The sequence below is a fragment of the Colias eurytheme genome, chromosome 14 (genome assembly GCF_061535395.1).
Source record: "Colias eurytheme isolate Ceu_HAF_F1 chromosome 14, ilColEury1 Martin Lab GWU primary, whole genome shotgun sequence".
In the NCBI taxonomy this organism is placed as follows: Eukaryota; Metazoa; Arthropoda; class Insecta; order Lepidoptera; family Pieridae; genus Colias; species Colias eurytheme.
In genome coordinates, this window is record NC_142993.1 from 6,419,009 (window position 1) to 6,491,097 (window position 72,089).

At 31.8% G+C, this 72,089-nt stretch overlaps 6 protein-coding genes across 6 annotated transcripts; 2 read left to right on the plus strand and 4 right to left on the minus strand.

Moving 5' to 3' along the window:
- Nucleotides 1-19,850: 19,850 nt before the first annotated feature.
- Nucleotides 19,851-25,138, minus strand: LOC149902937 (circadian clock-controlled protein daywake-like). Its single transcript, XM_090109251.1, has 5 exons — nucleotides 25,022-25,138; nucleotides 24,058-24,295; nucleotides 21,436-21,566; nucleotides 20,420-20,569; nucleotides 19,851-20,002 (listed from the first exon to the last, which is right to left on the minus strand). Exons 1-5 carry the CDS (start codon nucleotides 25,080-25,082, stop codon nucleotides 19,851-19,853), a joined length of 732 nt encoding a protein of 243 aa, XP_089965377.1. The 5' UTR covers nucleotides 25,083-25,138.
- Nucleotides 25,139-27,511: 2,373 nt separating this feature from the next.
- LOC149902938 (uncharacterized) lies at nucleotides 27,512-29,926 on the minus strand (the record flags this gene model as incomplete). Its single annotated transcript, XM_090109740.1, has 4 exons — nucleotides 27,512-27,738; nucleotides 28,429-28,590; nucleotides 29,235-29,386; nucleotides 29,700-29,926. Coding segments are annotated over 4 exons (717 nt in total), but the record flags the coding sequence as incomplete, so codon positions are not given.
- Nucleotides 29,927-36,110: 6,184 nt separating this feature from the next.
- Nucleotides 36,111-41,596, minus strand: LOC149902939 (uncharacterized). Its single transcript, XM_090109739.1, has 5 exons — nucleotides 41,547-41,596; nucleotides 37,365-37,581; nucleotides 37,092-37,246; nucleotides 36,718-36,876; nucleotides 36,111-36,542 (listed from the first exon to the last, which is right to left on the minus strand). The coding sequence occupies exons 2-5, from the start codon at nucleotides 37,526-37,528 to the stop codon at nucleotides 36,373-36,375; spliced, it is 648 nt and encodes a 215-aa protein (XP_089965865.1). The 5' UTR covers nucleotides 37,529-37,581; nucleotides 41,547-41,596; the 3' UTR covers nucleotides 36,111-36,372.
- Nucleotides 41,325-43,306, plus strand: LOC149902940 (uncharacterized). Its single transcript, XM_090109737.1, has 5 exons — nucleotides 41,325-41,406; nucleotides 42,055-42,271; nucleotides 42,390-42,544; nucleotides 42,759-42,917; nucleotides 43,093-43,306. Exons 1-5 carry the CDS (start codon nucleotides 41,337-41,339, stop codon nucleotides 43,260-43,262), a joined length of 771 nt encoding a protein of 256 aa, XP_089965863.1. The 5' UTR covers nucleotides 41,325-41,336; the 3' UTR covers nucleotides 43,263-43,306.
- A 4,158-nt stretch (nucleotides 43,307-47,464) lies between these two features.
- On the minus strand, nucleotides 47,465-48,854 carry LOC149902941 (uncharacterized). Its single transcript, XM_090109741.1, has 4 exons — nucleotides 48,644-48,854; nucleotides 48,372-48,523; nucleotides 47,892-48,050; nucleotides 47,465-47,634 (listed from the first exon to the last, which is right to left on the minus strand). The coding sequence occupies exons 1-4, from the start codon at nucleotides 48,805-48,807 to the stop codon at nucleotides 47,465-47,467; spliced, it is 645 nt and encodes a 214-aa protein (XP_089965867.1). The 5' UTR covers nucleotides 48,808-48,854.
- A 12,822-nt stretch (nucleotides 48,855-61,676) lies between these two features.
- Nucleotides 61,677-71,102, plus strand: LOC149902942 (circadian clock-controlled protein daywake-like). Its single transcript, XM_090109738.1, has 5 exons — nucleotides 61,677-62,008; nucleotides 67,435-67,654; nucleotides 69,607-69,737; nucleotides 70,066-70,221; nucleotides 70,776-71,102. Exons 1-5 carry the CDS (start codon nucleotides 61,933-61,935, stop codon nucleotides 70,940-70,942), a joined length of 750 nt encoding a protein of 249 aa, XP_089965864.1. The 5' UTR covers nucleotides 61,677-61,932; the 3' UTR covers nucleotides 70,943-71,102.
- Nucleotides 71,103-72,089: the final 987 nt, after the last annotated feature.

Consider the following 72,089-nt stretch of genomic DNA (forward strand, 5'->3'; position numbering starts at 1 on the left):
CTTTGCTAGCATTTAATCCAATTTGTTCAATGGATGAGATACCAATAAATCTTTTATATTTCATTTGAATCTTACGGATCCTATCTTATCCACGGTTCAATGAATATCGGAGCTGGTGGCTGACTGCAGTAATGATATTGCGATTTGCGACTGAAAAATATAATTTATATTCCCATTCAACTTAAAGGCACTCTATCGGATTTTATTATCCCTATGATTACACTTTATCCTTGCCACAATATTGTATTGGTTATTGAGATTGTTTTTAACGAAATAGATACATATGATTGAAAGTGAAACGTATTACATGATAACTAATATATATTATGTATGTAGTATAGATGGTAGCTTCGAAAAGTTGTTGAAACTTGGGGGATAGAATAGAGTCGAAATTGGGTATTTGTTTAATTTTATATGAGATGCTTTAGATGCATCATCTCTTATTTTGGTGCCTACACTAAGTGCTTGTAAATTATTACTATATTTAACTTTTTTGGCAGGTATATGAATTGTCTAATCATTGAAATTACCAATTTACTTAATTATATACAGAACTAGCTTTCCGCCCGCGGCTTCGCCCGCCTTTTAAAAACCCGTTCCCGTAGGATTTCCGGGATAAAACCTATCCTATGTCCTTTCTCGGGTATCAAAATATATCAATACCAAATTTCATGCAAATTGGTTCAGTAGTTCAGGCGTGATTGAGTAACAGACAGACAGAGTTACTTTCGCATTTATAATATTAAGTATGGATAAATCAGAATATTGTCAAACGTATTATTTAGTCTTATACAACTTTGAATTTAATGAATTATATTATACCAACAATATAAAATGGAAGCAATAAAAAAAAATGTTTTAAAAAAAATTCTGCTGTGCTATTATTATCCAATTAAACACAAACGCAATATTAAATACAAAGTAAGAACCACAACGCTCTCGAAAATTCGGCGCTTGAAATAACAGAAAAATTACGTCGAGATAAACAGAGGGTCGTTTAAAAAGACATTTAAATGCAGTGCACTTCGTATCTCGAATGTGGCGAGCTGCTAGTAAAAATTCTGTAGAATTTTTTCCACTATCAGCGTTCGTTGAGGCAATTCTTCGCAATTACCATTTCTCTATTGAACTGTCGACGACTTCTTTCATTATTAGCAAGAGTTCATTATAAAATCGGTGCATGTGCCAAAAATTTAAAATGAATCGCTTATTGTTCAGAGTAACTGAAAGACAATGAAGATGAAATTAAATGACTGGGAAAATACACAGTTTCGTTTGTAAATATGACTTAATTAGGACGGTCACGATTAATTGTTGTAGGTTGTACTAATTGAAATACATTTTTCAATACTTGAGACTAGGGTTGTTGAGGATTCCTCTTCCGCTTCCTCATAATGCGGAAGTTCCGCAATATTTTGGGTTCCTCTACCGCTACCGCATCCTCAAAAATGAAAATAAAAAAATCCTCTTCCGCTATCGCTTCCTCAAAATTTAGAGGAAATTTATGAGGATGCTGATCCGATCGGGCGGCGAATTTACAAAGCCTATTTAAACTATGTATTTGAGTTACGAGTCGGACTCTACTAACGAACAAGAGTAGAGTCTTACCGCCATATTTATATCTGCGCCTAACACTTATCTCTAAACATAATAATATAACATTTTCTCTCATACTCAGAAGAAACATATTTTACCAAATAATGTTTGTCAAAAGTCATTTTAAATAAAATAGTCCATTGAAATTTTACAGAAAAAATATTAACATCTCTAATTTCTGAACATTTTCGCTTATAACTTTTTTGTTTATAGTTCTACGACAAAAAGTTACTGAACCTAAGTTGTAGAGAATTTAATTTGCAACAAATAATGTTAACATTGTTTTCAGATAAATAGTTTAAGAGCTAGCGCGCACGAGCAACTTTGTCTCCGCAACTATTTTGTCTCTTCACCCATGGGCTAGTATGAAAGTGCGCGCACGTAGCGACGCAACTCCCCATACAAATTGATGGGAGAGACAAAATAGTTGCGGAGACAAAGTTGCTCGTGCGCGCTCGCTCTAAGATATATAGGTATCGTAAAAACCATTTCAACCGCTATTTTCAAGATGGTGGCCATGGGACAAGGGTGGCGACCCCACAAACTTGGTGATAGCTTCACACTGAACCCCCCTACACATCAAAAAAATAAAATTGCGTCCTCTAAAAAACGCAACCCCAAATGTAACTTTTCAATGGACTAAAAAAACAAACAAGTTGTTTAAGCTTACATACCTAATAATATCTACCAGTTAGTTTTTTTTTTGTCGAAATCGCCTAATGTCGCTTCTGGCACTGATATAGATTAGGTTTTTTCGAGTAATATGCATAAACAAAAGCTCATATAAGTCCGGCTCGTGACTCAAATAGTATAGTACTTACAGGCTTTGTAAATTCGCGATCGGGCGAGCTAACCATCTAAACATCAATATGTAGAGAGTAGAGACAGAATAATGGCTTTTGTTTTAATTTTAAAAGTTTTTGTTTTTTAATTTTGATTATAATTTCCTATCATCCTCATCCTCATCCGCTTCCTCTTCCGCTTCCTCATCCGCATCCTCTTCCTCAAAAAATATCCTCATCCTCATCCGCATCCTCTAAATTTGTGTGTGAAAATTCCTCTTCCTCCTCCTCTTCCTCATAATCACTTCCTCAACAACCCAACTTGAGACTCAAATGAATGTATCTTTTAACTTATACCAAAAAAAATTGTCCAGCTAGATATGTATTACTTGAAAAATTTGAATTATTAATTCACCTTCTGGTTTTATCTGTCATCTTCTGTAAAATTTAAATTTCTCGCCTGACGAAAATAAAACTATTGAAAATGGAAATTCAACCAAGACATCTATAAATTATTCCAAGATCCGCTCACTAAGAAAGGTTCAGCAAAAAGTTGAGTAAAGCAAATGTTTGCAAACGTTCGGGTTACTGAAGGGTGCTTTGTGTACGATTTAATATTCTTATTCCATAAATCTATCGGATTTGTGTAATAATAACTCATTTCTTTAAAGACTTCGCCTTTTTCATGTGAAGAAGGCAAATAGGCGAAGGATGATGGAAAGGTACTTATTAGACCTTATGTTTACCGCAAATTCTTGTTTCCGTTAGTTTTTCACTAACTTCTAAGGCTCATTTATTAATTTGGGCTTACATTGGACGTAATGACATTATTCATACACTTATTTGACATAAATATCTTGTTCACAAAATACTTTCCAGTCATCGTTCGTCAAGGCTTCTTGTTCGTCAAATACAACAAAGAGACGAGTTTAACCGTATTAAAAGTTGTCAATAGAACATTCCATTCCATCGAAGCTTCGTACTTGATGTTGATTTTCTCATAGCTCTTCGTTCGTTTAAAGCGGTCTGAAAATCCAAAACGTATTTTTACTACTGTTACAAAAATAATGATTTATACCATGATCCGAAACAAAGGACAATAGCAACGGTAGACAAACAATGCGACGAGTAAATGATGGTCGAGAACAAAACGGAACAATTTGCGGAGAGCTGTCAATTCATTGCCACCTTCGTGGCGTCAATACTTTCCGAACGAATACGAATCAATCAATACATTGCTGGATACAATTATTTAGTACGAATTATATAAATAAATGTTTGGGTTTGAGTTTTATGATCTCTGCTGTCGGAAAAACTTTTATTCGACACACGCAAATAGTTTTTACTTTAAAATACGTATACGTACTTTAAAATATATACGTAGTAATACGATAATTAGTTAATCTTTAATTTTAGGAGTGATTATTAAGTGTTACGTGGGCAAATTTTTGTGGTTCACAATGCTTTCGCTATAGAAAATATTTTCTGAAATGTTCTTCTGGTTATAAAATTTGAAAATGCAGAATGAAGAGGTAAATATTAAAATATTGAATCAAAATTATAAGCAATAATAAGTTTTATTTCACAACTAATACGAAGTATGCAACCACTGTTTAATATTCAACTATAATAGCTTTTAGATAACGTTTTTCAAACTTGTGAACATTAATATTGGGTTAAGTACTAGCGGCGATTAAGAAGCGCAAAGATGGCAAGCGCTATTGCATTTTTCATTTTAAAACTTAGCTTTCATGCTTTGCATAACATTAAAAGTTATTGTTTAAGTTTTGCATTATTACAGTTCTTAAAAATAAAGTGATGAGACTTAAATGTTTGTTCGTACACAACTCGTTTTATGGACTTTTAATATTGAATAATTATGAAACATTTAAATAAGAAATTAAACATTTTAACGGATTTTAAACGTGATTTATTCATTATACTATTATCCCGACGTTTTGCACACTTTTCAGGGAGCGTGGACCACGCAATCTTTAATTTCTAATAATGTTGAATACTCGCGGATAATCAAACACAAGGAAACACAATTTTTTAATGTTTCTCAAGAGATCGTCGCTGTAGGCGGTGCCTTGTATATTTTGATATTGACGGTTGACCGCTTTTTGTTATCTCGTTGCAAACAGAACTCATATTCGCTATTGAAACGGGCGATTCGAACAATTTATTGCCGCTAAGATAGCTTAAACATTTAATGCGACTGGTTTAGCATTGCACTTGGATTTCCGGAGACCATTATTCTGCACGATAAATGACTCGATGCCACATTCTGCTAATGGCCTCTATGAAATGGGGGCCATCTTACACTGGAATCGGGGAATTACGTTTTTATTGTTAGTATCGTGGCCTTTTCACGCAGATTACTCGTTGGGGACATGATACTCTTTTGTACTCGAATGTTCGAATGTGACTGTTCACTTTGTCGTAAAACTTACGCTTGAAATATTATGGTGCTCGTAGTTTATGATGTAGCGTGAATGAAAGTTACAGATTTTCTGTTTGGATTCATCTTTACTTACTGTTCGATCTTTTAGAGCACTAATCAGTTATTATGTTATGTTTATAAATATTATTCTTATAAATTGACGTATTTTATTTAAGTAACTTATTCAAACGAAACAGTGTCGGCTTTTACAAATAAAAAGTAAGTGATTATGGTGATCTCTTAGAATTTGAAGCGTTTTATGTTTGATTTAAACCATTCAAATGATATCTTTATTTTCTAAATTTACTACATTTTTGATTTTTTTGAATAGGATTCTTACCCAATTACGTATAAGTGTTCATTGAAACTACCAAATTTCATCGATAAATTGCTCTTACATTTGTTGGTTTCAAAGAAACACTGTTTGCATTCTATACTAAGAAATAACAGTATGAGAAGGCAATTGACTATCGAAAATAACTTCAACGCAAGAACTTGTGACGGTTATTGTACAGCCAAGACTCAGGGAACAATAAAACACAGCACGACTTATAGCACCTGACATTTATTCCCTTTGGGCGATCGCGAAAGATTCTTGTAGTTTATTTTAAAGTGGAGTACTAACTCGAACGAACAATTTTAAACGGCTCAGAACTGATCTTCAACGAAGCGTTATTCACAGCTCATTTCCAATCTTCTGTAGCGATGATTCTGGAACCTAGTAGAAATTAATAAGCCTAGGCTTGGAAACTGAACCTAATGGGAGATGTGATTAATGTTTTTGTTGTTGTAATCGTTATGATTTGCCATAATGATAAATTTATTCATACAAATTATTATTGAATTTATCTTGTAAATGAGCATTAGAAACTCGGCACTAAAATACTAACAGAAAATCGTATTAGATTAAAATCTAAAATTATTATCCAACAGAGCATACCTATGAAATTAATTATTCGCTCAATTGTAAATATCATAAAATTATTTTTTTATATTTATATTTTCATTCGTTAAAGCAGTACACTGTATTTTAAAATTGTATACTTGTTGCTTTCTTTTCATATAATCAACAAATATTACACTAAAAGTAAAAATATTAATATAGCTTATTATATAAATCTAGTATCATTTAAGTTATAACCACAGAATACATAATAGTAGCTAAACGCTCCCGCACTCTCCGCCTCCCGCCAAAATTAAACACTTACCTCCCCCGCACGATCAGTCTAAAAATGCTCCATATTTTTCTACAGGGACGATACGCAACGAAGATTGACAACATTAATCAAATTGACTTAAAGTAATTTTATTATTTTGGATTTGTGATTATCGTTTTTCGTAGAAAATGGTTAGATATTGTGCTGTTAACGGATGTATTTCATCAGAAAAACGCGAATTTTTTTTACGCTAGTCACAAATGTGCCAACCATAAAGTGTTAACACACACATTTGCAGTCTCTACAGTGTGACTGTCAAAACGATGATTTTGTATGGAGTGTCCGGGGTGTGTTATAACAGCCCATTAGTTATCAAGAACTAACAACCTTGTAATCACTGAAGGGAGAACTTTTCGAATTCATGATAATGATCATAGTTTAATGAAGAAGTTAGTTTCTATAAAGATTAGATTATAATACATTTATTTTGATTGACTGCTTCTGATATTGATTAAATGGTAACAGAAATTAGTTTTAAACCGTTAAATTAATTGAAATGTACACCAAAACATTTATATAAAAATGAAAGTGACTTTCGTCTCACTATGTTTGTTATGGTAAGTAGTAGACAATTTTTGTTAATTTTAACGAAATCAATTTATCTATTGTTTTTCAGATATTTTAAATATAATTTTATGATACTAATGGTTAGAAGCTAAACTTATATCATATCAAATCGATCTTTGTGAAGAAAATTAGAAAACTTATTATGTCGTACGAATGTCGTATGGAATTCTTTGGCGCTATAAATTATAATAATTATCAGCATGACGTATTACGTTTTAGTTTAAGGTGACAGGAAAGCCAGTGATATCTTCAAGCGTAGAGTGAACAGGTACCTTCCAGGGAAGCGCGTACCATCTTAGACCACATCTCAGCCACAGAATACTTAATAGTAGCTAATGCTATCTCAACTTAACATCAGGCGAGATTGTGGTCAAGCGCTTCCCTATTCTCAATAAAAAATATATATTTTAAAAGAAAATGATTACCATAGAGATAATCTTAACAAGCATAGAGGTCGCAGCGTCCTTAATATAAAGGTACCGCGTGTAAATAGGGGCACTTAGCTACCGTATTGGCAATTAGCTTCGAGCGACTTAGCTAATGAAGATCGAACACTCTTGAGTCCTGTTCTTGCTAAATACATAATAAGATGTTCTCTAAATTCCATTACATCTATGGTTTCGTTTTTATGTATAGCGAAAAGATACACTACAGGAAAGCTGCGAAAAAAATTAATAATATTACTTTTAGAGGTGAACACATTTTTATAAGTTCCAAATATACGTATTTTTCTACTTAAGTACATACCTAAATTAAAACGTCTAGGCGAAGAGAAGCTTTTTAACAACTTTTTGCCGATTGCCGATTGCAACGATTGCCTTAAAAATTAATTACTATTAAAACGATTTAGCTATAGGATATTTGCTTTTCTGTATTGATATTAAAAAAGTTCTACATTTAAAAAATATGTTTAATTATTCCTTTTATTTTTAATGTTTAAATTAATATATGAATTGGTATTTATAATTTAATGAATTGAAAACAACCATCACAACACTGCTTCTAATTATTTATTATATAAACATGGATGTCAGTAATGTACGTTACATTTGAATCCAATATAAACCCTCTTCATTTAAACTTTAATGAATTAATGAGCATTTTACGATCACACTTATAAAATACTAGCTTTCCGCCCGCGACTCCGTCCGCGTTTTCAAAGAAAAACCCGGATTGTTCCCGTTCCCGTGGGATGTCCGGGATAAAACCTATCCAATGTGTTAATCCAAGTTACCTTCTGGGTATTCATATTATTCATTTATTATGACGTGCGCTAAATGTCATTGTAATCAGTTCAGCAGTATTTGCGTGTGTAACAAATAGGTATACATACACATACATCCATCCTCACAAACTTTCGCTTATATACAGGGTGTACCAAAAAGTAGTGATGAACGGAAGCTGAGAGGTAGAGGACCTAGAGGGCTATCCGAATCACCCCCATGTATGTTATGCGATTTTTCGTATTTTCGGAGTTATGACGTTTTTTTCAATTTTTCACCTATCGCCGAGTACGATGATATTTTTACTCATGCTGACGTCAATGATTACGGAAGATGCTTGATTTTTTTTGTGTGCTAAGCTGAAAGATAGGCCAATTCAGTATAGTAACATTTACTATCGTTAGACCTTTGAATGGAATAAAAAAAAGAATTAAATGGCAAGAAAGATAAAATTACCCAGTATGTTCACCACTTCAAAGGCCCGTAAATAAATAAAATCGCATAAGAAAAGTTTTCCATTTGACTTTTAAAAACTTGTTCTATCTATCAGATAGCTACCCTAAAAATTTCATTTAATTATTCAGAAGGCTTCAATCGAAAAATTTAAATCTAAATGTGGTAAGTGCAAAAATTGAATTAACATGATGATCATTAAAACCAATAAATAGGTGTTTAATTACCAGAAATTTTTAAAATAACCCCGCTGTTGCTCAATGCAAGTGCGACATCACCATAAAAAGTTGTCTTTTAAATGTCTGAATGCCCTTTTATCATTTTTAATGGTTTCTTCTGCTACTAAGAATTTCCGGGTTATTTCGTCCAAATTGTGGCAGTCTCTCGTCTTTGTAGTATCCCCACGGAAAAAAATCAATAGGGTTTATGTCCGGGGACCGTGCAGGCCAGGCTAAAGGGCAAAGATACCCTGAAAGATGGATTGGTCGTTGCAGCCTGCGCATGCGCCGGTGACGCCTGCCTTAAAGCCTGGCTTCCACGGTCCCTCGACCTAAACCCCATTGATTTGTTTCAATGGGAATACTAAAAAGACCTCGGCTACTTGAGAGAATGCCAAAACCCATTAAAACCATTAAAAATGATAAAAGGGCATTCAGACATTTGAAAGACAACTTTTTACGGTGATGTCGCACTTGCATTGAGCAACAGCGGGGTTATTTTAAAAATTTCTGGTAATTAAACACCTATTTATTGGTTTTAATGATCATTATGTTAATTCAATTTTTGCACTTACCACATTTAGATTTAAATTTTTCGATTGAATCCTTCTGAATAATTAAATGAAATTTTCAGGGTAGCTATCTGATAGATAGAGCAAGTTTTTAAAAGTCAAACGGAAAACTTTTTTTATGTGATTTTATTTTTTTACGGGCCCTTGAAGTGGTGAACATACTGGGTAATTTTATCTTTCTTGCCATTTAATTCTTTTTTTTATTCCATTCAAAGATCTAACGATAGTAAATGTTGCTATACTGAATTGGCCTATCTTTCAGCTTAGCACACAAAAAAAATCAAGCATCTTCCGCAATCATTGACGTCAGCATGAGTAAAAATATCATCGTACTCGGCGATAGGTGAAAAATTGAAAAAAACGTCATAACTCCGAAAATACGAAAAATCGCATAACATACATGGGGGTGATTCGGATAGCCCTCTAGGTCCTCTACCTCTCAGCTTCCGTTCATCACTACTTTTTGGTACACCCTGTATATTTCGATAGAATATATTCTTATCTGTAAGTTTAAAATTCAAAGCGCAGCCTTTCCAAATCTTATTAACAAAAAGATCTAAAAAGGAGAAAGTAATAAAGGAAAGATAAAAGTTAGTAATTAATTAAAGAAAGCAGATGTTACAAAGATAGTCGCAATTAGACAAGAAATGTCAGACGGCAGTTAACAAACGATTATTTCTTAGAAATAACGTTTAACGAAATTACGACTGACTTTAATAATAGAACCCTTTGTAAATTGACCGCCTCCTTGGAACAGTGGTTGACGCGTGAGAACCAAGGGGTCCTAGGTTCAATTCCCAGTGGAGACGAAGAAAAAATAATGTATCGGTCTGGCAGGACACAGAAGGCTGACCAGGTGATCACCTAAATGTCCCCAAAGAAAATCTATCAGTGAAACAGATGTATGGACTTCACTTTTGTAATAACATAACTTTTTTAAATTCAACCATTACTAATATTTTGTACTGTTACGTTGACAGGAGCGACATTATTCTTTCCAATTTTATCTTTACGAATTTTATAAACTTTTCTATAGTAAATTAATCAAGAAATATAATATATTCGGGATGGAGACGAATCGATCAATTAAAGGCCGAAATATAAATGAGTTCGCTCCTGTTATAAATGGTATTATTAACCGGAGATTGCTTTGTAAACATTCGCATTTTTTAGAGATATCTTTATACCTACTATATTAGGTTCATTGTATTTTTGACCTACATTTAGACGTTCCCGCTAACCAACGAAATTAAGATGTCTGTGATATCAAAACTACCAAACACTATGTATAAATCATCTCAATATAACCATTAAATTTATTGATTTTTATGAGGACCTTAGAAATAAATAATATTATGTACTTCTGCATTACCTGCAATCTATTCAAATCAATTGATTTTTAAATGACTTATTAAAATTGCTTTTGTTAAAACGACCCTGTTTCTATAAACAATATCAGTTTATTTCCAATCAGTTATAGAATCAATAAAAATAAAAAAAGCAAGAACAGTTAAACAATAAACAATAAATCAAACATGTTACATTTTTCCTTTCATGCAAAAATATTTGAACTGCATTTATTGGTACTCAAATATATTTTAATTTTTTTTTAAATTTCGAGTGTTCAAACTAAAGATTACTTTTATATCAGAGAATCGAAGAATATCTCAAATTATAGGGATGAGTATTTGTATTGCTTCTCGCTAAGCGTTTGTTTTATTCGAAAATCTTAAAACCTTCGTGGTACCTACCTATATTGAAGTACCTTCTCAAGGAAGGTATTAATTGCCACTTAATATAGGTACAGAAGGTATTAGATAGATTCGATTGTAAGATAAATAAACGATTTTTAAACTTTTTATTTTTATTTGATAAAAGTATAGAAAAGAGAAATGTAATTTTGCTTCCGTTGTTGGTAATTTTTCTTCCGAATGGCATGGTAATGTTGAAGACTAATTTCTTAGAATTCAATCTAAAATTATGATTCTTCGTATTTTGAACTTAGCCCGCCATACGATCAAAAGGCATTCTACGTAATTTACGCTAGACTGAATCTTCGTGAGATATCATTCGAAAAATGTTATCCATACTACCGTTTTTGTTATCGATTGCCTTTTTCTAAGCCCTCTGAATGATTCAAGAATCGTTTCTTCTTTTATTGAATACATTAAAATTAATTTGTAGACACAATAAGCTTTCTGGTTTTCAATACCTCTTCAATCGTATGCACATCTATACGTTAAAATTGACACACTATTTCAGCTCGCGCTGAAGATTCGCAAAATGCATGTAGCTTCTAAATCCCAATGCGCTCAGATTTACATTTCCATTCTCAGCTTGGCAGTGGCTAGTAAAACTCTATATAGAATCCCGTCTTGGGGCGTTAGGTGCTATCACACCGGGATTTAGTGCACATAACGTTTTTATCGCTACGAATAAGATACGTATCTCGAAATATGTTTACATTTTATTGTGGATTCGATGATGGTTTGTAGAGCTTTGTTTTATACAGGAAGTTAATTAGATTGTTGCTACTTATCCTTATTTTATTCTGATGGACAATACCCATAATCTCTGTTATGGTCGTCTATGGGCGACGCAATTTGCTTACCAGGCAGTGCGTCTACTCGTTTGCACCCCAATAACATTTTCTTTTTTTAATTATACAGAGGTAAGTCAAATTAATAAAGATATGTCTTTATTAACAGCATGGTTTTGACTGTTTATGTTTAAAAAGTTTTAGGTAATGCGAAAAACAGAAAACAAAAATGGACCCAATTGAAAAGTGTTGTTTTAAAGTTAAGTGAAAATGTAACCGCTTGCTTGTTCCTAGTTTACATTTACTATTTACGTCTCTGCAGTGAATTTTTAACGAATCGATGGTAGATAAAATCTTAAATTTTAACGGGTCTTTTCTTGTAAAAACGAAACAAAATTGTGAAATTGTTAACTATTTTCTTAGAAGTAACTATACCACGAATCTCTCGTTTCGGTTAGAAATAAAATTGTTATAATTATTTTATTTCAATCATTCTTGTTTTGACATCACAAAGAGCCATTTGTGTTTTACGCCTTTCATTTCCTTGATAATGAAGTTGCTCCGGGAAAAGCAACTAACAAAAAATTGTAACAAAATAAATTGACTTAAAAACCAATTAAAAAAAAGTAGCCTTGAACCTTAAATTTCGTAGAAAGCGGCGTAATAGCTGACATTTAACTTTGAGGCAATTTTATCAATTATTTAATTACTTACGCTAGTCGTACAACCTTATATGTATTAAAATAAAACTGATATTACAGCGCGGCACCTGTCGGAAACTTATAATCTCATTTAATATAAAAAGTTTAGCGATAGTGCCGTGAAGCCTGGAATTGGTTTAAAACTTGTTCTGGTTTTAGTAAAACTGCAATCAGTTCGCTATTAATTCATAATTAGTTTTCTTTAATACATGATGAGATAAGGGATTAACTTTAATTTTAATGTAGATTTAATGGGGATTAACTTTAACGATAATTATTATTTATTATTATTCTGAGCCAAGACTTATATTTGACTCAGGTCGCACGAGCAACAATAAAAACAAATAGGTAATTGATTGAATTATATTATACAACTAGATTTCCGCCCGCGGCTTCGCCCGCGTTTCAAAGGAAAACCCGCATAGTTCCCATTCCCGTGGGATTTCCGGGATATGTGTTAATCCAAGTTACCCTCTATATGTGTGCTAAATTTCATTGTAATCGGTTCAGTAGTTTTTACGTGAAAGAGTAACAAACATCCATACATCCATACATCCTTACAAACTTTCGCCTTTATAATATATATATTAGAATAAATATTAGATATTAGATTAAAACAAAATCCTACAACACATATCCCTAAATATAAATCTAAAACAGGTCTAAACTTCTTCAAGAAGCATTCCCAATAAAACGTTCTTAGATATCTTCAAGATCTGAAGCCTTACAATCACTAGAAATGCCTCAGGTGCAGCTTTTGTAAGGGAAAAAGGAGTCTAAAATACAGAAGCAGGATGGTTTGTAGAAGCCTGTCGTGTTTGGAAGAAGCTAAATTGTTTTTATGCCTTGCGGCTGGTGGCTTAGTGCTTACGAAATATTAAACAGTGTTCCTAGAGTGTGAGGCTTGAAACGTGTATAACAAAGTGTGTGTAATATGTGTATAAGTAGCAGGTACTACAGTTATATACGTAGAAGGTAAGTTTGTCTATAAATGATATGATATTCTCATTGTTAGGTCATGAATTGAGGAACGATCTTGCCCACGAAATTTAAAATAAATACTATGAATGTTGTTGTACATCATAGCATTCTATCTGCAATACACGCTGGTGCAGCTAGAATGCTATTAACTTTAAATTTTAAAATTTATTATAGATTGTTAAGTGTAACATCTTTGGGATGGAATTTACATCGTCCGTTTGGACAAAAATCCATAAATAAATCAATAAAAAAAGAACGACAATAATGCTTTACTTTTAAATTGCAATAAACTTTGAAATAGGCTCTACGAAAAAAAGATACAGTCGTCATCTTCCTTGTTTAATATTCCTAAAGGCCTTGTAATACCAAAATTTTTATTATCTATAATTGTTATTAATTATAGTTGAGCCAATTTAATAGGCAACATTTGACGTCTATCAATTTTATCTTCATAGGGTGGTAACCTGCTTAAAAACATCGATTAAAGCGAATTAATCGATACGGACTTGAAACATTTGTCAATCGAACTTGAAACACATGTCAATAATTTATGATGATTTTTATTCCCAAGTAATCAATGCATTCGATTCTAGATGTCAGATTTCGATTTTTAGAGTAACGTCTCTGGTATTTAAAAAGAAAAAAGGTTTATTGACACAAAATTGTAGCAACGTCAGTTCTTTCAATAAGAAAATGTTTATTATGTTTAGAATGGTTTATCAGTAAAATCAAATCTTAAAATTAGTTGCATCGGTCATTATTATTATAAATATGTAATCGTAATTGAAAAAAGTTAAGCAAATGTGCAGTTCTAACAAAACGAAATATCATGTTATTCTATGTCGTCGTTACTAGGTTACGTTGTTGAATTTTGTTGAACTGTCAAATGTTGCCTATTAAAATGGCTGTACTATAAAAGTGTAACTTATAAGAGTATTGCATTCAATGTACTTTAATATCATAATTTTTTATTATATTTAAATTCCAGGGCTCTAAAAATGTCCCAATCTAAATTCAGGGTCTTCGTCGACAAAGAACGGTAGGAATAATTCAATTACTTACCGGCTGCTAATTTGATGTAAAAATTATACAGAAAGCAATTGTGTCATTTATTGTGACAAATTTTATTAAAATGATTTTAGGGTTCAGGAAAAAATCTTTTTTTTTTCATGAATATTCTATGATGTGCAAAAAATTTAGGTACTTATAAAAAAATCATATAACGTTGAAGTTTTTTAGGCTTCCAAACCTAAAAAAGAAAAAACGGAACCATTATTGATCACTTTGTTGTCTCTCTGTCCGTCTGTATGTCTGCCAATATTCAGATGTGACGACTTTGTATGTGAAAAAAAAAACTGAAATAAAAAAACGGAATCTATACAGGGTGTCCCACTATTGGTATACTAAGCGCGAAGGAACTTGTAGTTTTGCATACACTGATCACGTAAAAAATAGTTTAAAAAAAAATTACGTCCAAAATTTTTTGCTAAATTTTTCCTGAAAATCCATGTTTTCTTCTCTAGCTTCGCGTAGCCGGCATATACCGCTTCTCTAATATGAGCATTTTGTCTATGAAAACATAATCTTAAACGATAGCTCACGTGCTAGTGGCAAAGTTGGGCGGCTCGCTTGTTATGGGTGTACACATAGAGTTTTAAGAATTCATCTATTTGAAAAAAAAATGCGTCTGGAATTTTTTAATTATTTTTTACGTACTCAGCGTATGCAAAACTATAACCTCCTTTGAGCTTAGTATACCAACAGTGGGACACCCTGTATAATATTACGTTGTACCTGCAATCACATTTACATAAGTTTGATCTTTTGGCTTTGACGGTAGACTGTACGGTACTTATCATGATAATTTAGGGCATGTGATGCCTCCATTGTCCGGTGGGATGAGGCGGCGTGAGACGTGTTCCGCTCACGCCGCTCCATGAGGGTAGAGCTGGCAGGCTCTTAGCTTGTTTGGGCCCGGCGACGGGCTGCCGCTGATGGGGTCACGGATGAATTCTAAACATACCCGTGGCCCCGTCGTTGATGCGGCTTGACGGAACACAGTGGGGTTTTGGTCGGTAGGAATCCGACATAACCCACGGCCTCTTCCCCGGAGGCCGTGGGTATCTATGCAAGATTTCCCCACTAAAAAAAAAAAAAAAACAGGGCATGTGATGCCAATTTCTAATATCATATTCAAGATTCCTTCTTAAGTCGAACGCAAAATTTCTCGGCTTTGCTCTTTATTCCCAAATGCCCAAATTTAAAGATATTCAGTGAAAGGATGACGGCCGTCTCAATGGTCCTTCAGTAACCGGCTTTTTAGATAAGAACAGATTCTCTCCAAATATCTTGTCGACAAACTCCATATTATCAGCTAAAATTATTTGATAAGAGAAATATCATTTCATATTTATTTATTAAAATTAAATACACACAACAGATCACGATCTTCTTAGGCCAATAAGCGTAACATTATTTTTGGGAGCAGATCGCAACCCAACAATAAAAAATATGTGCAATTATTATAACATGACGATAAAGTTAAACAATTTAATTACAATTTATGTTTTACTAGCGGTCCGCCCCGGCTTCGCCCGCGTTTTCAAAGAAAAACCCGTTCCCGTAGGATTTCCGGGATAAAACCTATCCTATGTCCTTTCTCGGGTATCAAAATATCTCTATACCAAATTTCATGCAAATTGGTTCAGTAGTTAAGGCGTGATTGAGTAACAGACAGACAGACAGAGTTACTTTCGCATTTATAATATTAGTATAGTATGGATTAAAATAAATTGTAATTTGACTTAACTAATTGTTTCACAATATTTATTAATAATTATAATTCAATATTTTACATTATACATATCTGCCTAATAAAGGAAATATTACTTATTCATAAAATTTTTACTACTTAGGGCCGATTTTTCAATGCTTGGGTAAAAATTATCCGTCCAATAAAGTTAGGTATTTAATTTTAAATTACACGATAATATTAAGATGTCACGTAAACTGTCAAATACGGGCAATTAGAATACGTTTTTAAAATGGTAGTTTTATATATATTATTCGACGAATAAGTTTTATCCAAGCATTGAAAAATCGGCCCTTATGTACTTATTTGTTAACAAAGTAAAACCAATCTGGCGGTTATTTATTCTTAAAAAGGATGTTGAGGTTGAATTCAATAAGTATTTAAATATAATACAACCATTTTAACAAACATCAAAGTAAGCATAAATTCTCAATTCGTCAGAGCCTTTTTGTTAAAAAGTTGTTACGTGCTCAACAGCGATACATTTCAGTTTCCCAAGAACAGCGATTTCGCTAAAATTAGAAATTTCTTGAAACTATTGAAGTTGGCAAAGCCTGTAATAAAAACATTCTTCCCTTACCTCACGATCAGGCAACAATTTCTCTCTTTCTGTCCCTAGCAATCATTAAACATTCTTTGTAAAGTTGTTACTACAAAGTATTAACGTTAAGCAATCAGTTTTTTTCTTCTTTTCCTGAAATTCGGTTTGATAAATGCTGTTGTTCATGCTTTACTATTTATATAAGACTTATTACAACAACTTTGAATGTTTTGTCAGTAAATATTCAGTCTCTACCTGTTTACTGTAGGAATAGAGACTTAAAAGTTCATGTCTTTGTTATTGTTTCTAGAACTTTTCTTCAAAGGCTTAAGTAATTGTGTAAATAATTGAGGTATAGTGCTTAAATTTTTTAAGTTCTCTCAGATGAGCAAATGCTCATTTAATGTAAATGCACCGTTTGCACTATGCACCCCACTATGTCAAATTCTTTTTTTTGTAAACCGGCATAGAGCATTTTTTCATTGTTCTTAGTGCGTTCGAAAAGATTCTATGCAATGTGTAAAAGATTCTTCGTTTACACTAAAAGATCACGAAAGAATGCTCTTGCTCTAGATCTAGCTCTATGTTCGTTTGATGTAAATGCACCTTAATGCATATAAACAATTCAACAGGTAAATCAGGAGCTATTCAAAATTGACTTGTCCACAAACAATACAACTACAATAATAACAATATCATAAGATGTTATCGTGACCGTGTCTTACGCAATTTCCATGCTAAGATCTGCTTGTAATCTTACCTTTTCAGCCCATTGTATACAGTGACGGTTCAATTCATACTGGCTTTTAACAAACTCAAGGAACAAGAAGCTTTTACCCGCGTAGGAAGTACGATAAAATCGTTGTTACGTTAAGTAAAATTGAAATGAACTTTGTTCTTTTTAAAATTGCTTGTTATGTTTTAAATATTAATTCATTTTTTCAATTAAACAATTTATTTGGAGGTTTACTAGACCTTCAATCTCCTTGAATATATACCTATTTTATAAATAAATAAATAAATAAAATAAAAAGCCCGTTTATTTCCAATCCACAATTAAAGAAGTTTAACACAGGTAGTTTACATTCTTAAAGCTATTTTACATAATATTTAAAAAGTACACTATTTTTTTATCTTAAATTTTAGTTTCTAATACTTAGTTAATTCTTTTTTTTTTTTCTATTTTTTTCATGTTTGATGTTACATTCTATCATAGCTTGCTTATCTTTCACTATCATTGATACCTATTTTATAGGTAGATAAAATTAATATATTTTACTTCCATAATATGTTTTTATTATCTAGAATTACTTTGTAAGAAGAGCTACAATATTGCTAAAGAAAATTTACATACATCTGTGTCCTAAACTTGTTAGTGATGATCAAGAGTTTAAAGGTTAACTACTAATAAAATTGTGTGCAGTTACTTAGAACGTAAACTGATCGCAAATGGAGATTGTGTTCTAGGAAAAGGATAAAGGATTTGACTGCGTGTGAAACTGATAACAAATTCCAATTTCTACGATTGTCCTTTCACTAGTAGCACAGTATTACCATATTTCCTAAATAATATTGTAATACTGTGCTAGTAGATTATGTTTTTAAATCTTTATTAGAATTTTTTTGTCTATTAAATCTAAATTCCGCTAATCCACTCTTAAACTCAAATGTAATAAGCTTCAATTAATATTCATGACCTTAGTTTATAAGTCATATACATAGACGTAATATAATTTACATAATAAATAATAAATATTATGTTTTATTATCTAATAACCGTTAACATAGACCTCAGGTGAATTCTTAGTTATTTACACAATCGTATTTAGTATTCCAAGAGTTTGTAAAAGGGTCAGAACTAGATTAACGAAAACAAACATAAACTTGTTGATTGGTTTTGTCGTTATTTCTTTCTGTTTTCTCCTAGTTCACTATTGAATCACTAAATAATTCTCTCTAAGATAAAACTCAAGATAAACTCTGTACCTACAGTACGATAGGTTAAATATTTTTGCGCTGGCTTGTATTGGAGTGAAATTTTGAGAAATTAAATTGGGATGGAAGAAAAAGCGGTTTTTGAAAAGGAAACATAGTGATCTATAAAATTAATAAAGTTTACAAAAAAAAATTGTTTAAATTACATAATATGTTTAACAGTACCAATGAATTTCAAATTTCTAGTTAACATTCTACTGGGAAATTTATTTTTATACAAATTTTGTACACACATATTAAGGCGCTGACTCCACGAGCGAGAGAATCGCGGCGATATTATCGTCGTGCCACGCATTTCTATACACTCTCTATGGAACCGTCTCCACACGGCGATATTATCGCCGCGATGCGACGAGTGGCAATGAGCGTGCGAAACGTCATTACATCGTCGCTAGCCCGCCGCGACTAGCAACGGGCCCGCCGCGCGCTCGCGACGATCGCGCAGCGGGCGCGCTGTCAAACGCAGCGGCATTTCAGCGTTGCCTCTGGTCTTCTCGTAGTTCTCTTCAAGCAAACGTGGCGATACCGTTACGAGTCGCCGCGGAAACGCTGCGATTCCGTTACGACTCGCGACGATACGCGGCGGAATTATCGCTCGTTCGTGGAGATTGTCCGACGATATAAGGGCGGACTCGTCGCGATTCTCTCGCTCGTGGAGTCAGCGCCTTAAGGTAGACTACCTAGCCTACAGCCTTCCACCCCAACGTATTTAAAATTTTATTTGACAAATTACAACTCTTTTATAAAATTGCACTAGCGTAATAATAATAAATTATTAATAGGTGTCAAGTGTTAAAGCAAGCAGATCAACGATATTAAAATACGAGGAAAACCAGTAAATAAAATAAGAAACCAAACAAGCATTTATTCATACAACTTCAGTCATTTTAAATTATTGTACTGTTTTGCAATGAATATTGAAATACAAAAATGGTACCAAAATCGCACCTTATATTAAGACAGCTAACCTTTCGCATGAACTAAATACATAACGGTGCATTTGCATCAAACGAACATAGAGCTAGAAAAAAAGCATTCTTTCTTGATGTTTTAGTGTAAACGATTAGTCGTATTCAGTGTTTTTCAGTATTAGAAGATTCACTAAGAACAAAAGAATGCTCTACTCCTGTTTAAACTAAAATAATTTGACATAGTGGGCATTCGCTCGTTTGATGTAAATGCACCATAAGAGGTACGTTTTGTGTCGCATTCACTCAGGCATAAGTTCGTCATAGGGAACCTGGTTAAGTAGAACAGCCAAGTTGTTCACTACAGATGCGCTGAGGCTCTCGCATATCGACGGCCCGACATCTGCCACTATCTCACGCCACATTTCATTAAGCAGTTTGTTTATTTGGTCCCCTGTAAACGGAAAAATCGTGAAAGGAACAGTTTAATGGGTTATTTGAAGTGTTTTGGGATGCATTTGATTGTCTGTCAGTTATTGTGGTCTCCTTAGGAATCATTATATTATCTAGTAGTTTTAGATACAGGTGCCCGGTATTCCACAACGTTGTACTGATTTCAATATTATTATGAGCAAATTACCTTGATGGGCTATATTATAATATTCAGTATATAATTTTTCTTAAATTACCTACGTCAAAGATTAAGTCCTGTGATTAACGTCTATACGTTGCATAAAAAACCTAACGTGTTTATTACAATGTAAACGATCAAACAATTATTGATATGTATATCTTAGAGATCTTATGGCAGCTACACATTTCGGAAATAAACTGTAGAATAAAGTAGAATACAACTTAAAACATACTATACCTACGTTTTTATCGTTCAATAAATTTTCTAATCGAAATGTTGCTTTTTCTACTTCATACTTGGTATCATGTTTTGTAATATTCCAGTATACTTTATTGTCATCTGCTTTGATGTGTTTGTACCATATGCGTATATGCAATAGTGTGTTTTCTGTAAAATAATTACAACATATATATTTGCTGGAAATATACAAGAAATTGGAAAAAACCGGCCAAGTGCGAGTCGGATTCGTGCACGAAGAGTTCCGTACTATGGGGAATCCCTTAATATTTATTAATATTTTTATTTTTTATTTTTTGTATTTTTTGTTACAGCGGCATCGGAAATACATCATATTTTGTGAAAATTTCAGCTTTCTAGCTATCACGGTTTATGTGATACAGCCTGGAGCCAGACAGACAGACAACGAAGTCAGTAATAGGGTCCCGTTTTACCCTTTCGGTACGGAACCCTAAAAAATATCTCTAAACACACATACTTATATTTTAAATGCCTCGATGCAAAGGACCTTATTTCGTCTATACTTTACTACCTTAATTACTTACTTTGATGAAAGGGATGCCCTGATTTAAGATAGAAATGGTACCTAATGTCCTAGGCAGGTTAAGGCTTTAATTGTCCTTCAGTACATCAAAGGAGACCTAAGGATTATGTACGTCCTATAGCACATATTATAGTTAATAATATATGTGAGTCTTGTCTTGTCTTGTTAACATAGATATTTTAATTAAACGTCACTATGCATAACATTTATATCTAATAGTAGTATTATACAGATTTAAACTTAAATTGTAAAGATTAAAGTTTATTTAGTATTATATCTTAAAAGGACTAAAAAATATTAATTACTATTATTAGGATTTTTAGTATTACATAATTGTTGTTTTGTTATCATTTACTATGAGATTATTCAGTTGTTTTTGCTCAAAGTTTTATAGCCGTACTAAATCATAATATTATTCACATTTGTAGCTTTTTGGTGGTTATGTAACAAAGTCTATTAATGTTTTTCATACTTAGCTTTATAGATGCATCGCCACTGGATCGAATCGGCAAAACAAGGATTTTTCCACTGACCTCATATTCATTTTTTACATCAAGAGTCACTAAGGCATCAGCAGTGATTAATTTTTTATCCAAGTCGAATCTAAAATCATCAAATGTATCTAATGTTGTTTCTTGTAGGTAATAATATTTAGGCGATGAAAAAATAATAAAAAACGTGTAATGATTATCGTTATATTAAATTTAAATTCTGTGTTCCAGAAATAAAAACAAAAACTCTATTTGGGCTTTTTGTTTGTGGTTAAATCTTAGTCATGTGGTAGGCACGTTACACGATGTTGTTATAGTAATATAGGTGTTAGAGTTGAGTTCTAACACACGAACGACAAGTTGTGAACGGCAGAGGCTCCTTCAGCCGTCGCCACATGTCGACGGCAGTCAACGAAGCGTCGGCGGCAGTAGTCAATACGTCGACGGATGCCGTCGACATGTGGCGACGGCGGAAGTAGCCTCTGCCGTTCGCAACTTGTTCTGAATTTGACCAACTATTAAACATCGTAATAGTTGGTCAACACAAAATATAATATAATATCTCTTTTGCCGTAAAGATCAGATATTATACGAAACAGAATTAGTAAAATGCATCTGCTCTAATCTTCACTACATAGTGTAAAATTAAGCCGCTTTCTATGTCCCTACGTCCCTGTGTGAGCTTTGATCTTTAAAACTACGCAACGGATTTTGATGCGGTTTTTTTTAATAGATAGAATGATTCTCCAGGAAGGTTTTAGAATATTAAATACTAGGTTTTAGACAAAGCGGGCGAACTCACTGAAGTTATAAGTACACGATGTTATAAGTATTTTATACATTTAACAAGATTATTATTAAAAAAACAAAATACCCGACTGCACACTAAATAAAGGGAAATTTAGAAAAAATATTATTATGTCTTTATCCCGTGGGACTTTTAGGATAAAATGTATCCTATGACACTCCCGTAATCAAGACAAATCTAACGATACCTCATACATCAAAACCCATCAAGCCGTTTAGGCTACAGGTGGTCACAAAGGAAAAGACATACATACATACTTACATACACTCGAAAAACATTACCCTCCTTCTTTGGCAGTCGGGTAAAAATAGATAAACATGGTAAATAATGTAACGTTAAAAAGAGACCAAGATGGCCTAAAATCACGCTAATAACGAAAAAATGTTTTTTTTTCGCGAACACAACCACGATATAATGTATTATGCACTCTGTAGAGTGCAATCTTACATTCAAATCATGCAAAAGTTGTGCTATTAAATACCCGTGTAATTTTACTTAAGATGAATAAAGTGTTTGACCTTAATACTTTATACTCATGTTAAGGGGTCGAGATGACGCTAGTCTGAATATACTTATTAAGGCGAAACAACCTCCAATTAGATTTAAGTGTATAGGCAAAGTATATAGGTATGTTACAATGTCAATAATCGAATGATTAAAATGATTGCTAGTATAGTTGTAAGGATATATTATTTTATGGAATATGTATTTACAACCGGTCTTGTTAATGGTATGTCAAATGTCAAACTAACTATGTACACTATCTATTAGTGTTTAATTTTGAGATATTATTTATGTTTACGTACATAAACTAATACATTTTTGAAAGCAAGCTAAGTAGCATTTTTTATAGAACCAAATATTCAAAATTCTAACTTGGATATTGCGTTATTTTTCCTTACTTCGAGCGTCGATGATGCCCAAGATAAGGAAAACTTTTCACAATTAGGTATCATGAATCATAATCTTTATAATGCTCTGATTTCGACTTGTTATTGTACTAAATAGGTGTCTGTTATAGTTTTCTGTTATTAAAATATGAACTATATCAAATTAAACGAACTAAATGTTTCTAATTTTAGTTTGTATCGTTTTGCACAATTTAGGTAGGTATTGTATGAAATTCTGATTGAAAAATTATATGAAAGTAATTCACGCAAATACCTACTTTTAATACGGAACTAGAGGAAATAAATACTAAAATATGTTTACTGACCAACGAAACAAAGGTAGGTAGGTCATCATCATTACGTAAAATTATAACAAAGGCCTCCCTTTGAAAATGTCCGTAATTTCGCGGGTGTAAAATGAAGGAAGTTTTAATTAATCAATTTAACCTATCCCCCACTAAAATTCAGCAGATCATAGGCCGGTTCACTCCATTACTTCTTTTGTAGCCGTCGAATCAGCCGCGCTTAATTTCGGCTCCCTTTGAGACGGCGTCACGATGTTATTCATAATTAAAGGCCCATAGCTAATTGCCCGTGACTCATTGTGCTCTAATAGTTCCTTATTTTCACCGAATTTTAATGATTTTTTGCTTGATGAAGAAATATTTTTGGGGAAAGACTTAATTAGGAGACTGCTTTTCCTAGCTGAGTTGACATTTTTCTTTATAGTTATCAAGTCGTTTAAAAACTAACAATTAATCTATGAAATATTTTATTATAAATTTATTCTAACTGAACTTTTAATTATACAGGAAAAACGAGGCTATTAAATTATCTTTATTCTTTATATAAAAAGGGTACCTAGTAGCTATATCAAATAAAAAAAGAGATAAAGAAATACTCACTTAAGATCCTCCATTTGCAATTTGGCTAATCCTTTAAAATAATTATTTTTAAAAACGACCTTCAAGCCGTTTTCATCGGGAACATAAATTTTCATTTCAGCAACATATAGCGGGTCTAATGGCAAAAGACCTCTACTAGGGTCACCCAGTGCAAATAAATTAAGAGACTCTCTTGCAGATTTTAATGCACATTCGTTCAACTTTGGGTCATTTCTTGAACAAGATTTTAAATAATCCGCTAAAAACAATGCAAAAAAGTGATAATTTGAATATGCAATCAAATTACTTGTTATTATTAAAACCTTGCGATTTTTTTGTCGTAAATTAAGGTGTTATTATCGTACCCATTTTTTACGCTTTAAGGGCGCGTTCCCACTATGTCGTAACGACTAATTTATCGTTCGACGACTGTCGTCTCTACCTGTTCCCATTATAACGATTGTTTGTCGTCAACATTTTTTTATCGTTTAGCGACTGTCGTTTTAGCTGTTCCCATTGGATCGCGACGACATTTTATCGTTTCCTGGCAGTCGCTTTGTCGTTTACACATCATCAGCAAGCTACAAATCTAGTCGCCTCTGCGTTCGCTTGGTGATTACTAGTGCGTTTACTCTCCTGAGTTCAATGGACGTCATAGAGTTGCCGTCCACGATTTTTTATCGTTTTACGACTGTCGTGCTTGCCGTTCCCACTGTCACGACAAAGTGTCGTCACTGCAAAAACTGTCGTAGACGACAGTAAATTGTGTCGTTCTAAATGTGAACACCTCCATTTAAACATATAAGCCACGACACTTAAAACTACACGATTATCTGTCGTCACGACACGGTGGGAACGCGCCCTAACAAGTACAAAAAAAAGTATTGTTACCAAATGAATATTGTTTGTTTTAATGAATATAATTTTAAATGAATATTTTTAAAACAAAATGAATTTAATAGCAATAAATTCGAATGAAACTTACGTAAACCCAGCGGGGAAGCACTCCAGACCGCTAAAAATAAAACAAAAAGTTTCCGCAACATCCTATATGACCCTTACTGTTCCTGTATGACACTTTGTAACCGAGTTACCGTGTGCTCCCGGCATCTCGGCTTTATACGCGAATGTCATACAAATTGCATGTTACAACTTCTCATTAGAAGCAACTACTACGCCGCTGACGTCAGTAATGCCCTAATATAGTAATAACATATACTTTTCTATAAATAAAGAGCACTTAAATATATAATTAATACTTAAATACATAATTGATATAACTGTTTTAAGTAATGACGATGTTCTTAAACTTAACCCGTGTAAAACAAAATAAAATAATATGATAGTATTAAATTTTCAATTTCCTCATTTCAAAAATTCAAAAATTCTTTCACCATTAGAAAGCTGCATCTTCACTGAGCAACATAGGCTATATTGCATTTTCAAAAAAATTAGAGATAATTACCAAAACTGAAATAATGTAACCCAAGGTGTAAAAAATTCCTTAATAAAAATTCTGTCATGGCGTTCGCTGCGGAATCTACTGAAGATAGAACAAAAAAGTGTTCTACGGTATTATAGAATGGATCAATATCTACAAGAAAGTCCGCGATACCATATGTCCATCTTCAGTAGTTATGTTACTACAACAACTTTTTACGTTTTCAAAGTAAATAGAAGTGCCGACAGTAATCAAACCATGTTATCCATACACATATGTATATTAATCCTTATCAATGTGAAAGGGCAAATTGTATCCGATATCGGATATCGGCTATCGGCGTCCGATATCCGATATCGGATCGGATAATGTGAAAACGCTCTAACGTCTCTGGTATTTAAAAAGAAAAAAGGTTTATTGACACAATATTGTAGCGACGTCAGTTCTTTAAATCAGAATATTTTGTTTATTATGTTTAGTTTATGGTTTATTAGTAAATACCTACCAAGAAGCTTATATCTAATACACTGGAGATTTCAGTATGAACATTAACTTGTAACAAGAAAATTTTTTATCCCTTTCACACCCACTTGCCAAATTAGGTGTGAAAGGGATAAAAAAACATAAAGGCGTCATTCAAGGTTATATTTTCTTGTTACAAGTTAATGTTCATACTGAAATCTCCAGTGTATTAGATATTATAAGCTTCTTGGTAAATACAAATCTTATAATTACTTGTATAATATGTCAATATTATTATAAATATGTAATCGTAATTGAAAAAAGTTAAGCAAATGTGCAGTTCTAACAAAACGAAATATCATGTTATTCTATGTTGTCGTTACTAAGTTACGTTGTTGAATTTTGTTGAACTGTCAAATGTTACCTTAATTAAAAACGCTCTACTATAAAACTGTTCTGAGGTTATGCTGAAAGGTATATTTCACAGAATTTATAAATATGATATCTTTATGATACATTAAATTTATAAATACCAATGTCAGCAAGAACATGCTTAAAATTTTTTAAAGTCTAATAAGAGAAAAACAAAATATGTTTCACTAAGCTCTAGGACAGAAAATAAAACATTTACACTTGCTACGACGTGTTAAAAAATAACTAAAATGAATTAGAGATGAAATAGGTATTAATAAAATTATATATATAGTAACGTTTTTCACATAATTTAACGAAAATGATGTAATAATACGGACAAAAACTTATACGTACTAATAATAAATGTGAAATAAAAACATTAAGATATACTTAAATACAATGGATTTGAAATTGTTAATACGTATTTGAGATTTTTAATAATTGATATCAGATCTAACATATTATTATAGGTACTTAATTAAACATTAATTTCGTTTGCCTAACATAATAATGAAATAATGTAGATATTTTTTTAAATAATTATAACTATTTTTGATGCAATAAATATTTATCTGTAGCTCTACCGTGAGTTTACGCACACGAAACTCGCTAGCGATTGTAGTAAGCGGTTTATACTAAGCGGTACTATCTCTGTATTTTTTTTTCTATGAATACTAGCAATATTCATGAAAATCGTTTGATTCGTTTCCGAGATTCAGATAAATATTAAAACGATAGTGTTGGTTCGATTAAAGTTAATATTATGCATAATAATTTAATGTAAGACAGGATTTAATTAAACACTGTGTATTTTATGAAGATAATAATATAATAGTTTATTACGAGTAATTTATTTATTTATTCATTCAGGTGCTATTGCCTGATGAATTTTGTATAAGTTTACTAAACGCTGTGTAAATTATGAAACAAAAATAACTAATTTGTAAAATAAAATTTAAAACATTTATCTTTTAAAATAGCTAGCAATGCAATTCATCAAATTGTAATTTATTATTACTTCTTATTTTACCAACAAAAACTTCTAGGAAAAACACATAATTATCATATTTAAAGCAGGAAAATTGACGTCAAATAAAATGTAGGTACTTAACTTATGCAAATTTTTTGTCTTCGTATGGTGCAATAAAAACAACCGTGTTAAAAATAAAACATATTTTATTTAACATATTATTTAACAGGTCACTTTGTTTAAGGCTTGATAAACGGTGTAAGATCGCCAGAGAGGTAGTATTTAGTAGGCACTCGTCCGAAGAAATTGTGTATGAACTGATAAGCAATGTCCGCCACTGAATCCATGACAGTCCTTCCAAAGGTTTTCCATAAGGTCTTCGCGTTTTCATTATAGTAAGTTGTAAGAAGTTGGCCTGTAATTAATAAATTGTTTTATGAACATTGCTTTTTGGTTTGTATGAAAATATATGAGCGGTAAATGTTAAAAAATGTTATGACGATTCAAGAGTGCTTTTATAAGAAGTCTAATTGAATAAATGAATGTTTGAGCTTGAGTTTGAAATCAGCTTATCGGTTTGTGAGGTCGGGCACAGATAATTTAAAACATTTTAACAGATTTAATTGAGAGCTAGTAGGCCAATTTTTCATGCCATCTTGAATGAGACACTTAGAAGAAATGAAAAAATGAAAAGAAACCTAGGGCGAGAACGCTCACGTTACATACGAGGCATAAAATATTCTGTAGTCAGTCATTTGACTATGCGTGAAGTCATTGATAAATAATTTTTGATTTTCTGGTTAGGCCCCTGTTACACGTAAACTATTTACTGTGTTTCGCCAGTATACTAATGTATCGTGGTATTTATTGAGCATGTTACTAGGCGTACAAGAATGTCAATATTTTTACCTTAGATTTTTACCGACGACGACATCTTGATTCCATATTGACGTCTATCAGTAAAAACTGATATGATAAATTACAATATTATATTCTTTGCGTGTAAGCAGCTCTTTAGGAACATTACTCCTAATAATTATATAATTAAAATTTAAAATAAACCCTTTATCCTCGATAAAACCTTGTTTCTAACGTGTTTACTCACTCGATTCGACGTCTCCAACGTACAACTTTTCAAGCTGCAATTTACTACCGCCAAGCAAGTCGAAATCGTATTTAGCCAGGTCTTTCTTACATTCGATGTAAACTTCACCATCCGGACGCCGTACTACTTCAAATGTGTAGTCGAATTTCATCGATACTTTTTCTGTAGAACAAACAATGAATAAGTATTATTTTCCTCATTTTAGATTCGTTCTGACACGTGTATGCAAATGCGTGTCTTGTTTTTTTTGTTCTTCGTATTAGTAATACATTTGGTAATAACGTTATAATGTATAGATGAAAAATTATATCATTAACTGCTATAAAGAAATAAATAACATAAAATGTAATATAAGAAGAATAAAATCCTTTGTAGATTTGTAAATTTAATTGCTTTTCGATTTAAAACAATCGTTATTTTCTAAAAAGTATATGCAGTATGCATCTTTAATTCAAATCTAATTCGATATAATATAAAAAATCTGTAATCACTTGAGTTCGAACCTGCCATGGAATATAACGGTGTATTTACATCAAACGAACATAGAGCTAGAGCAAGAGCATTATTTCGTGATCTTTTAGTGTACCTAAACGAAAACTCGTATTCAGCGTTGTTCAGTATTAGAACATTGCATAGAATCTTTTCGAACGCACTTAGAACAACGAAAGATGCTGTACGCCTGCTTACACTTAAATAATTTGACATAGTGGGGGCTAGAATGAGCATGCACTCGTTTGATGTTAATGCACCGTCAGATAACGTTTATAATACTAGCATCGATACGCTAGTATTATAGCGATGCATACCAATTTTGATTTTAGCGTTCCCGCTGCCTCTGACGCTGCTGCCGCCAACCAATTCCTTCAAAGCCGGGCTAGATCCAGTTATGTCGTATTTCCCCTTTGCTGATATATCACAAGTAACCTTCATTGTGAAGTGACCCTTTTCCATGTTCAGCCTAAAATGTTTTAGGTTACATTAAATACTGTTGATACTGTTGATTAGATGCATATAATAATCTCAGTTCCAAAAACTGATGGAAATTATAATTTATATCGCATTATGCAACCTCTTTTGAAGTACCTAATCGGCTTACTATATTATACCAAGAAAAATTTTGATGTTTTAAAAATATTAATTTTGTGGAACGTAATATGAGTGGAACATAATTGAAAAACTTAAAAAAAACACTACTACCAATATTTACGACAGTTTAATAACCTTAAATATTTACCATAAACATGATTTATATATTTTTATAATACACTTACTTCAAATCGTTGACTTCGCAGTTTTTGATACCCTTAACCGTACCCTCAAGGATCGTGAGGTCTATGACGTTCAGTAAGTTAAGCTTGATATTTTCTAAATGTAAAGGGTCGATGGGAGGAATGTCATATTCCGGGATACCAGAATTGGAGATGCCCAAAAGCGTGGTTTGGATGTCTTTTTTTAGACATTCGCGATCTTTATAGTCACATTTGTGTAGCGTGTCGACTGAAAAGAAAAATTGTGTTATGAAAATATGTCACTTTTTGCAATAGATAGAAATAATATTTTTTATTGAAATCAAGATCTAGATTAGATATTTATAAGATCTAGTAATATCTATATTATAGACTACGCATGAAGCTAATGAAAGGATAACTTAATATTACGCATGATTCTGTTTCTTTATTCCATCTATAATCATTTTAATTACACTACAATCAGTCATAATTTATACATAATGTAATGTGTTTCTTTCAATAACGAATTAAAATAAGTGACTAGAGTGGTTTAACTAAATAATGTAGGTAATATGCTTTAATTACTCTAAAAAGACAAATAATACGTATAACCAACCAACCAACCAACAAAATTATTTTGAAATAATGTTCGAATAAAATTTGGTTTTTAGATTTGATTAGCATATTATTATGATAAATAATAAATCCGATTGTTCTTTATATTTTTTTTTCGAAGCATAAATGTCTTAATTTTATAATTTCGGGTTAAATCGTTAAAAAAATATTCTAAATATTCCACAATACTAATATTATAAGACAGCAATATTCATTACTATTTTGGTGAGTATAATTCTAAATTTGTTTATAAGAAAGACACCAAGAAAGAGGAACAATACTTAACTTAATCAAATATCAATTTCGTACTGTAAAATATAGATTATATTTACACAGATGTCGCAAAAGTAATGAAAAGTTTTGTAAAATTAACCTGTATATTAATGCACTAATACGACTCCTTGTATAAAATCTGTCTAATCTATTTTTGCAAAACATTATTTATTTATACATTATATTCTGAATAATTTAATATTTCAACTAATCTGATGGGTCAACGTTTTAATCTAAATATACAATAAAGTAATTACCAAATGCCGCTTCACTAAGCGCCAAACCAAAGGCTAAAACGAAAATATTTTGGTATCCAAACATTTTGGACCACTGCACCACTTCGAGATCTAACAATACTGTGTCGCTTTACAATCTAACGTATATTTTATAGCTCGAAATACTGACCATACAAATTAAATGAAAAACTACAAAACCTGTTCTTAATTACAACGATAACCCTGACCATGCGTCCGCGAATTATAATCACAATAAAACATTATGTAAAATGCACAGGTATCTTTTTTTATGTATATGAAAAACTTATGTGATAATGTTTCAAATACATTTTGAAAATTCATTATTTGTTTGCTTTATTAATTTTTTAATACCAGTTTCACAAGCGCGGCTTCGCCCGCTTTGTGGAAAACTTAAAAAATTATATACTAAAACCTTCCTCAAGAATGACATCTATTAAAAAACCCTCATCAAAATCTGTTGCCTAGTTTTAAAGATTTCAACATACATAGGGACGAACAGACAGCGACAGCGACATGTTCTCTATTATGTAGTGAATAGTGATCATAAATAATAATTTGTGTTCAACTGTAAAACGATGAATGATAATTCACAACAGTTTAAGTTTTTCAATCTATACTAATATTATAAAGCTGAAGAGTTTGTTTGTTTGAACGCGCTAATCTCAGGAACTACTGGTCCGATTTGAAAAATTCTTTCGGTATTAGATAGCCCATTTATCGACGAAGGCTATATTATAACATCACACTAAAACCAACAGGAGCTGAGCACTGCGGGTGAAACCGCGGAGCGCAGCTAGTATATTATATGGCTTAAGGAAACTACTTAGTTATACATTTATAAACTTTTGTGAGAATAATTTATTATACAGGTTAATTTTGAACATAACAATCGTATGTTTCTTCTTTATAATTATGTTAGGCTCTGTTAAGGTCGGTCAATAATAATATAAAATACTATATATATAAATAGGTCAATACCTATCTTAACAGTTGTAAATTAACTATAAACTATATTAGGTACCTACCTATTGGCTAAAATATGGCTATGGCTAAAATTTACATTAATAAAAAATCTTGTTTACTAGTAGTTTAATTACTAAACTACATAATTTGTAATTTGTGAAGATAATTAATTTGTATATTATGCTAATTTATGAATTGTTCTTTGCTTATTTTTTGTAAGTACAAGAATCAAATATTTCGTTTGCATTTTTAAGGAATCATTTTTCATTGTTTATTCCGTGATGTGTGATTTATATACAATTCCTACGATATTTGTATTTATAATAATGTGTATGTAATCCTGTTATTAGATAATGTTTTTTATTACAATATAAAATAATAATCGTACCTATGAGTTATTAGAATCATAAAATATAAACTATTATATTTTTAGGGTTCCGAACCTCAAAAGGAAAAAATGGAACACTTATAGGACCACTTTGTTGTCTGTCTATCTGTCTGTCAACACCCTTTTTCTCAGGAACGCGTTAAGGTATCAAGCTGAAATTTATATTATCGAATATTCAAGTCTACTGCATGTCTACTGTCCCTTGAAGCTGAGAAAAAATCAAACCTATAAGCCAACGCAATCAAAAGATACAGGTAAATTAGCTTGGAGAAATTTTTGCATATGTAGTGGTGTGTATATTACTCAGATCTTAGAGCGCGTTTCCACTATATCGTTCTGGCCTATACAAAAATGTTTCGATATCCTAACATTACTATTTAATTTTATACTTATTCCTAGCAACACTTTTGTTTTCAATAAAAACAAGTTTTTATTTGAAAGAAAATGGTTTTGACTTTATAAAAAAAAATATATCATTCAATTTTACGTCCTTGAGCAAACGACAAGGCGACTACCGTGAAACAATAAAATATCGTGTCCATAATAATTTGTTTCATAATTAATATTTGACCATAATAATTACGAAACAAAACAAATAAATAAATCGTCACTTGATAGTGGAAAGTGGAAACACGCACAAAACCAGAATAAACCAGTTTACGCTGTCCGCAGGTGCCACGTGCAGTCGTTTGGTACCGTTAGAAAGCACACATTTCATTCAAAAATTATAATTATTATGTACGTAGTTTAATTGATAAATTTTGTATTTGTTGATTGTTGTTATTATTTGTTATTATTGTTATAATATTTGTTGAAGTGAATTACATGTCCCGCAGCCGGAGGCCCCAAATGAAAACTCAGATGTACTTAAAAACTACATTTAATAGCTAAAATGAGACTTTTACACCCATGTCTGCACGATGCAGACCGGAGTTAAAGAATGAATTTATACAGTTTAATAATTATAAAGACGTAAGCTTGGATGCTAACTAAGGGAAATCGCATCCACATTCTATTCCCGTGCGAACGACGTATTCAGCAGTTTTGTATGAAGGCAGGGCCATAACTAGTGTTTAATTTGTGTGTAAGTGTTGTAACTTTATATTGTTCATTCAAAATGGCTCCAGTGTTAAAACATGGTCGAGGCAAGCCTTTGACTTCTCAAACTAAAGAATTAAACTTTAAATGTCGTTTCTTTTTCAGGTTAGTAAATTTTTCATTTTAGTAACATTGTTAATGTAAAAGTTATATGTATGTTAAATGTGCAAATATTAAAATAAAGTCTCATCTTTTTCAGAGGAGAAACACATATAGTTTAATTTAAAATCCCTTATATATGTATATAAAATAAAAACTAAAAATAAAATGTTGTTTTATTTTATTTGCTGACCATACACTACTACAAACGCAAAAATTTCTCCAAGCTAATTTACCTGTACAGCCGTTTATGCTGTAAATTATCACAAATTTCGAAATTCGCAAGGGAATCAAATCCAATATTGTACTTCCCGTAAACACAGATAAAGGAAAAATTGCTAAAACTATATTTTAGAGTTACAACATAATAAAAAGTAGGTTTGTTCGGAGCCTTCGCTGCGCGAGTCCGACTCAAACTTGGCCGGTTTTTATTGTCTCTTGATATGATATAATCCAAATAGCATTAATTATTTTCTTGCAAACATTAAAATTATAGTAATTAATATACTGTAATATCTGTTGATTAAAAAAGCGATTATCTATATTCTATGTATATCTGTACCCAATTAATTATAAACCTGAGGTAGGTTACCTGAGTTAGGTACCTATACAAATTTTTATTTTAAAAAAATGTGTGTGTGTACTAGTGTACACACGTAAGAAGTGAAACTTCTTTATGACCTTATTTTTCAAAAAATAATTTACTATAATATACAACTTTACAGAAATACGTCGGTCGAATCACGCGTGATAGGGATAAGAAAAAGATGGCGCGTAACGGAAAAATGTCACGCGTAACGAAAAAATGTTACACTAAAATTTTTTCCAACCCCTATAAAGAAGTTTCACTTCAAAAAATTTTATAATTTTGCAAATTTTGTTTGCTTATATTTATTTTTATTGTAAGATATGAGCCCTGAGAGTGATATTATGGCCTATATATCCCCGGGATAATTTCCTTTCAGTAGGTACGCGGACGAAGCCACGGGCCGATAGGTATACATCTTAATAATATTTTAAATGATATTATTCTTATATTATTATAAAATAGCGCTATTACATCCGAGTTTTCAACGTACAATAAGTGAGAAAAAATCTCAAGGCAAAGGATGCGGTTTCTTACGCATTACTTTTTTTTTAATATAATATACAGGTAATGTAATATTGTATGTAGTAGTATATACCGATAACATTAATAAAATCATAATAATATGTTTGTATATTCATACATTTAGCCATTTCATGGAGCATTACCCAAATTGAAAGGCATGAAATTAGTCATGCCAAATGTTAGCATTAGTAATTCTGTAATTTCAACGAAATGAAAATAGAAAATTATCTAAGATTTTATCTACTATAGTTCTAGTGTTTGTAATGAATTATTTCATCCAAAGCAATCATGTATGTGTTTTTTCGTATTGTTTCCTTGTTTTGGTGCAAATAAAGTATTTTTATTCATTCATTCATTCATGGTTATTATGATGGTCGATACTGTTATGGAAAAATTTTGGATGAGATCAAGTAGCAAAAAATATTATTATATAATTTATTATTAGCAAAACAATATTAATATTCGTCATGCATGACGCAAAAGAAATAGACTCGTAGGTACCTATGACGCTTATAATTTTATATTTTTTATTTGATAGAATCGAAAAAAATTATAAACATCGGTTGCGATGACAAGAGGAAATTGTATTTTGAAACTATCTGTATTTGATCTTTGTAATCTTTTTGTAATACTTTGTTGTGTGTTTCAATTGCTCCACAAAACAAACAACCCATAATAATGTAATCAAAATTGATTAATTCGGTAAGATAAAAAAACATAGATAAGATTTAAAACCTAATTTATGTAAAATTAAGATTTAAATCCAGCCATCCATTACCCCTAAAACACGTGCATATTTGAATAGAAATTCTAATAAAAATAATAATTTAATAAATATAAAAACATTATTTTTATTAGAATATTAGAATAGATATACGGCATATATTTTGTAGAGTGCGTTTAAATAACTACTAATTATTTATTAGTATACCTTTTATTATTTTCGTGATTACTTATTTCGAACGTAAGTTATGAGTGGCTTTGGTGAAAGTTTATCTTAATACTACTACTACTACTATTATAAAGTACTAATATTATAAAGCTGAAGAGTTTGTTTGTTTGTTTGTATGTTTGTTTGTTTGAACGCGCTAATCTCGGGAACTACTGGTCCGATTTGAAAAATTCTTTCGGTGTTAGATAGCCCATTTATCGAGGAAGGTTATAGGCTATATATCATCACGCTACGACCAACAGGGGTGGAGCCACGGGGGTGAAACCGCGCGGAGCAGCTAGTACCAGATATTCCTACAAACAATCTTAAGAAAAAAGTTTTCAATCATTTATAAATGTTCCTACTATTATTATTATAGACTGCTCAGAACGATAAAAACAAATTCTTAATTATGAAAACAATCATCATGTAAATATTATCTATGTATATTATTATGTATGGAAATACGTAATAGGTGAGTGAAGGTGAAGGCATCACAATAAAATACTATTTTCACGCATGCAATTCTTTATTAACAGTTCAACATTAGATTCAATATTTAGAAATAATAAATACAACAATATTTCCTGAGCACACCCTCAAAGAATATCTTGGAGATGAGACCCTATCGGAGATTCAATTACTCATTTACAAATGCTTGGCCAAGGTGATATTAGATTACAAGTATTAGGTACATTAATGGCTTGGCCAAATGGCTTCCAGTTTTCATTTAAGTAACTGACGACGTCGGAAGCCGGACAATAAAATATAATGTATGTACCTACTTGAAAGATCCTCAGCGCAAATTTTTCAATCATGTCATTTTAATCTTTCTTTCAGAAATATTTAGTTTGATCCCGTGGGTGGTTCTAAAAAGAATAATTCCCCGAATTCGATCCACATCATAATTATGATAATAATATTACTTATATGCTGACAAAATACAGGCTTGCACGCAGTTATTAAATAATAGTCCAAGATTAGTTTTGCAGGTAGGGAGTCAAGTCGTCGGTGATGTATAAACTGGTGGGCACACCCTCAAAGAATCTCTTGGTGTAAGCGTAATAGAGCTTCAGATACTCGTTGACAAATGCTTGGCCGAAAGATGATTGTTTCCAATTTTCATTTAAGTAACTGACGACATCGGAAGCTGAAATCAGATAATTATTAGTCTTAAATAAAAATCAAACATGTTATTTTTGCAAACAAGCAATTCGGTTAATGTTACTGGTAATTTGCGAAATTATAAACAAATTTCAACACAGGGTAACATTGACAAAAATATCCTGTGCAATCTCGTTGTTCTTACACCACTAAAAGCTTACCTATATTTTGGTCACCAACGTTAAGATTGTCAGCAGCGAACACCACCGAGCCCTGGTATTCAAAGTCACATTTTCCTTCATCGTACGAGCAGATGATGAATGTATTGTTACCGCGCTTTTCGAAGTGAAGCGGCACTTCAATCTTCATGTCTAGGTTTACTGTGGACAGTAGAAAAATATTAAAATGTGAACTTCTACGTAGAACATTAAAGAAAGATAGACCATCCTGGTTCAAGAATATAGAGAAAATCGTGCAATCTTACATCATGGAAATGAGGAAACCTTTGAAGACTCTGAACCATTTTCTTTATTTTAACTTCCACACAATCTGTATAATTTCTTCACATGTATCTGTTACAGCGCATGGAACTCACCAACACTAATCTGTCCAGTCCCTTGGCCGTGCAGGTCCTGGTCAGTCTGGAAGTCATCTGCTAATGCGGAGTTGGGCGCGTCGGCCGTGTAGCCACCTTTCAGCGTCAGGTTGCAGCGCACTTCTTCTTTCACCGTTCCCGCCGTTGAATCGATTCTTAAACAAAATTTTATTGTTGTACTTTCACGACTACTTTTTTTAAGGTAACATTTTATTAATTTTTTCAAGTTTATCAAAACGAAGTTATGTACGTGTGAAATTGAATTCAACTTACGCGAAGCTTTCGAAAACACAAGTCGTGACTCCCGTTAAGACGGCCTTGTCAATGGTAACATTAACCGAATTCGGTAAATTAACGGGAATGCCATTCAAATACATGGGGTCAAATGGTAGTACACCGTAAGTAGGCAAGCCGGGGTTGTTAAGCTTCCTTATCATAACCTGTTCCAGGCAGGGGTTGTCTTGCACGCTGCATTGTGGTAGAGATTTCACTGAAAACAAACCGATAAAGCATACAATGTTGAATTATTGGTAAGATTTGTACTATTTAATGACAGTTTTAAAGGTTATTAATATCTATCTATACCTATTTTTAGTGCAATATATTATTATTATAATTCACAAATCATTTAAAAAAAATACTTTAATAGGATGAGTTTGGTAAAAAAATCAAATCTTTATCATTTCTTATACAAATCGCTTAATCGAATATTAGCTATGATTATCTTATCAAATAGATCTAATAAGATTGTTGTGTTGTTATCACCACGTTTATGTATAACAACGCAATCATAGACCACATAGCCACATGGATGCTATTTTTATAATAAAATAATTAGAAAAATAAATAATAAGTGTTTCGGAGAGTTAAACGACTATTTTATCAAAAATATCTTACAAAAATCATCTTCCGCGGTCCCATAGACAGCACCCAAGAACAATATAAATACAAATTTTCGGAATGCCATTGTTGTGATGTGTTGAAGTCAACTGCTTTCACAATATTAATTGCTCTTTACTGTAAAGCGCCACTATTTATAGTGAAAATGCTGAAAGAAAATCCAAAGAAAACGGTGCACGAAAAACAACCTTAGGATCTTAACATAAAAATCTTTTTTAATGTCTTCCGTAGGTAAGTCGGAAATTTTGAAGATTTCACAGGTGTTTTATTTATCACGCTTCATTTGTGTTTGGTGGGTTTTAATTTTTTTTAATTTAACTATAATAATGACTTAATATGTTCACATTTTATTTTTTTATTTTATTTATGTTCATATTTTGTGCATTTTTGAGTGCTGCCGAGCTTTTATGAGCTTTTATTATATAATATTATGCTTAATCGTGTTAGCCTTGCAAGTGCAAGGCTTGTAGGCTTTAAGGCTTAAGACTTACATATAAATTAAAGATATTCGATGTATTAAATGCCTTAATATAAATAGGTTAAATGCATGTTTATTTTTTTAGATTAATTCCATCGTGATAGTACAAAAAGGAGGTACAATATTATTTTCTTGTATGTCAATACTAGAAAATGTGAAATCATGAAAGATTTTTTTTTGTAGCTGATGTGGATTTCTTCGATTTCAAATAATTATAACAGAATTGACTTCGCCAGATAGAACGCGTAAATTAAAATGCTTACTAAAATATATTATGTAAATAAATACAATTACTGTCAATATAATGTAACATATTATTGTTTTTTTTTAATTTAGCAGGTTATTTTGAGTATTAGGTATGTAAGAAATTCGATACATCGAAGGTATTAAAAAACCTTATTATATGTATAGGTACTTTTATGGATTAAAAAAAAAACTAATTTGTACCTATGTCTGAGTTTTCCACAAACTATACTTTCCTAGTTCCTACTGAATTTAAATAAAACTTAGCATGCTTCGAGTTCAACTTTGATGAAATTTGTAAATATTATGTAATGGTAAAAATAGGTAGGTATGTTTAATTATTTGTTGTAAAAACTTGTGCATACGTATATTTAATTCAAGGAAGCGCAGTGCGCGTGAAATTTCGTCTTCTTTTTGAATAATTCTAAAACCCAAAAAACTGTTATCGAATGAAAAAAAAAATTGGAGTTTAGTTCTTTTTGGATACGATGTATAGATAGATAACTGTAATTTCTATTATTTTCTTGTGTTCCAATTATACTCTAAATAAATAAATATCAATACAAAAATTAATTTTTATACAGCTTCTTTCATTATTGGGTTGCGATTAGGCCATGGAAAAGCTCTCATGCGCTCCGCTCTCAACACATACATATTATAGGCAAGAATTATTAAAAAAATCGGTCTATTCCAAATAATCCTTTAAAAGATGTGTTTTTTTTTATTGTTCTTAGTATGTTCAAAATATCTTGTGTACCGCCACGCCAAATTTAAGTATATACAATAGCAAAAATATTATCATAAATATATTATATTTTGAATATTTTATTTAATATGCAGTTATATCTAGATTTTATATTTACTCAAGCAATATGTGCCACCACTTATTACATTTTAATTGAATACAAATATGATAACAATTGGCACACCAATTTCTTTTGAATTTCTCAAGGCCAGAAGCTCAATAAAAACGCATGTTAAATACAAGTGTTCTGGAGAAATTATTGTGTAAATATCCGTATCAAAGTAAATTTAAAATGATTTAATATTAAAGCAAATATATGTAGGTACTTGTATTGACTATTTTTTGGAAATCTCTGACCGACTTAAAAAAAGAGGTTCAATGTTCCAATGTATATTTTTATTTAATGTATGTATTTACCGATTCCTTAGCCAACTGTTGAACTGATTAATTATTATTTGAAAGATGTGTTGCCGAGACGGTACTAAACTTAGTAATAAAATATATTATTATTTCCTTGTCATTGGGCTCGTATATTATAAACGAAAAAAAAACCTCATTAAAATTATGTTATCACTATCATTACATGACATAATGATTAATCGTTGACGCATAATTGTTAATTTAATGGCGTAACTGAAACGTGCCGGTGGAAGGGTGCTTTTTCACCAGAGATGTGTGAATTTTCCCAGGATAGCATAGCGGGGGATATGTTTGTAAGTAACCAATAAGGTAGGAGGCATTATCGCTTTATTTACGTCGCCTCGGTCAGCGACCGAGCTTTTTACAGCTCTAATGGAAACGGCTCAGCGGTGCACATACAAAACAAGCGAGCGTGCGAGAGATGCGTGCGAGGTATGTTTTGTAGTTCTATAATTTTGAGTAATAGCTTCGCAACGCTTTTCCAGCACCCGAAAGTGGCAAAGCACCCTAAAATAGGTAAACTTAAATCACAGAATACATAATAGTAGCTACAGAACGGACACTCTCCGCCTCCCGCCAAAATTAAACACTTACCTCACCCCGCACGATCAGGTTAAAAATGGTCCACATTTTTCTACAGGGACGATACGCAACGAAGACAACATTAATCAAATTGACTTAAAGTAATTTTATTATTTTGGATTTGTGATTATCGTTTTTCGTAGAAAATGGTTAGATATTGTGCTGTTTACGGTAGTATTTCATCAGAAAAACGCAATTTTTTTTTACGCTAGTCAAAAATGTGCCAACCATAAAGCGTTAACACACACATTTGCAGTCTCTACAGTGTGACTGTCAAAACGATAATTTTAAATTAAATTAAATTAAATTTTGAAAGTAAGCAATCTCTAACTTCAATTTTAACCGACCGATAATAAATACGAAGCATCAACTTCTATTATTGTTCTTCAAGGGGCGAAAATACTATATTTTTTGTCCTTTTAGTACCATACCTCACCATATTCATTATTTTTGATGAGGGCTGAATTTCATGACTGTTTACCCTCTATAATAGATCAATAAAAAATACATCAAAATATATATTAATTAATTTTAAATATTTAAAAAATAAACAGAAAATATTATATATATACAATTTAATTTCAATTCAACAAAATATTAAATAAAAAAACCTAAAACGGAACCACCAAAACTGTGACAAACAAAAATGAACCATAAAAATGAAAATAGCCAGCTGTGAAAACAACCTCAAAATGGATATCATACATCTTTCATTGGGAAGTTATTTAAAAACATATTGTATATAAAGTGATTAAGGTAGATTTTTGAAAACCACTTTGTATAGATTTTCTTTCAGTTTTTTCACTATAAATAGTGGCGCTTTACCATAAAGAGCATATAATATTGTGAAAGCAGTTGACTTCAACACATCACAACAATGGCATTCCAAAAATTTGTATTTATATTGTTCTTGGGTGCTGTCTATGGGACCGCGGAAGATGATTTCGGTAAAAAAAATTGTTATTAAAATATATTTTTTACGAAATAAATATTGAAGTTGAAGTTTAATCTAATAACGTATGCAATAAATTTTTAACTACTTATATAATTACTTTTTAAACAACTACATATCTATAATTATCCATACCATAGTATCAGATCTATATTTTTAATTGACTCTTCGTCTTCGAAGTCTTCCCGTCTCTGTAAAAGACGTATACACATAATATTATTATATCTAAATTCGTTGTAGTTAATAAAACATAACAGCTCTTCATCTCTAATCGTTTTCTATGTACCCAATTACAGTTTATATTTCTTTTTTTATAATACAACAAAAAAAAAATAGGTTTGATGTCCTTGATCGCATTGTGATCTATAAACAATGTGATAACAAAATCATACAATTTTAATATAAATCAAATTGATAGAATAAGATTAGGCGATTTAATACATTATAAGAATTTAAGAACGTTTTATATGTTGCTTAATGCTTGTAGATTTCTTACATGATAAATATGCTTATGTACAATTTGTGAATGAGTATTATTTTGTATGATATTGCATTTCTAACATCATAATTCATCAAGTTTCTAATTGTTCAATCTTGAAATCGGTCGATTGAAATTATTAACATGAATGGTCTTTGTTTTCAGTGAAATCTCTACCACAATGCAGCGTGCAAGACAACCCCTGCCTGGAACAGGTTATGATAAGGAAGCTTCACAACCCCGGCTTGCCTACTTACGGCGTACTACCATTTGACCCCATGTATTTGAATGGCATTCCCGTTAATTTACCGAATTCGGTTAATGTTACCATTGACAACGCCGTCTTAACGGGAGTCACGACTTGTGTTTTCGAAAGCTTCGCGTAAGTTGAATTCAATTTCACACGTGCATAACTTCGTTTTGATAAACTTGAAAAAGTTAATAAAATGTTACCTTAAAAAAAGTAGTCGTGAAAGTACAATAATAAAATTTTGTTTAAGAATCGATTCAACGGCGGGAACGGTGAAAGAAGAAGTGCGCTGCAACCTGACGCTGAAAGGTGGCTACACGGCCGACGCGCCCAACTCCGCATTAGCAGATGACTTCCAGACTGACCAGGACCTGCACGGCCAAGGGACTGGACAGATTAGTGTTGGTGAGTTCCATGCGCTGTAACAGATACATGTGAAGAAATTATACAGATTGTGTGGAAGTTAAAATAAAGAAAATGGTTCAAAGTCTACAAAGGTTTCCTCATTTCCATGATGCAAGTTTGCACGATTTTCTCTATTTTCTTGAACCAGGATGTCTATCTTTCTTTAATGTTCTACGTAGAAGTTCACATTTTAATACTTTTCTAATGTCCACAGTAAACCTAGACATGAAGATTGAAGTGCCGCTTCACTTCGAAAAGCGCGGTAACAATACATTCATCATCTGCTCGTACGATGAAGGAAAATGTGACTTTGAATACCAGGGCTCGGTGGTGTTCGCTGCTGACAATCTTAACGTTGGTGACCAAAACATAGGTAAGCTTTTAGTGGTGTAAGAACAACGAAATTGCACAGGATATTTTTGTCAATGTTACCCTGTGTTGAAATTTATTTATAATTTCGAAAATTACCAGTAACATTAACCGAATTGCTTGTTTGCAAAAATTACATGTTTGATTTTTATCTAAGACAAATAATTATCTGATTTCAGCTTCCGATGTCGTCAGTTACTTAAATGAAAACTGGCAACAATCATCTTTCGGCCAAGCATTTGTCAACGAGTATCTGAAGCTCTATTACGCTTACACCAAGAGATTCTTTGAGGGTGTGCCCACGAGTTTATACATCACCGACGACTTGACTCCCTACCTGCAAAACTAATCTGGAAGTGTTAAAGAATTTTAGAATTTAGAAATTAAAGAGTTGCATGCATAAAACACTCTTTCTTTTATCTTTCTTTCTTTCTTTAGCTTGTCGTTCCTCCAAATAAGTAGGAATACGATTGAATAATGTTGATTTGCTTTAAGTTGAAGCGTTATCATTTAAAAAGCGTTATCTTAAACATTTTTAGCAATATAAATACTTAAACTGAATTACAAGTATATACTATCATTGTCTCGTTATTAATTACCAGTTCATATATCTATCTTTTTGTACTTTCTGCACGGAGGTATTCTTTAGTTGTATTAGAACTATCCATACTTATTAATATTATAAATGCGAAAGTAACTCTGTCTGTCTGTCTGTTACTCAATCACGCCTAAACTACTGAACCAATTTGCATGAAATTTGGTATGGAGATATTTTGATACCCGAGAAAGGACATAGGCTACCTTTTATTGCGAAATATGTACCACGGGCGAAGCCGGGGCGGACCACTAGTTTAAATATAAGATTATTTCTGTATATTTTTATACTATGACTTGCTCTTCAATAGATTACCACAGCTGTAGACAATGAAATACTAAAATTAAAATTAAAGATTAAAATCTGAATTTTACGACGTTCTCAATCAAGTATTACACAAAACACATACACTTGTAGGAGACAACAATTAAATGAAAACGCCACAACTAGGTACTTCATAATAGTAGGTATTTTGAAACTATAAGAACATTGTAGAAACAAAATGTTTCTGTTGAATTTATATTTTTGGTTTTATGGCATTCAAATGCTTTATAAATATAAATTTATAAAGAATAGAAAAAATTCGATCACGAGGCGGGACTCGAACCCGCATCCTTCGCGCCATTCCGGGGCGGATGCCTGACCAACTCAGCCACTCGTGACCCGCCCGAGCAATCGAATTTATTCTATTCTTTCAGTTTTATGTGTCTGAAGGGACACACCGCGCGCCATCTATTGAGATGATTAACAACCATTTCAACCAATATGAAGCACTTTTCAGTGAATACAATATTGTAACGATGGAACACGACCTTTTTTTGTTGAATTTATATTTTTGGTTTTATGGCATTCAAATGCTTTATAAATATAAATTTATAAAGAATAGAAAAAATTCGATCACGAGGCGGGACTCGAACCCGCATCCTTCGCGCCATTCCGGGGCGGATGCCTGACCAACTCAGCCACTCGTGACCCGCCCGAGCAATCGAATTTATTCTATTCTTTCAGTTTTATGTGTCTGAAGGGACACACCGCGCGCCATCTATTGAGATGATTAACAACCATTTCAACCAATATGAAGCACTTTTCAGTGAATACAATATTGTAACGATGGAACACGACCTTTTTTTGTTGAATTTATATTTTTGGTTTTATGGCATTCAAATGCTTTATAAATATAAATTTATAAAGAATAGAAAAAATTCGATCACGAGGCGGGACTCGAACCCGCATCCTTCGCGCCATTCCGGGGCGGATGCCTGACCAACTCAGCCACTCGTGATCGAATTTTTTCTATTCTTTATAAATTTATATTTATAAAGCATTTGAATGCCATAAAACCAAAAATATAAATTCAACAAAAAAAGGTCGTGTTCCATCGTTACAATATTGTATTCACTGAAAAGTGCTTCATATTGGTTGAAATGGTTGTTAATCATCTCAATAGATGGCGCGCGGTGTGTCCCTTCAGACACATAAAACTGAAAGAATAGAATAAATTCGATTGCTCGGGCGGGTCACGAGTGGCTGAGTTGGTCAGGCATCCGCCCCGGAATGGCGCGAAGGATGCGGGTTCGAGTCCCGCCTCGTGATCGAATTTTTTCTATTCTTTATAAATTTATATTTATAAAGCATTTGAATGCCATAAAACCAAAAATATAAATTCAACAAAAAAAGGTCGTGTTCCATCGTTACAATATTGTATTCACTGAAAAGTGCTTCATATTGGTTGAAATGGTTGTTAATCATCTCAATAGATGGCGCGCGGTGTGTCCCTTCAGACACATAAAACTGAAAGAATAGAATAAATTCGATTGCTCGGGCGGGTCACGAGTGGCTGAGTTGGTCAGGCATCCGCCCCGGAATGGCGCGAAGGATGCGGGTTCGAGTCCCGCCTCGTGATCGAATTTTTTCTATTCTTTATAAATTTATATTTATAAAGCATTTGAATGCCATAAAACCAAAAATATAAATTCAACAAAAAAAGGTCGTGTTCCATCGTTACAATATTGTATTCACTGAAAAGTGCTTCATATTGGTTGAAATGGTTGTTAATCATCTCAATAGATGGCGCGCGGTGTGTCCCTTCAGACACATAAAACTGAAAGAATAGAATAAATTCGATTGCTCGGGCGGGTCACGAGTGGCTGAGTTGGTCAGGCATCCGCCCCGGAATGGCGCGAAGGATGCGGGTTCGAGTCCCGCCTCGTGATCGAATTTTTTCTATTCTTTATAAATTTATATAAAATGTTTCTGTCTAAACTGTTGGAGATATTTAATTCAGGTTTCAAACCATAAAAGTTAAAAACGGAAGCCTTATAGGCTCCTGTTGTGTGTCTGCCTGTCTGTTAAGACCCTTTTTCTCAGGAACACGTAGAGATATCAAGCTGAATTTTACACGAATAGTCAGTCTATCGTTTAAGCTGTTAAAAAATCAAACTTATAAGCGAATACAATTAAAATATACAGCAATTAAAATATGCTGCAAATTTTAGACTAAATTATAGATTAATATTAATTAAAGGGTAGTATTTAAACGAGTGACTGTAAATTAAAGTTTTAGTTATCAAAAATATTTAATTGGGGTAACAGAATTACTAAGTGAGCGACTGACTGCGAGCGATGAAAAATTAATAGATCAGCAACTAACAAACATTAATATGCGTTACAAAAAATACAAAATGAGCAGCTTCATAATATTTGAGCGACCTAATATTAATTGTTTGAGTGACAAAATTACGTCATGTATTATTATTACAATATTCATTATTTGGCATATGATTTATTTATAGTGAGTGGCATTTTATCTTAATCGAGGTATTTCGAATAGAAAAATCACTTTGAAAAATACTATAATGGACAGAGTAGGTACTATCAGCTCAATTTGTTTTGTTTTTAGTCGCTCATATAGTAATGTAATCACACAGTTAGAATTCTAATACATCAAATGAATTAATCACAATCCTCCTTTAGTACGCTCAATCTGTATTTTATTATCAACTAATATTCGTTGCTTGTTTAGTTTATTTGTCGATTACTCAAATTCATACCGCTCAAGTTATTAAATCAGTATCTCATAATCAGTCGTTCACTTTATTTTCAGTCGCTCGTTTAATTATTCCCCTTAAATAAATACAAGAAATGTAGTATCATAATATAGTTAATAGCTAATTTTTAAGTTGCTGGTGTGGGTGCAGTTCAGTTCTTTTCTTTGTTCATTACATTCATGTTTAAAATAAATTTTGAACTAAAGATGGTAAATTGTACATTGCAGTCTCAGGCCAAAATATAAAACTATTCTATCGTTGGTTGAAAACGGTGAATGTCATCACTAGATTATAAGTATAATATTATGTAGAAAAAAAAAACTATATTTTGATAAAATAGCAAAAGTAAACGACAGTCGACGGACAAGATCACAGTGGGATGTCTTGTCGCTAAAGCAGCATTTCTTCCAGACATCCTGATAGTCAAGAATACTACCATACCTATCATAATAAAATCATAGGTGCATCGAACATAATATTTAGAAAATATTTTGGAAGACATTTTTCAATAAATAAATTATCTGCCGAAGAAATTAAAGGCACAAATGATTTTCCTCAGTCAAGCTACGGCCACATGGGCTATATCCCCTATGGGGACCCCCGTTTATTAACTACTAGCTGCTCCACGCGGTTTCACCCCCGTGGGCCGTGGCTCCACTCCTGTTGCCCGTAGCGTGATGAAATATAGCCTATAACCTTCCTCGATAAATGGGCTATCTAACACCGAAAGAATTTTTCAAATCGGACCAGTAGTACCCGAGATTAGTGCGTTCAAACAAACAAACAAACAAACAAACTCTTCAGCTTTATAATATTAGTATAGATTATATTAAATTTCAAGGAAAAGGACATAAATGAAATAGCGCTTTCTAACATGCAATTATTTATTAATAATGGAAGGTGATTGGTTTAGTTTTGAATGTAGTTAGTCAAGTCATCGGTGATGTAATTTTTTGTGGGCACACCCTCCAAAAATCTCTTGCTGTAAGCGAAATAGATTTTCCAATACTCGTCGATAAATGTTTGACCAAATGATGTTTGCTTCCAGTTTTCATTCAAATAACTGACAACGTCGGCAGCTGAAAAATGATAAAGTTTTGTATTTAAAAGATAACCGTCCTGTAATTTAAATATTTCAATTAATTTATCGTAAAAATATTAAGATCAAAACCAGTAGTACTAGAATAATTGGGGTAGGTTATCCGAAATGAAGCGATTGAAAAATATTGTATCAACCGCCCAGCTTATTAATATGATCATATTTATCAAATGGCAAGAGAAGAGCCATACATTAAAACTTGTACCTCGTATATGCTAAGATAAGCGTTTTGCTTACCTATATTTTTGTCACCAACGTAAAGATTGTCAGCAGCGAACACCACCGAGCCCTGGTAATCAAAGTCACATTTTCCTTCATCGTACGAGCAGACGATGAATATGTTGTTCCCGCGTTTTTCGAAATTAAATGGCAATTCAATTTTCATGTGTAGGTTAACTGCAAACAATATAAAATATTAGTGTAAGCATTTTTTCTTTATATACAATGAAAGGAACATAACAGACGCCTAGCCCGGTTCAAGAAAATGGAGGAAATTGCTAAGAGAAAATGAGTGTATATAATATGATATATGATTATTATTAAAAATGGCAAGTTATAAAGAAGGGAATCACATAAAAGGGAATCGAAAAAGGGGGTCAAATGGTAGTACGTTGAAACGAAAGCTAGCCTCGTTATTTTTCTCAAAAACTATATTGCATCGACTTTGACTTTTGAAAATTTATTACAAGAGTTTGGTACAACGCATTCAATACTCACTAACACTAATCTGTCCAGTCCCTTGGCCGTGCAGGTCCTGGTCAGTCTGGAAGTCAGCTAATACGGAGTTGGGCGCGTTGGCGGTGTAGCCACCTTTCAGCGTCAGGTTGCAGCGCACTTCTTCTTTCGCCGATCCCTCCGTTGAATCAATGCTTTAAAAATTATCTTAATATATATATAAAAATGAATCGCTATTTCCCTTGGTCACAGTATCACGCGCTAACGGCTTTACTGATTCCCATACTTTTAAATTGAGATTGAATTTAACTTACGCGAAACTTTGATAAATACAATTCTTGACACCTGTTAAAGCGGCCTTGTTAATGGTAACATTGACCATATTTGGTAAATTAACGGTAATATCGGTCAAATAAATAGGGTCAAATGGTAGTACGTTGAAACTTGGCAAGCCAGGATTGTTAAGCTTCTTTATCATAACGTTCTTCAGGCAGTCATTGTCGAGCACGCTGCATTTTGGTAGAGATTTGACTGAAAAACAGGACATTATAGAATATATTGTATTTGTTCATATTACGGTACCCAAGTGCGTAATTATTTTTCCAAAGGTATAGGTAAATATAATATTAATTGTGAATTTGTTGAAATGCAGATGCAATATTTTTGTAAATATCTTTCCTTTTTATTTTAAAAATTGTATATGATAATTTATAAATGTATCTAGTTCTTTAAATTGCCTATAAGATAAAGGTCTCCAAATAACGATATAAATTCTTAAACATTATCTTGATTCGTATCAGCTATCATATTCTATATCGAAATATTTTATAACATGTGAAAATTAATGATATCTCTAAATACGTTTAAATGTAATATTATTGATATTATAAAAATCATCCTGTTTAATCAAATGATAGCTACGAATAACGATAATCATAATTAATATAATATGTATGTAATTTAACTATTCTCATGCCCTATTTTTATTATTACTTTGTTTTTATTTTTCAATTGAATCAATATAATCATGGATACTTCGATGCAGTTATTCCAGTCCTAATTCAGTTCCTTATTCTTTCTATCCTTTAAATTTACAAGCCTTATTTCGGGATGGTGGTGATCTCTTACCATTACGGAACCACCGGCTCGGTTGCCGTTCGAAGATAAAAAAAACCATTAAATTTTTACTAAAAAAATAAAAACTAACAGGAAATAATTACCAAAATCATCTTCTATTGTCCCAGAAACAACACTCAAAAACAGAATAAATATACATAATTCTTTGGAAGGATATTGTTACAATAGGTTGAATTAAACTGTTTTTACAATGTAATATTGTAATATTATGATGTAACAATATGCAGCTGCATTTATGCAGTTACTTTATATGAACTACTGACAATGCAAAAATAAATTTTATGGACTGTGATAAGCGATAGAAACCTTATGCAAATAAAATAAAAAATGTTTACCTTACAAAAAAAGGTGCAATATTTTATTAGGGATTCGTGGAAATCAGAATTAATTTTCTCCGTTCTTATTATCTAAATTATATATATTTTTATTGGTTTAAGCCTTTAAGTAATTCATAATATTCGATGAAGTATATTTAAGAAATTCTACTAAGCTAATATAATAATTTAATTCACAAGGTGATTATAACAGCTATTTACTTTAATATTAAATCATTTTGTGTTTACTTTGATACGGACATTTTCACTGCAATTTCTCCAAAACACTTGTATAATTATTAACTTCAGCTTTTATTTCGCAAATGTCCTTGTAACTTTAAAAAGAAATCGCTGGCGAAATGATATCATACTTTTATTTTAATAACACTGACGTTGTTATAGAGAAAATCTGAAACGGAAAAAAAATAAGAAATTTAAATGTTGTAATAATTTATGTTAATATTTTCTTTTAAAAGGCTTTCCATCATCATATTATTATGGTGAAAAAAAACAGGAATAGAAGGCAATAAGGCAGAACAACGTCCGCACAGAACAGCAGACGTTTTTCTGGTTAAGAATATAAATCTTACTATAAATAATATATAGTTACACTAATTACACTTATCTCTATAATATAAAAATGAATCCCAAAATGTGTTGGTAAGCGCATAACTTGAGAACGGCTGAACCGATTTCGTTAATTCTTTTTTATTATATTCCTTGAAGTACGAGGATGGTTTTTATGTAGAGAAAACGTAAATATGTACCACGGGCGAAGCCGGGGTGGACCGCTAGTAATATTATAAAGCTGAAGAGTTTGTTTGTTGAGTTAGATAGCCCATTTATCGAGAAAGGCTATAGGCTATATACACATAATCACACTAAGACCGGTGGAGCGGAGCACTGCGGGTAAAACCGCGCTAATGAAATATAAAACATAAACATCTCATCTACGCTAAAATTTGTTTCGTTAGGATTATAACATAATAGGTAGAACATAATTTCATCACTAGTACAGGGCTGCGCGCTAGAATTACAAAATTTACAGCCTAGATTGAAATCTAGGCTAGTTGTATTCCAACACTTGACATCTGTAGCCCCCTCAACTCCTGCGAAGTGTACACTTTGCCTGAATGACTTTAATAGTTATGCGGAAAAACTCAGGCTTTTTATAATAACATTTGAACAAAATTAGGGTTTTGCTGCAATTCATTGCGATAATCAGAGTCACTCACTGTTTACTATTTTATTCACTAATCACTATTTATAAAAATTAGTAGGTAGACATAATAGACAATAATTATGTTCACTTTTTTCATTTTATTTCTTTAAGCTTGAAACTTAATTTTATTAGCATACGAAAGTTTTACCATTCCGACATGAAATACGTATTATATTTTGATTTAAATTTTTGCCTTCTTTTACATTTTAAAATTTTATTTAAGTAGGTACGAAATAATAACTCCTTACGTTTTTTTCATGCAAAATTTACGAAATGCGTATTTTCCTGAATAATAACTTTTCATGGATAATAATATTGTTAACATTTTAAAAAAGAGAAGATTTAAATTAAATAAAAAAAAAATGTGTGCGTGTACTAGAGTACACACGTAAGAAGTGAAACTTCTTTATGACCTTATTTTTCAAAAAATAATTTACTATCTACACTAATATTATAAAGAGGAAAACTTTGTTTGTTTGTTTGTTTGATTGATTGTAATGAATAGGCTCATAAACTACTGGACCGATTTTAAAAATTCTTTCACCATTCGAAAGCTACATTATCCACGAGTAATATAGGCTATATATTATCACTCTAAGACCAACAGGAGCATAGCCACGCGGGTGAAACCGCGCGGCACAGCTTGTATACAATATTACAGAAATACGTTAGTCTCACGCTCGTCGCTTCGCTCCTCGCTACCTATTTAAATATTTACACCAGCCGCTGCTGCAACTCGCTCGCTTCGCTCGCTCGGCTCGTGCGGTAGTTCAAAAGTTAACCTAAGATGCTCGTCGCTTCGCTCCTCGCTACCTATTTGAATATTTACGCCGGCCACTGCCTCGACTCGCTCGCTTCGCTCGCTCAGCTCGTGCGGTAGTTCAAAAGACCAAGGGAGACGCCAAAAAATTCGAGTTATATAGAGTTTTCAACTTATAAAGGATTTCGACTTAAGCGGATTTTGATTGGACATAAAGAGTTTGAGGTTTATTCTTATAAATATTGAATTCACAAAATCATAATTGAACACCAATCAAGCAAACACGTGTTAACGTGAGTCATAGATTTATTATCGTATACTCCTAAAATGTTTTCTAAGAAACAATACTGTACTTACATTGTCGGCAAGTTCTTAAAGGCGGTAACTTATTTTTGTTCGAACAATAGAGGTAATAAATATAAATTCCTAATGTCGAAATCTCGAAACAGTCAGAAATTAATGACGCACATAGTTGATAGTATATACATATTATGACAGAGGTTAAGCTTAAATAACTTGAAAAATAAATAACATGATCTCGCCCACGTGTTGGTGTTTTAAAAAATTCAATCAAAAACTGAGGTTAACTTTAAATACAATTTTAGAAAAATAAATACCACAATCAACATTCAAGTATTAGAAAAAATTGATACCATAATTCCACCCACGTGTTAGTGTATTGAAAAATACAAACAAAAGTGAAGTTAATCATAAATTATAACTTAGAAAAATAAATACCATTATTACACCTAAGTATTAGAAAAATAGATGTAATTACTTATTTACTTTTTTTAGAAATTCACTGGAATTAGAATTAAAACAAACCCTTTGATTTTGCTGATCACTTTAATATAACATGTATTATAGTCACGAGTACGGCGTAACGCAAAAATGTCACGAGTACGGCGTAACGCAAAAATGTCACGCGCGCGGCGTAACGCAAAAATGTTACACAAAATTTTTGTCCACCCCCGATAAAGAAGTTTCACTTCAATAATATTTAGTTGCAGGATAAATAAAATTACATAATATAGAATGCAAAATTTTACTATATTTTAAAGCCTTTTTAACACAACATGGTAATCCTGGTAGAAAAAAATGTTAAAATTGAATTGGCAATTTATCTGCATGTTATTATTATAATTCTACTGGTACATTCAGTGGAGAAAAACTACTTGAGAAAAGCCGCATAATCAATAATTATAGAATTTTGCTGTATTCTAGACCGTCCGTGGAGTGGCAATAAAAGGGGGGTTGATGATGAAATACATAGCACTATATGCATATGCATGTGCATTTGCATATTGCTTTTTCCTTAAAACAGTTCGCACGAAAGGTCATTCGATCGACCCTACAAACAATCGCTTATTAGTTAATTATTGTATTGACTTTAGCGTTTGTGTGCATTGCCTCATAAACTGGTTCGCTGCGTGTTGAAATGAACAGGGAAAGTGGGGCAATTGCACATGTGAACTAAGAGAAAAATCGAGGAAATTGTATACTTAAGTAGATTGATTCTAGTTAAGAGTTCAATCAACATTCCTAAGTCCTTCCTCTCTTCAAAATTACCTTATGTTATCCGAATTGAAATCGCGTCCTAATTCCATTTTTGGGAATTTAGAACATTTAGAAAATTTGTAATAAAGGGTTAGGTAAGTTCATTTATTGTAAATTGCACAATGAAGTTTAGTTATCGTTTCATCTTTGAAGGTACATGCATAGCGTTGCAATATTTTATATTTTACTGTAGGCTTTAAGTGCTGATAAATTCTAATAATTTTGTTAATAATATACCTAGCTGATAATAAACAGACGTGTGATATTATTCAATTAGAGGGCATATTTTTAATGCATACTTTCTGACGAAGTTATAAATTACTTCTGTTCCATAAAGTTGGAATATTATGTGATGAAGACAATTCAATATAGGGATGACATGTCTTTTAAATCGTACACCACTAGTGAGAGTCTCCTTGGAATAGTGCAAAAGAAGAAGCAGCAGCTAGAATCAAGCAGTTAAGAGCCGTAATACCAGTTTATGATTTATCACAATGAAGATAGCTATATTTTGAAAACATTTATGACATTAATGTTACTTAGTAGTGGACAAACATCACTACAAATCATCCAAAACTAATCAGTTAGTTTCAAATATCTAGGACGATTATTTCTACAGTGAATTGCTAGCGTATGAATGATGTTTATTTTAGTGTTTTATTGTGATTGGTGTATAGTTTACCTACCAATATCCTGATAGTTAGCAAACATGCCACAGAGATATTCTCTGTAACACAATACATTACTATGGTTACCTATCATATCTATGTAGCTGATACCAACCTATGGTTGTTGTGAGGATATGTACCTACATTTAACTCTTATTATTTAAAAAAATGAACTTTTTCTATAATATAGAGATTTATTTATGCGTTCAATGATAGAAACACGCGAAAAAAGATATAAATTAAACTCACGCTGTGTCAGTGTACCTACCTATTTATTTACCTTACTATTAATGAGCCAAAAGTGTTTTTCTTTAATTTCTTCATTTACACAAACAAAAACAACTCTATTATTACATAATTCATATCTGTAGTGCGCAATATGCATTTTATACATATATAACTTACCAAATTAAATCATAGCAATCAGAGTGCAAACAAAAATACAATTTTGAAATTTTAAAATAAATATTTTAATTTTATAAATATTTCGGAAAAGGTACATAATATTATATTAACAACGATATAGTTTTGCAAATAAAGTCCTCTAGAATTACCATTTAATCCGTATTTGTATTCTTTAGTATTTTTTTAATAGAATAAAACTAGTCAAAAGAACTAGACATCAAACATTTTTGAAAGAAACAAAAAAATACGTTTAGAGATAATAAAACAGATAAACACATTATATTATTGTCGCGGTTTTTTAACACATGGAAATTCAAATTTGAAATAAGCATTATGATTGCTGTACGAAGAAAATTCAGTAAAGACTTCAAACTCCAACACGCGCAAATGCAAATGTTTATTATTTTGTAACTAATAAGTAAAGGATAAGCTATTTTAATAATTATAAATTACCTTTAATAATTAAATATTGATAATTACTTAATATTTAAACGCCGTTTCCAATATCAATGACTCAAACAGGTCATTGTTGTAAGCATGTTTCCTTTCAACGTTCATTACTATAATATTTCGTAATGTTATCTAGACTAGACCGACTTTGTAACGGCATTCCATGTTTGGTTTGTTGTTTGAGTTATTTTAATCCTTAGTTTTAATCAATTTAATAATAAGAGTGCAATGATTTCATTAATAAAAAAACTTTTATACGATATTTTGTATATATATTTTTGAAACGGCATGAAATATAGCTGAAGAAGGGGCATAATTTTTTCCAATGTTTCTAGAGAGAAATACAAGCAGTATTATTTCCAGTATGAAAAATGACGAGCTATTTAGGCTTGTTCTAGACCTATCGCTTTCCTAAACTGGAAAAAATACTGCTTGAAGACATTATGGTATATATTTTATCCTGTAGGGACAGGAAGGAGATGTATTGACTATTCATAAAACCATCCCTTTAGACAGAAACGCTAAAGAATAGTATCAGCTATCGATACTTTATATTAAGCTTATAGGAAACCATCGAGATATATGTACTACTAGAGGGGTTATTCCAAACAAAAACATTGCGCGCGGCCGATGTGGTGGGGTACGTGTGGAACGAGCGGGGCGTGGCTTCAAGTTCAAAGATTAAGCAATGCGTGCAGATGCGACACATTGTGCAATCTGTTTACTCGGTACTATCTGGTGGTACTAATACTAGGGAATTAATAAAAAGAGGATTTTATATTAACACTAGAGCGCTCGCGCCTAAAATTTTCCTTGAGTGCACGCGTGGGTCACATATGTCACCCAATACGACGCACGTTTTTTTTCATAAAAATCGTAGTTTAAAAAGTAAACGAAATACTTATTTATGAATCAACTTTATTTTTATGTGATGAAACAAAAAAAATATCAATATTTTCTCATTTTACTTAAATTATGAGCTAAACATAAACCTCTGTGAAAAGTAACTAATTTTTTACTTATTGTGATCAATCAGTTTTTTTTACTTTGGAAACTACAAATTTGGTAAAAATAATCATCTAATTATAAAGTTTAAGAATAAGTTGTTCTTATCCAATAAAATTTTATTTTCAATAAAAAATAAGTATGTCCTAGCACTCGAATTTGAGTATTTTATTTCGATTTTAGTTACCCATTATATTAATAATTTCTTAAAAGTATAAATTGATCATAAGAGCAGTAAAAAATAAAAGCGGTATACTTGATTTTCACTCGTAATTGTATGATTTCAAAAACTTCCTAGAACGCTCACGCGGGGGACATGCGTCACCCATGTACTTTTATATTTTCGCAGAGTACACTTCGTTGCACCAAGGAAGCTGACACGCTGCTAAAATGTCCGGTGATTGGTAGTCGGGGAATACCTGAGACAACAACACTCAAGCACGATTCTTTAAAAAAATATTTAGCAATATATAGCACTGGGTGACCTATGTCCCCCGCGCGTGCGCTCTAGTGTTAAACTATGTATTTTAATTTCCTTTAAATAATATCAATTTAGTAAGCTTTTGTCGTTTTGTGCAGTAATCAATAGTTTTATCAGTTTTTGCTTCATGATGTAATCGAATTTTGGAGTATAGGTTTATAATAGCCCTAATTAAATGGATACGATGATTCAATGTTGATGGCGTTTACGTATAAGAAACTCACATTTTGAAAAATCTCACGTGAGATTCGGGGATGGGGAAGGGGGTTGAATAAAATCTCACGACATCTCACCAGGGGGGGGGGAGGGGCAGAAAATAAAAAAAAAACACCTCACGTAATTTATGGACGCCCCCTTACTCGATCACAATTTTTGTAACGAATGTGAAAGACGAAACAATAAATACGCAAAGCGGCTTTTACTATAAACGGAACTACATTTAAAAATATACTTTATTTATTGAGTTATAAGGTTGCTTCCATTCTGTTTATTTACATTCTCAAAAACATCAATCGCGGCAGAGGCGGCTTGCGACAAAGGCGGCTTGTGTCAAAGGTCTCGGCGATATCATTTAAGAACATAATATTATGTACTTTAGGCAAACTTGTAATAAGATCTATTTTACTTTCTTATTAGTCCATTTGACAAGGATATTGGGTAAGATACCTAATGGAATAATTGTATTATTATGTATGTACTTATTAAATCCGCGAATAAAAAAAATTTTTAGTCGCGAATATAGAAATTGGGTCGCATTTTTTTAATCTGCGAATAGTGAAAACGCGAATAAAGGAAGCGCGATTAAGGAACTTTTACTGTATTAGTTTCTGTGAATGTTGTGTTTATTTGTAATTATTGTGCATAATAATTTATAAATCCTATTGGAACAACTGTTGATGAACCTTTTTTTAATAAATAAAAATAGGTAAATAAATAAATATTACTTAATATAACCTACCGTTTTACTTTGCGTAGTCGGGTAAAAGTATAAATATTTAGGTACTACACCACGGTAATCTTTCCTAGTATATATTGTATATACATAGTTAAAAAATCCAGTTACATTTTTTTAACAGACTCATCGATAGTGTCACGTCTGTGCTGTTAGTCTATGAAAAATGGCGCAAAACGCAGAACGCGTGGTGATTTTTCGCAAAATGATAACAATATTAGTAAAATGCATGACTTACTCATAATAAGGAAACTTACTGGTGAAAAGTCACTCCTCGGGCTTTGTTTGTATTATGGGAACTGTTAAAACAATATATCTTAGCACACACGAAGGCATTTTGAACAGAGCAATAACATGTGTTGACGCGGCAAGCGGGGGGCACAGTCCGGCACAGACTAAAGAGACTTGTGATTCTTGCCTCTAGCTCGTGTTAAAGAGAGTGTAGTAGCGATCGCCTCTCTAGTACGTAGTACATACTATCTCGATGTAGGAAACTAGCTTTCCGCCCGCGGCTCCGCCCGCGTTTTCAAAGAAAAACCCGTTCCGATTTCCGGGATAAAACCTATCCTATGTCCTTTCTCGGGTTTCAAAATATCTCCATACCAAATTTCATGAAAATTGGTTCAGTAGTTTAGGCGTGATTGAGTAACAGACAGACAGACAGAGTTACTTTCGCATTTATAATATTAAGTATGGATAATAATATGACGTTTTGGTATAAAATAAAATCTAAGTAACAGGAGAATCATGTCCTATATCAATATGTCCTGTGTCTGTGTTGAGAAATTTTTGGACCCACCATAAAAAGGACCCAGGAGAACGAATCGAACAAATGAAAGAGAAACAAATAAAAAAATATACTACATATATATTTTATTTATTTATTTGGTAATAAAATAATTAAAAATATTTTTTGTCACTACATACCTAGTATAAAACAAAGTCGCTTTCCCTGTCCCTATGTCCCTATGTCCCTATGTCCCTATGTCCCTTTGTACGCTTAAATCTTTGAAACTACGCAACGGATTTTGATGCGGTTTTTTTAAATACATAGAGTGATTCAAGAGGAAGGTTTATATGTATAATAACATCCATTAAATAGTGGAGAAGTACTGTTATTTTTGAGGTTTCTAATGTGATGTTGTAAATAATTACATTTTAACCGCTTATATTGCAAACGCAGGCTGAACCCTACGAGTTTTATCAAAATAATGTACCAAGTATTATACACATTGAAAAGGTCTACAGAAAAGTCCGCGATGGTATATGTCTATCTCTTATGGATAACCCACAATAACATTTTTTTGTCATTTACTTTTTACGACAAATAATAGCTAATTTTCGAAGCGATTTTCACCAATACAGCATTAATCCTTAACCAATTAAATACCTTGAATACTTTGTTCATTTAATATAGATCTATATGGCCCTTTACACCGTATGATTTACGTGAATATTTTCGAAGATATTACAGATTTAAAAATTTGCGGGACGTAGCGTTTGCGGCGGTACCGGCCGGCCGGGCCGCTATGTTTTTATATATTACAACGTTCACAGTTTTTCTGTAGTGTATTTAGTATCAGCATTGCACCCGTGCGAAGCCGGGGCGGGTCGCTAGTTTGTAATAAAAAAAAAAGGATTTATGCAACTGACATGAAATGCGAGTTATAATTTAAGTAAGTATAAGACGCAATCATTTTTGCAACTATTAGTAGGTTTAAAATTTTCAAATTTAATGTATTTCACTTTCCTTATTACTTTTCAATCCAATCTTTCATTTTAAAGGAAAGAAAAGAAAATATTTTTTTACGCATTAACTATTTCTTCTTCACACCATAATCATGCCGTAACCTCACAAAGGAAAACTCTTGATCCATACGAAAATACAGGAAAATTTCTCAAGCCAAAGAACATGTTTACTGAAGTACGCTCTGTTACAAGACACATAAGTACTTTCCGCTATTTTCGAGCTGAGATCGCTGACATGAATAACCCTCTAGCGAGATAACCTTGACCCCGCACAGCTTTTTAATTAATAGCCAAGACCACGTGAAAATATATTCTTCTAACAATTTTTATATATTACGGTTCGATGGTTTGAGGGTAATTGTTAAGGCTTTACGACCTCACAAAATGTCGTTTGTAAAAAACGTACAGTTTCAGCGTACCTTTTTCAAAAGGTGCGGAGGAGTCAAAATATTATGGTTATGATTGGTGTTATTAAATTTTATATTCTTACTCTTTTCAAAATAATAATAACTTTTTAACTTCTTTATAATGTGCTTTTAGAAATTCAATTACCGTCTTGACATGTAATATTATAGCGAAAACATTGCATTATGTGCTGGTTGTGATTTGAAATAGGTCTAGGTGTCTGTGGGTGATTTGTTTTGTATGATGTCTTACAATAGATACAAACCAATAGATATACATCTTATCGAATGCTCGGTGCTGAGGATTTCGGACTTCTTCGCTTTTTGCCAGCTGGTGGATTATGGCCTGTACCCTCATAGAGGCCCGTGTCCCAGTAGTGGGAGCGTAAATGATACATGTCGAATCTTCAGCCGTTCAGACACGTTTTCTTTACTCATGTTGTGGATTAGGCGAGGGTTGCGGATTGATAATATATTTAATTTAGAGTTTGATTTTTGAAAAAAAGTTGCCTTTATTTGATTCTGGACCTTCAACAATTTTCAAGTTCAAATTCACAATTATTCTATTAATTATCATATAAGTATTTTAATAGATTTGATTCAATTTCTGATAGATAATCTTTTTTTGCCATTGCTAATCTTTAAGAATAAAGAACCTCATATTCCTCATTGAATTTTTATATGAAAAAACTAGTTTTTATGCTCTTCGCCACTTTCATACCCTATAAGAATGTAGGATGTAACGCAATTTTATATACAGTACTCAACAATAAACGTCTTTGCGGGGGATAAAAATAAGCCTTATTTTTCATAACTTTAGTGAAGTCGTAAAAATACTCTTACCAAGTTATATATATTTGATGCGCTTGTTAAATCGTTATTTATCATTTTATAAAGTAGTAAGTAGTATTATTATATTACTTTATTTTATTTAAAATATCCATACGAAAATTATCCTCATATTAGAGGATAGTTTTTCCTGTAATTAATCCAAGTTGTAACAGGTAGAACTATTACGAGAAATACGTTAAAGCCTTGAAATGTGATGAAAACTTATTAAATACAATATATTAAACATTTAATACAATTTCTTTACTTACTCTTCTTCTATCTTTATGGTTCTTCTTATTAATATTAATTAATTATTATATTTTATCATGTTAGGTACCTTATTTCTTGTTTTTTTTTTACTGTTAGTAGCTATTCATGTTATTCCCTGATGAAACTACTAAATCATATATTATCTAATACTGTAATCATCTATTATTCATTTTTTATTGAATTTAATGAATTAACGTCATGCTTATATCGCTACATCATCGTGGAAGTAATTGTCTGCTAGCAGTTTAAATCATAAACACTATATTACTAGTAGGAAATTGTTTTTCCTAATGACGTTATTCCTAAATGCCCTAAAGGGTTAATGAATTTATTTGTTATGATTAATGATCCGTTAAGTACATTTTATACGAAACGGTGTTATTCTGTGAGGATGCAACTAATCTATACCAATAATATAATTGGATTTTTTTATATATTAAAATAACGGATCTTTACTACATGCACATATGGATGTCTACACGGTACATATACCAAAATAGACGGACCGATTTTGATGGGACTTTTACTGACAAATAGCCGATATAATAAGGAGTAACTCAGGCTACTATTTATTCTCATAATTCATAAGGATAAGGTTAAAGATAATTTCAAACTCAAACTCAAACCGTGGAACGCAACTAGTGATATAAAAAATTCTTGAAATAAATGTCACATAGAGTTCTTTTTACATTGTTATTATTTGAATAAATTCGTATATTTATGTTATTTAATATGCAACTCACGTAAAGGTCACTCTAGTACTAAAGACCACAAAAGCCTAACATTTAACTGGTTAATTTTATGGTGCTCGTTTAAACAAACATAACAATTCCTAAAATGTTTAACAAGATATTATCTTAACATGACACATAAGTTCTGATGTTCAGTACGTTTTCATTGTTTTATATTTTAGCCGGTTAAATTTAACAACGAGCTGTTGGAATCATAAAGAACAAATCGTTGCTGTTAAATTGATTGCAACACATTACAGAATCGATTATACGTAAAGTAACTCAGTGAATATTTGGAGCTCTGTCAGTGGGAAAATTGATAATAATTTTAATGAAAACAGAAAAACCCAGTTAAGCAAAGGACGCGTGTTAAGTAACGTTGAATAAAATAGTGGGGTTCGCGACATTGCCTCAACATTTAGGTCCAGAATATGTGCGCACCTAACCGCATACAGTCCGGTGCCTAGTATACAGTACATTATAAAACGGATTTGCGTCCAGTGTTGCGTGAAAAACGTACATCATTGGCAAACGGCTGCCTGAATTTATGCAACCGAAAATGAGAAAGATTATATTAACATAAGAAGTAAGACACGAAGGTCACTTTTGAGTCCTCGGATTCCTATTCGGGCGTATTGTTCTGTGATATTTTCAGTGAACAGTTGCAATGTGTGAGAGATATGGTTTATATTTTGTGGCGGTAGCGGCGTCCTTCGTGAGTGTGTGTTCGGGCCGGCTAGCGCGTAAGTTTTCTAATAAGGGCATTTGATTTAATTTTGTACGCGATCGAGTTATTATTAAGCGATTAAACTAAATGGGCAAAAATATTAAAAATTCGTCTTAATTCGTTTAAGTATAATTAGAAAAATTAATTGAAAAATCAAAATTCGAAATGAAATTGGTTTCCTTAAAACCTTTTTAATTGTGTTTTTTATTTTAATTAATTTAACTTACAATTAACAAAAACAAAAGCTTTCAGTCAAAAGGTTGACACCATCCACACCACGCCGTCTGTGATATATAGGCCGAGAGTCGACTAAATTAAAAAATATATTCCAAAATATACTTTAAAAACTCGAAGTCACCTCATTTCGTATGCAAAGCACTTACTCATCTATAAACAGTAGTAGGTAATCATGCATGCACTGCAAATTTCTTAACATAAGTGGATGTTTGTCAATCAAAAATTCAATTTTCGTGCTTGGCTAGCTTTACGACGAGGTATTATTTTAATGAACCGGTTCGTTAAAGATTTTTCGTTAAGGCCATCTAAGAGAATTTCTAGACTATGGCATGAATTTAAAATGTTAATTATGTTTTTTTTTTTGGTATTTAAAGTGACAATATTATGTCAAAGCGATTTTCATAGGAAAATAGTAAAATTCGAATAATACTGTTAACGTTATCAGTCCTACCACCACGTAGTAGTTCATACTTATTGTATTTTAAATGGCTCGACTCTCATACAATCAAAAACTCGCCTCGTTCTTCGTTAATTTGAGATTAATGTATATTTGCGACTCGTGATAATGACAAACGTTAGGTACGTCGTACACTAATTATTCAGGCATAAAATTATTAGTAGTTTTCTTCAAGAACATAACCATGACATTATTGTATAACCGCAAAAATGGAGTTTTCAAAATAATTGGACATTGACCTTGACCCAAATTACTACTAATACAAATTACTACTATTTGAAAATGAGTGAACTGATTCCGCAATATTGTCACAAAACGTCATTTGTCGAGTTAAGTTCACATTATTTGCACAATAACCATTCATTACCATTACAAAGAGCATAAATAACCAAATAAACATTTTTTGTTAATATCCCGAGTATGTTAAGAATTAAGATACTAGAATTTCTTGATCGTTTGACAACTTCCTAATATGATATTTACCACCATGGCAATATAAATGCATAGGTAAAATCTAAGGGTAAAATAGATTACGCAACGTTATTAATTAAAACAAAAAACTTTATGAATACCTATTTATCAGAATTAATGAATGTTGTCAGAAAATAGAGCCAATTGGAATGAAATTATGATTGTAGACCATATCACAAATTAAAGTAGTTTGAACTAAAAAAACTACCTTTATAAATATTAAATTCAATATTTACACCAAAGTAGTAAAATAAAAGATAAGAAAATGTCAAAATCCCATTACGTCACGTCGTCACATAATAATTATGCGGCTAAAATTTTAAATACCCACAATATTTAATCGCTTTTAGTACCCCCGACCTACGATACTAGTCTGCCAATATAACTTTTGAGGTCATCGCCTAATAGGCGCCCTAGATATGTAAATTGTTATTCCCTTGTAGTTAACACTAATATAGTTATTTAACACTTTTGCTTTAATATCGTTATATTTATTTAATTATTGATTTAATCTTTTAACTCGAATTAAATCGATAATACGGTCTACTAGAAGATACCTGTACCTACTCATGTTTGTTTATTTTACCAACTACGAAGTATTTAGGTAAGCCTAAATAGCTCTTGATTGTAGTGATTCTTCTCTCCTTATATTATGAAACATCATCTTTACACAAATTGCTGTTTAATAATTATTAATAACCTATACAATATTCTTGATTATTTTATTCATAAGTAAGGTGTCGAGATGTAATCATGTTTATTGAAACGGAAAATTTCACATAAGGAATTTCATCAAGATTAGTTCGTATTTGACTTCACTTTAGGAACAAGGAAACAAATAAATGTAAGATCAATTTAATTCTTTCACGCACCCTTAATATCGAGCTTACTTTTGAGTGTATTCCGAGGCTTTTAGCTTCAAGCTTTTAACCAGCTTCTACGACTACTGAAATGAAAATTGAACTAACGTAAAAAAACTACAAAAAAATAATATAATAGATTCAAGATTTAATGAAACTCATTATTATTTCTTATTGCATAGTGCCAACATTCGAAAGCCAAACCACCTTACTTATATCGTATCATACACTGCATAAGTTAAACACCAAGAATTTTTGATACAATATTAAACCTGCTGGCACATATTAAAAAGCATGTTATAAAATCGCTTTGTCGTTCAAATTTGCAAACGAAACTTTATATTTTATCTCCATATAAGCCTTGTATTATAGTATACCAATAAATACTACTTTACTTTGACAGTGTATACATAAAGTTTAACCGTGTCGAACTCACTGTGCACGCAAAACTTTTCTTATTAGCTTAAGCGGTATCGTATGGTTTCTATTTCAGTAATCAGATTAATTATTATGTTTTAGTAACTTGATGGGAACATAATATACACGAAATTTAAACCGGGACTATCTGCGTGAAGTGTTAGCGAGTACGATCTTGGCTTGTAATGTGTACTACATAGAAACGTTCTTTTAATGGACTTATATTTTTGGTCTGTATATGGTCTAAATATATCCATTACACGATTTGAAATAAGAAAATATACCTATTAATAATAAATTGTAAATTGAATAAAAATCAGGACTAAACATAAAATAAAAATTCAGAAGTATTTGACAGATTTACAAAAATAAATTATAGTATTAATTTCGTTTATGGGTCTAAACAGTTGAATTAATTTTTACAACTTTTGCTAGTATTTTCTGAGATGTAAGTATAGGATCTTGGCAATAGCCTGAAGAGTTTTTATGGCAAAAATAAAACTTGAAGAGGATAAAATAGAAGATGAAAGTTTTTATAGTGATCGGCTTTCCTGATTGTGTGACGAGCGCCGCGGGCAGAAATCTTATATTACATAGGTACTTTATACATACTAATATATCTATATATTATTAATTATGTATAGGACTATCAACACATACATCTCAACAAATGAACATTCATCACACATCACAAACAGACGAACCAGTCAATCAATTACAGCCACATCAAATATCTACAGACGAACAAATAATAAATATAACACCAGATTCAATTTCGACAGTTCATGCACCAAGGAATCAAGAACAGAACAAAAGGCGTAGAAGAAGGTTGAACGAATAGTAGTACTATATACCTTTCTTACATTTTATGACACAACTACCTTTACAAAAACATGGTAATAACGATTTAATTAAGGGAATTCTAAATACTTTTATTCTCGTGGGATAGGTACGAGACGGAGTATTTAAAGGTACCGACAACATGTCGTGAAAGTGGACATCCACAATACTTATTAATTATTATATATCCTTCAAAATTAATATAATAACGAACAGGTATGTTACGCATTTTCGAATAGCGTAAGTTTAGTTGTATAAAAGTACATAATATAACTATTTATTAAAGCACAAAGTATGGCCATTTCCTTATGATAAAGCAAAACAACATTAATGTCCGAGATAGGTCAGCTCGTGGTTTGAGACAGACGCGTGAAGTGAAATAGACATTATGTTTTCTTATTTTTTTTATGCCTGGTAAAAATTTCTAAAGGTTTTCTTTCATAAGATCCTTCTCCTGACAATAAAAAAGAATTATCGAAATCGGTCCAGTCGTTTTCGCGTGATGCCGTGACCAAGGGAAATAGGGATTCATTTTTATACATAAAGATGTATGTGCATAGCACAAAAGAAATTCAGTATATTTTACAATCTTCATCATGTTTGAAGTATAAAAATATTTAAGCATCGCGTGCACACATCGCGAAATAGCATTGCAACAGCAGCGCAATGTGGACTTACTAAACTTTATGATACTGTTATGTGTGTCACATGCCAACATGAATGTAATTCATTTGATAATAATCGCAATTACAGGCGGTAATGATGATGACTTTGATGAAATCATTGGAACTACGGTTGGGCTATTGTCGCGTGATTGTTATAATAAACACCATTTGATTTCTATAGTGTATAGAGTTAAACGAATATAATTAATTGGTTTTAGATACGTAGTATATTATTATTAGTCTGTGGTTTTAGATATGATCAGATGAGCATTTCAGGATAATTTATTGCGCATTGTAATCGGATTTCTCAACACAACGTTATTTTTTTGTATTAAAAATAATCGAATTCAGTATTGATGATGAATACTATCCAACGAATTAATTGAGTGTTTTTATCGACATTTATGTATATTAAAACCTTATTAAAACAATGATTACTGTTTGTTAAAAAGAAAAGTCACGTCTTCTGCAGATTTTAATTTACCTCACGCCGAATTTTAACTTCTTTTTTCATGGGGGAGGAACATCCAACCTCCACTTATCCTGGCAAACGTTCACCTTTGAATACTAGGTATTATAAGATGATAGGAGAATGTTATAGAACAGAGTAATCCAAAGTAAGAAAGGAACCTAGTACGTAATTACCTGGAAGAATTCCAACCAATACCCGCGGCCCCATCATTAAAGCGGCTCGATGGAACACAGTGGGGTTTTAGTCGGTAAGAATCCGACATAACCCACGGCTCCTTCCCCGGGGGCCGTGGGTATCTTTGGAAGATTTGCCCACTATAAAAAAAGGTCCAAAACTTAATACCCTTTCTTTGTTTTGTTTACTCTAAAACTAAATCAGCTATAGGTATACTGAATAAGTATAAGACTAACCCTGACCGAATTGGTTCTTGAATTGTGAGAGTTTCATATCGCGTGATTAGCTATTTATATTACAACAATGTTGGATGCAAGATAATTTATTTCAAACAAAATTATTCTTTGATGATTTAATTACTTAAAATGATTGACATAAATCTAGAGAATACTGATAATAATCTACTCTATGATCTCTGATATCTCTCCCACTACATACAGTAAATTATATTAAGAATTTGGTTACATAATGGTAAAAATCAATAAAATATGGTTGATTTCACGATATATACAAAACAATTATAAATACAGAACTGCTGTCAAAGTTTCTCCTATTTTTTTTCGTTTGTTTTACGATCATTCAATCTTTTTGTCAATTTCAAGTTATTTCTGCTGAAGAATTTTATTTTATTTCGTTTTAGATATTTCATTCTGTTTCTATATTTAAAAAATAAAATATATTAAGTATATCTAGTTAGGTAGTTAATTTAACAACTTAAAATATTATGTTCTAATCTAATCTACTAAACTCTTTATCATCCCTACCTATAGCGTAACGTATAATTTTTAATACAGTTAGTTACACAAATAAAATATCTAAGAAAACTCACGACGACGTTATATTTTCCAGCCGACTTCATTCACCCCTGCAACAACACAGAGTCTTCCTGTTTAGTTCAAGCCACCCAAGATGCCATACCAGAGTTCTCCAAAGGTCTACCTCATCTTGGAGTACCGGCCTTGGACCCTTTCATCATCGAAGAGCTGCCAATTCAGCTACCAGGGGTCAAGGTCACGTTCCTAGATGGGAAGGTCACGGGGCTACGGAAATGTCAGGTGCTAAACGTTGAGTAAGTAAACGCGGGAACTCGTAATTGCTATTTTAAATTAGTAGGCACTACTATTTGCATGCTATCCGAACCACTGCCCACTGCAGATATTCACTTCCTTTGTTAAACATTATTTTGAAAGTTCGTTATTGATTTTAACTTTAGAGCTATAGAACATTTACGTATATAAAATACCAGATGTGTGTATTGTAACCTTTATAATAAAGGCTTTGACGTATAAATTCAGTAGGTATCATAAAAATATTCAGTACCTACAACTAAAAACCCTAGGCATAAAACACTTATAAATTATTATCATACCTACTAAGGATACATAAACTTTATCTTCGTGGCTAATCAATTGTGATTTTTCATAAATAAATCACTGAAAATACTTGAAATTAACACTTGCAATGTTCATTTAATTGATGATTATTAGAACGCCTTGTTTTATTAACTAATCAAATTAACGTCTCATACGTTCATAAAATAAATGTAAAAGAGCAAATATTCCTTGTTCATAATTAGTTATTCTTACTTTTTATCTATTTATTTTAATGTTTCTAGCTATTCTTTATAAATCTCGTTATCCTCTTGGATTATTCTAACCTCTTACATCTCATAAAAGAATATTAATTCATTACATGTATTTTTTTTCTGAAGAATAAAAGACTTATCTACTAAAAATCCTACTAGTTACCTATTTATCAAACGTATTTGCAATAATTATAATATTTACTTGACGGCTTTAAACTAGTGTTCATTGTGAAACGCGCTACCGATTCACTTAAACAATTAGTATTGATTTTATTCGTATGAACACAAGAAATTAATGTCAATACAGAACTAGGTAATCGCATAAACTATGAACATAAGTGCAGCTCGGATTGCAAGGAAATAACTACATGACAAACTCATTTATATTTATTTCATGAACTGAATGTTCCGTTTGCAGTCAATAATCATAGAGGTTATTGAAAAACGTTAATCGAGTAACGTAAATTAATTGACATACTTTTATAAAGCATTGATTTAGTTGTTGTCTTATATCTACCGGCAAATTAATTTTGTTTATCTTTAATAAAATATGCAATATGTTTAACTCAATAATCTCTTGAAAATACATAGTTAATTTAAAAGACTGTCAGTAATTAAGCTAAGATTTGATGAGCAAAGATATCACAGTAACTAATGACATAATAACCAATTTGTATACAAAAAAAATTAATGCGCAAGAGATAATACCTATTATTTAATCCAAGAATCTCATTAAATATTTTTATTTAGAATTACATACAAAAATCCTTGTAAATAATAACTAAATACAGAATTTTAACAGAGGAATAAACCACTAATATCCGATTATATATGGCAGTTGCACCTCAAATAGTATTCCACAGTGAATATTAAATTTTCCGTATTGAATAAATATTATAAATTAGCCAAACCTACAGCCAATCATTATTAGCTCTGTGGATTATCATAAGCTATTTTAGTATGTTGAATATATTAGATATTATTTTGTATGCATTTTCTGAGAACTTTTACTATGGTAATGTATAATTATCTTTTACACTATCAGAAAGTAGAGATTTCAAGGCCCTTCGACTTTTTTGGAAAAAGCTGATATTTTGACGTGAGTTTTCGCAAGCGGATCAAATAAAAAAATCCATCAAAATGAAAATTCATGTTTTGATTCGTGAAAATAATTATTAATAAATTTTTGTCCTAATTTGAATACACATTTTTATGGCTGCGTGGATTATATTATCTACCTTAATTACATAATTTTCCACGAAAAGACGGCGTGTTCAAATTGCAATTAGTTTTATAAGTTTTTTGATTAAATCAGAGCTAATATGTATACCTACCTACCTGCCTAATACTGTAAAATGATGAAGAGGCTTTGCTATTTTATAAGCATATTTTTGAAATTGGATCTTTATTGTTTTATTTCTTTTTCTGTATTTCAGAGCATACTTAGAGAGAAATATATTTATATTGGAAATACGATGTAACATAACGATTAAAGGAAAATATACAGCTGTTGGAAGATTGCTACTCTTCCCTATAAACGGCGAGGGAGATTCTAAAATAAAAATCGGTATGTAACGTGTGTTTTTACTGTTTAGTTTATTTAAAATGTAATGTATATAGAAATAAGATCCAATTACAATATAAACTCCTAGGTAGTAATTATTCATTCCAGTAAAAATCTAAATTTATAAAATAATTTAATTAAATTAGATTAAGTAAATCATAACGTACATGAACATTGATTGATTGATTTGATATTACTCTGGAAACAAATATAAATAAGAAAGAATTGCCAAAACATTGTTTATCAATTTCGCATCCAGATCCGATGTGCATAATAATCCCTATCTAATGTTGAAACGCGTAAAATTTTACGATTTCCATTCGAATTACAGTTAACTCCATAATAAAACTGAATATAAAGACGAAGTACTTCAAGGACTCGGAGGGACGCGATCACTTCGGCATAAAGAATTATAGATATGCCTTCGACTATGGCGATAGAGTGCATTATACAATCAACAATTTGTTCAAAGGGAATCCTGAGCTAAGTATGTATTGTTTATTTAACATTAACAATAATAATATATTATGCTACTTCTGCACCAATGAGAGACATAAATTTATATGTAGTTAGTACCTATATATTATGCCAATTTTCCCGTTACTTGAATTTACCAGATTTACAGCCATCATGTAATGTTTTTGCTAAAAAACATAGCTAGGTGATGTGTTACTAGTGAACTTTATAATGTATATTGTTACTAATCTTGAATATTTTGAGTTCCTATCTACGGGCAAAACCAGAGCAGTCATCTTGTACACAAATAACAAATTCAGTGTAGAGAAATAAAGGATGCATATCGTAAGGATGTCGTTAAAGTCCCTTGTCCCTTTATAGATCAAATGCGTTTCACATCTGTTTCACTGACCTATTTTCTTTTGGGTTGATGATTATATCCTTTGCCAGACAAAAACTGGTACTAGTTTCATTGTATTTTATTTTAAAGCTTTTTACGTTAAAGTTAATTTAAGATTTCAAAAACTAATGTGGATGTGCTATAACAAAATACACCTATTTTTAATATGTTTTCTTTGATTTCAGGCAACACAGTATTACAATTTCTCAATGAAAACTGGAAGATCGTAACAGAAGAGTTTGGACAACCAGTGGTCGACTATGCTATGAACGTTACCATAGAAACCGCGAAGAAATTCTTCGATGCAGTACCGTACGATGAATTACTTGAAGTACCTATACCAAAGTACTGATTGTCATATGTTAATGCCCAATACTTTATTGGGCGATAGAGTTATTGCAACTCAATGTGATTTATTATCATACCCTATATGTACCTATAGATATAGAAACAGAAGATACAATAATATATTGTTATGTAGTAAGTTTGTATAAATATTGGAGTCGTAAGATAAATCAATTTCAATTTATAATATTAACAGAGTAACAAACACTGATATTGGCCCACTTCGGTATATTTTTGTGTTTTTCATTTTCACGTCAAAAAAAAAAATGTTTAGCTGAAGAATAAAATAAAACTATAACCATATGAAACTTAACACTGTATCGAATTTACATGTTTGCTTGTCAGAAATCGGAGGTGCAGGTATTATTCTATTATCATCAGACTCTTTAGGACAGATGCAACAAAAATGTGACCTCTTAAAATTATAATATTATGATGAGGTACAAATTAACACAAACATTTTATAATTTAAAAATTACGACTTGTTTTATTTATAAACCGTTACAATAATGTAAATAATGCTTTATATATTATTAGAATTATTATAGAAAAATAAAATAGGCTTTTTTCTATCAACCGAAGCTTTTTAAAGGAACTCGAAGTATTATTGTTATGCTTTACATAGGTATTCAATATTCATAGTTTTTAAACTATATAATCATAATATTATTATGTATCGTTTCTTAATGTAATGAAATAACTTATTATTTAAGATAATTCTCAGACCTAGTAATATAGTTTCGTACTTACCTACTGCGTAATAAGAAAGATGTAAAATGTCTAATTAGGACAATAAATATAAGTTTTATGTTATATAAACGTATGTTATTATGGATTATTATTATTTTTTGAATAATTTTCTTTATAAATATTATATAATATCTACTACCTACCTATATTTATGTACCTCTATCTAAATATTACCTGCTTATAGAATTTTTCCAACCTCGTCATTATGCTCTTTCGAATCAAAGAAAATTTATAAGCTCTCTATAAAAAAAAATAACGAGTTTAAAGAATCTACTTAATTTTGAAAATTTACATCAAAAATAGTTTATGAATGAAGGTATAGAAAACTAGTTGATGGATATAATATTATGATAGTATTATATAACATTTAGTAGAGAGATAGACTAAATTAACAAATGCTGGGT

Coding starts and splice junctions, on each gene's coding strand:
- LOC149902937 (XM_090109251.1), bottom strand. CDS start 25,082: ATGTTGCGGAAACTTTTTGTTTTATTTTTAGCGGTCTGGAGTGCTTCC. Junction 24,296..25,021: donor TGCTTCCCCGCTGGGTTTAC/GTAAGTTTCATT, acceptor CATTGTTTTTAG/CGGATTATTTAAAATCTTGT. Junction 20,570..21,435: donor CGATGCATCTATAAAGCTAA/GTATGAAAAACA, acceptor ATTATTTTACAG/AAAACACACTATTGCATATA.
- LOC149902939 (XM_090109739.1), bottom strand. CDS start 37,528: ATGATAAGGAAGCTTAACAACCCCGGCTTGCCTACTTACGGTGTACTA. Junction 37,247..37,364: donor TGTGTTTTCGAAAGCTTCGC/GTAAGTTGAATT, acceptor ATTTTGTTTAAG/AATCGATTCAACGGCGGGAA. Junction 36,543..36,717: donor CGTTGGTGACCAAAATATAG/GTAAGCTTTTAG, acceptor ATCTGATTTCAG/CTTCCGATGTCGTCAGTTAC.
- LOC149902940 (XM_090109737.1), top strand. CDS start 41,337: ATGGCATTCCAAAAATTTGTATTTATATTGTTCTTGGGTGCTGTCTAT. Junction 42,545..42,758: donor GACTGGACAGATTAGTGTTG/GTGAGTTCCATG, acceptor TAATGTCCACAG/TAAACCTAGACATGAAGATT. Junction 42,918..43,092: donor CGTTGGTGACCAAAACATAG/GTAAGCTTTTAG, acceptor ATCTGATTTCAG/CTTCCGATGTCGTCAGTTAC.
- LOC149902941 (XM_090109741.1), bottom strand. CDS start 48,807: ATGATAAAGAAGCTTAACAATCCTGGCTTGCCAAGTTTCAACGTACTA. Junction 48,524..48,643: donor TGTATTTATCAAAGTTTCGC/GTAAGTTAAATT, acceptor TAATTTTTAAAG/CATTGATTCAACGGAGGGAT. Junction 48,051..48,371: donor GACTGGACAGATTAGTGTTA/GTGAGTATTGAA, acceptor TATTGTTTGCAG/TTAACCTACACATGAAAATT.
- LOC149902942 (XM_090109738.1), top strand. CDS start 61,933: ATGTGTGAGAGATATGGTTTATATTTTGTGGCGGTAGCGGCGTCCTTC. Junction 67,655..69,606: donor TGTCAGGTGCTAAACGTTGA/GTAAGTAAACGC, acceptor TCTGTATTTCAG/AGCATACTTAGAGAGAAATA. Junction 69,738..70,065: donor AGATTCTAAAATAAAAATCG/GTATGTAACGTG, acceptor TTCGAATTACAG/TTAACTCCATAATAAAACTG.